Here is a 72089-nt window from a genome sequence, read left to right as displayed (position 1 = left end):
AAGAAGCAGAATATGAAGCTCTAATAGCAGGCTTAAAGGTATGTCTAGACCTCGGTGTTCAAAACCTAAAGGTAAAAACTGATTCACTCCTAATTGTTAATCAAATAAAGGGAATTCATACGGGTAAGGACGCTAAATTTGCTTTATTTGACATAGATCAAATATCAAGAGACTTGAACACCCAGGCTGATGCTTTGGCCAGCCTAGGTTCAAATTTTACCCCTACAGTTTTCGACAAAATACCAATTGTTCATTTATTAGAGCCGGCCATCAGCAAGCCTGAACAAATCAATCCTGCCAATCAGGTCAATAACTCTTGGACTAAACCCTATTATGATTGGTTTCTCCGAGGAATACTGCCTCAAGGAAGACATGAAGGAAGGGCTTTTAAAATTAGAGCTTCAACTTACGCTATTATCAATAACACTTTATTCAAGAGATCGCAGGCTGGACCCTACCTAAGATGCTTGGAGCCTGACGAAGCCAAACTAGTACTTCAATAAATACACGATGGACACTGTGGTAACCATAAAGGAGGAAAGAGTCTGGCAAGTAAATTCCTCAGGACAGACTACTACTGGCCTACACTGAGGGCTGACTGCCTGGAATATTCATCGAAATGTGAAGCCTGCCAAGTCCATGCGCCAATCATACATCAGCCATCTGAGTTCCTTCACTCAATTTCTGCACCCTGGCCATTCATAAAGTGGGGCATGGATATTGTGGGAAAACTGCCCGTAGCTCCAGGACAAAAAGTATTAATGTTGGCCATGACTGATTACTTCTCCAAATGGATCAAGGCTGATTCCTTCAGGCAAGTAACTGAAAAGGAAGTAATATCCTTCATCATGACAAATATCATTTGCAGATATGGAGTCCCATCAGAAATAGTATGTGATAATGGAACCTAATTTGTGGGGAAAAAGACCCAAGCATTTTGCCAAGAATGTAATATCAACCCGGTAACGCCAACCCCTGGATACCCAAAAGCTAATGGCCAGGCAGAATCAAGCAATAAGGTAGTCATAAGCTGCCTAAAAAAGAAGCTAAAAAGAAGACGAGGTAGATGGGTTGAGGAACTTCCATTAGTACTATGGGCAGACAGGACAACTCCAAAGACATCAACATGCCAAACACCTTACTCTTTGGTGTACGACTGTGAAGCTGTCATTCCTGCAGAAGTACAGGTGCCAACATTAAGGTACAACCTGAACAATGTTGAAGCAAACAGAGACCTGATGCAAGATAACCTGGTTCTAACAGAAGAGCTAAGAGACGCCGCCAAAATTAGGATGGCATCATATAAGTAAGCAGTTGCCAGGACTTACAACAAAAATTTCAAAATAAGTCTTCGGGGAAGGAGACCTCGTCTTACGTAAAGTTTTTCCAAATAAGAAAGAAAAATCAGCAAGGAAGCTGGCCCCCACTTGGGAAGGCCCTTACTTAATTGAGTCAATCGTTGGACAAGGAGCATACAGGCTCCAAACACTACAAGGAGAAATGATTCCAAGATCCTAGAATGTAACTGTAGTACTCCGTATTTATAAGTCTTTGGGTACTCTACCGAGTAGGCCTTACTCTGTCGAGTAAGGGTGAGTTGCGTTTTAAAATAGTTTCTGACCTGTTGGGTACTCGATCGAGTAACGTGGGTACTCGATCGAGTAAGGGGGCACTCGATCGAGTACCTTAGCTACTCGATCGAGTAGCCGGTTTTACGGGGAGTTTTCTCGGGTTTTGTTAATTATGCGATTAAGGTATATAAGCTTTGTCGTCATTGTTCTAAATCACTTTTGCAAAACCTAAATTACTGTTTAAGAGAGAAAGCTAGCAAGTTCTTCATTCTAATCGCATAATTAGCAATCCCCGGAGTTTGGAAGGTCAGTTCGCGTCGTTGGTTATACCGTTGAGTTCCTTGCGTCGAGGGTAAGATCTATGTACCCTTTTTATTGTCTTTCCTTTGATTTGGTTAAACCCTAATTTAGAGATTTGGGGGTTTATCTGTAGTATGTGATTTGGTAGCCTCTATATGTTGTATGATAGGAGGAGGGTTCATAGAGGAAGCTTTTGACTCGGCAGAGAGACCGTCTCGATTGTGTGCTTACGGTAGGATTTCCTACTCGTATTAGTCCCATAATGGGATGATTGTTGATGTGTTGAGATTGATTGTTTGTTATAGTAATTGAATTGTGACGGCTGTGATTGTGATTGTACATTGTTGATAGATTCAGACGGTTGTTGATATTGTGATTGTGACTGGTTGCCTATGGTTCTCGAGATGCGTTCTCGGCTGAGTGGAGTCATTTGCGGGAGTGGCTTCACGCCCTGGTTTCGCCCTTCGTGGAACCCGCCACGGAAGGGGATGTGCACATTAATGAACATAGGTTTATCGCTCGGTATGAAGAGCGGGGATTTGGTGGGTACGGCTGCGGTCCCCCACTGGCGGGGTCGGGTCCAAAGTGGACGAGTCGGTGATTGAGATTGTTGGGATTGGTGTGATTGTATGTGTGACGGTGTGAGGTGTCTATACATTTTATCGGATTGTTGATATGTATATAAATTGTGTGATTAGTACTGACCCCGTTTAAATGTTTTAAAAACTGTGGTGATCCATTCGGGGGTGGTGAGCAGTTGCTTGGCAGGTATATCTCGGATACGCGTGGGATCTAGCTGGGGATGGAGTCATCACATATCAGAGTCTTTAATCTTCCGCTGTGTTTGTTAGGACAGTTCCTTTCCGTTGGTTTATAGTTTGAGAGCAGTTGTATTTTGCTTACAGTTGGTTTTGTTATGTAATCACTTAACTTGTTTAATAAAGTATGTTTCTTCATTGTCTTATGATTATCATGCCTCGGGTAACCGAGATGGTAGCATCTTTATACCTGAGTGGTCCTGGTAAGGCACTTGGAGTATGGGGGTGTTACAAATGGTATCAGAGCAACGATCCTGAAACCTGTAACCAGTAAATCCAAAGAATATAGGGAGTCAATTAAAATGAACCCGGGGTAAAGGTTGTAGGAGCTAATACAAAGACTTGGGAGACGTCCTAAAGTCGCGAACTCACCCTACAATTTTGAACCGGTCACCTTGGGATACGAGTCGGGATCGCTATGTGTTTACCTTGTGTATTGTGTATCTATATAGTAATGTGTGGTATGAACCAGTGGATGTATGATTGTGGAGAATGGGGAATGTGTAGACAAAGATGGTGACGATGTGATTTTGTATATGGTTTGTTGAAAGCATGTTGCATGATAGTTGGTTTACATGTTGGTTGGAATCGTTGGAAAAGTATATGAGAATGATGAATGATATGGTAGAAAAAGGAAGTAGTTCGTATATGATGATGTGAGATGAATAATGATGTTGCAGGACGAATGGTTTATAATGAGGCAATCCTAATAACATGTGGTTAGGGGGTGTGATAAGATTTGTTTTCGTAGTTTTGTTTGCGTAAAGCTATATATTAAGTTCGTATAATTGTCTACTATCGTATCATATGCGCTTGTTAGATGAAGTATATGATTGAACTAGATGAATTGATTGGAAAAGATGAAGTGGCAATTTCGTAAGGATATGAATTTCTTGATTATGGAAGTGTTTATGTGATGAAGTGGATTTGTAATGTTGTTGTGTTATAAAAAGTTATGAAAGTTTAAAACATGCGGGTAATACATGATTGAAAGTTGAATGTTATATGAGCATGATAGATGGTAATGTTTGGCTTTTGGTAAGTAGTAACATGAAGAATAGAGGTTCAATGATATGTGTTTTGTATAACGAATTGGATGAAAAGCATGATGGTTGTTTATAACGTGGCACTTGATAACACGAAGTAGATTATTTTGTTGATTGTATGAGGAGTCGCGCAGATTTGAATGCGTAGTTGTAATCATAATGTTGAAATAATAATGAATGCATAGTACGTTGGGGTATGTGAGATAACATGCGGGTAGTATTCACGAGTCTGCATGACTCGATCGAGTGGGTTTGATTCGATCGAGTGGGTATTTGTCGTTATTTTGACCAGAATCGTGTTTTTGGGCACTCGATCGAGTACCTCGGGCACTCGATCGAGTATGGGGTCACTCGATCGAGTAGCCGGGCTACTCGGTCGAGTAAGTCGAAGATCGAAGGTCTGTTTGGGTTCTGGAGTCGGGGCACTCGATCGAGCATGATTGGGCACTCGATCGAGTAGCCTCAACTCGATCGAGTAGGTTCTGGTACTCGATCGAGTGGGGTCTGTGCAGGTCATATGCGAGTTTCGGGTCATATGTTTATCTTTTGACATTCGTTGCATATTATGTTTAATTCAAAGGTGTTGTATTACTTCTTTATGCATTGTTTTACGTATGTGTTGGTCCTGAAGCGTAAGTTACCCAATCTTATGATGTAAAGAGTGGCACTTATGATGAGTATGAGTTCGGTGGGGAGGACATGAGTTATATGTGATTATGATAGACGGTGGAAAAAGAAAAGGAAGATTGGTATAGTTTATTGAGGCATGGCGCACGTTTTGCGAGACGGGATGAGTGATATGATTGTGTGTTGAGTAATGTAAAAGTAAGTGAATATGGGCAAGGGATGATGTGAGTATAATGAACGTGAGAATAAAAGATTGAAACTAAGGATGTGGATAGTGGCAGCTTGAGATGTGTAAAGAATTATGGAGGGAAATGGTTAGGAGTCGTGTGGGTTATGGATATATGTAGTGAAAGTTCGTTTAAAGGGGTTGAGAAGAGTAATATATAGTGAACTTTGTGGAGACATGTCACGAGGTGTATTTGTAGACAGTGAGTGAGTTTGGGAGGTTTGGTTTATTAAAAGATGAAACTACTGTGTGATTTCCTTGGGTAATTAACGGTATTAAATGAATTATGATTTCTAGAGATGTAAAAAGGGAGATGCAATTGTTTGAACATTAAACGTCGATTCTATGGATAAATTAGTGGCAAGTGTTAGTGATAGCATAATAAGAGAAGATCCATGGTAAGAAAGAGTGAGATGATGTCGGTAGAAAATAATGGAATTTGAGTTTTGGAGCAACGAAGGGGTAACTGGATTTCTAAAGAGTTAGCTAGAAGGAATAAGGAGTTGGACTATTAATTGGTATTATTGAGTGTAAAGAGGAAAGAAGGATAAAAGTAAGCTGAGGAAAATGTTCACCGGAGTTATGTGATATAAAGGTAAGGAATCATCGAAATGTGTGATAGTATCACGAGGATGTTAGCTAAAGGTTATATAGGAGTTTCAGGACAACATGATTGATAATGAGTTTCGAGGAATTAAGGGAGTAAGAAGTTGGTGGAGTATTGGCACGATACGAGATATTTGGTGGAGAGTTGGATGACAATACAAATAAGATGGTATTGGGAATAATGTTGAGATAATTTTGTGGATGGGTTTGATGTTCGTTATTTGGAATGTTAACCAAAAATAGGAGAAAAACCATGTTATGTTGATATGAGTGTAAGAGGTTGATATACGGCGGTGGTGGCATTGTGGTGTTGTCACTAGTGGTTAAGAGTGATGGTATATTAGAAAGGTAGCAATTCTAAAGAGGTTGATTTGGTAGGGACCTGACTGTTGTGTATGATTGGGAGAGGGTATAAGATGTGGTTAGATGAGGCGAATGCTAATAGTTGAATAGTAAAGGTATGGTTATATTTGGCAGGAAGTGATGGTTGTGCGAATGGGGGAATATGTTATGAGGGGCATATGAGTTAAACTCGGGCATGACAGGTAACCTTTATCGAGTGGTAACTTACGTGGTCGGGATTGACTAGTTGGTTGTGATTACGAGTCTATGTTATGTGTAAATGTTAGTGTGAGGTTCTGACCTCACAAGAAGTGGTATGGTGTGATAATTATAAAGTTGTTTTATGAATGTTCGGTAATATATATGTTGGACACGGTAATTTAATTGAATGATATCCAAAAAGGTAATAATTTGATTGATTTGACATGGCTAGTTATAATTTTATGTGTATTGATAACACATGTGTATTCCGTGAAATGGTAGAAATGATGTTCATGAGATGCTTATCTGTTTATCCATATAATATGTTGCGTGGTGATTTAATAACGTCGATTTGAGTAAGTTTTTCTTGTCGAGAAGTTATCTTTGAGTCGTATTTATGGGAATTGTATGCGATTGTGATGTCTATCGGTGTGGTTGTGGTGCCTCGGGTGGTGATCCGGGCACGGTACATAGTCTTTGTGATGCGGGTATTTTCGCACTACGGTGTGGTTGTTGGTGGCGGTGTTGTGATGCCGTCACCGGTTGTGGTGGAGTAGGCGGGATGATTATGATTCGAGTTTGAAAGTACATACCAATTATACATAGATTGTTGTTTTGTTTGATGTTGCTCCCTGCGAGTTCGCCATTTGTGCAGATAGACAAAGTTTCTCGTTGATTGATGTTTTCTTTACCAAGGGTTAAGTTTGGAATGAGGTAGAATATGATATGAAATAGAGTTGTATATGTTTTCGTTGTTGTCATGTTATAGTGATATTCTGTTGATGGGACACGGTTGTGAGAGGTTATTCTGATAATTTTGATCTTGTTTTCGGATGAGACATCGGTAGACATGGTAATGGAAAATGATTCGTGGAACATGTGTTGTAATGATCCGAAAGTGGCGGGTAGTTCATAATCTTTTGTTGAGACAAAGTGAGTGTAGGGTGTTTGGGGAATTAGTGTCATGTTAAGTTGTGTATGAGTTTTACGGTAATGAAAGAAAGAACTTGAGGATCTAGTGTGCGTGTACGTAACGAGTACGGATCGTGAGTTATGCTTCCGGGAGATAAGTGCCTTACATAGAGAGGTATGTTGTTTGGCAAGTAATAATGAAGAGCGGGTATGGTGATTTGCTACGAGTTTATGGTATAGGTTAGGTGCTATGCCGAATGAGTTGAGGAATGAGAAATGTTTATGTATGGGAGCCTTGGATATAAGAATGGGAGTGTTTGGTTTATAGACGGTTATCTTTGACATGTGGTGGTACAGAGGGTAATGAGATATAGATATGGTTTGGGTATTAGTGAGTTACGAGGACGTAACATTTGTCTTAAGAGGAGTAGGATGCGATAAAACAGATTTTGATGGTTGTACATATGATAATATATTCGGAAGTTGAGTCTTGATGTAGAATATAAGATCGATTCGTGTTGTAGGTGATTTTATTAAAGGTCATGACCGTGCTTGTAGTAGCGTGATGGTTAGGAGTGTGAGAATATTTCACTAGTGTTGACAGTTGGATGATGAGGTTACGAGTGTGAGTAAACTTCGAGGACGAAGTTCCTTTTAAGGGTGGTAGAATGTAACATTCCGTTTGATGTCTATGAGTGTCTTGGTATTGGATTTGATAGTTGATGATATTATGGAGCTAACAGCATTAGAGGATGGTAGTTGGTTATGCATGGAGTTGGTGTCGTGAGAGATATATATGTGGTAGATACGATATAGTGAGTCATGTTGTGGAAGTAAACATAGTTGGTGGAGTGGGTGTCAAGAGTTCATGTTCTATGTTCGGTCGAGTTCTTGAGTCTTTAGCTAAGTTGTTGTGTCTTGGTCGAGTCAGTATGGTTGTTTTTATGTATGGGTTGAACTTCGGGGACGAAGTTCTTTTTAAGGAGGGAAGACTGTAATACTCCGTATTTATAAGTCTTTGGGTACTCTATCGAGTAGGCCTTACTCTGTCGAGTAAGGGTGAGTTGCGTTTTAAAATAGTTTCTGACCTATTGGGTACTCGATCGAGTAACGTGGGTACTCGATCGAGTAAGGGGGCACTCGATCGAGTACCTTAGCTACTCGATCGAGTAGCCGGTTTTACGGGGAGTTTTCTCGGGTTTTGTTAATTATGTGATTAAGGTATATAAGCTTTGTCGTCATTGTTCTAAATCACTTTTGCAAAACCTAAATTACTGTTTAAGAGAGAAAGCAAGCAAGTTCTTCATTCTAATCGCATAATTAGCAATCCCCGGAGTTTGGAAGGTCAGTTCGCGCCGTTGGTTATACCGTTGAGTTCCTTGCGTCGAGGGTAAGATCTATGTACCCTTTTTATTGTCTTTCCTTTGATTTGGTTAAACCCTAATTTAGAGATTTGGGGGTTTATGTGTAGTATGTGATTTGGTAGCCTCTATATGTTGTATGATAGGAGGAGGGTTCATAGAGGAAGCTTTTTGACTCAGCAGAGAGACCGTCGATTGTGTGCTTACCAGGTAGGATTTCCTACTCGTATTAGTCCCATAATGGGATGATTGTTGATGTGTTGAGATTGATTGTTTGTTATAGTAATTGCATTGTGACTTGGTGTGATTGTGATTGTACATTGTTGATAGATTCAGACGGTTGTTGATATTGTGATTGTGGTTGGTTGCCTATGGTTCTCGAGATGCATTCTCGGCTGAGTGGAGTCACTTGCGGGAGTGGCTTCACGCCCTGGTTTCGCCCTTCGTGGAACCCGCCACGGAAGGGGATGTGCACATTAATGAACATGGGTTTATCGCTCGGTATGAAGAGCGGGGATTTGGTGGGTATGGCTGCGGTCCCCCATGGCGGGGGCTGGTCCAGTGGACGATCGGTGATTGAGATTGTTGGGATTGGTGTGATTGTATGTGTGACGGTGTGAGTGTCATGCATTTTATCGGATTGTTGATATGTATATAAATTGTGTGATTACTACTGACCCCGTTTAAATGTTTTAAAAACTGTGGTGATCCATTCGGGGGTGGTGAGCAGTTGCTTGGCAGGTATATCTCGGATACGCGTGGGATCTAGCTGGGGATGGAGTCATCACATATCAGAGTCTTTAGTCTTCCGCTGTGTTTGTTAGGACAGTTCCTTTTTGTTGGTTTATAGTTTGAGAGCAGTTGTATTTTGCTTACAGTTGGTTTTGTTATGTAATCACTTAACTTGTTTAATAAAGTATGTTTCTTTATTGTCTTATGATTATCATGCCTCGGGTAACCGAGATGGTAGCATCTTTATACCTGATTCGTCCTGGTAAGGCACTTGGAGTATGGGGGTGTTACAGTAACTCATTTAAAATTATTCCATATGTAAATATCAGATCAGGCTACAATCAGGTACAAACTCATATCATTACTCGACCTGATGTGCTACCTGAAAAACTTTGTGTTTTACATGCTCTGTATGCAACTCATGTCTATATATTTAACTAACCCATTTTCTCTCACTTTTTGAATCCTGAACAATTATACATGATAAATGTTTTATATGAATAAATATTCAGGATTGAGGGCTACTTTGCACTTAACTGTGCCTAACGAGTTGGTAACCATCACCGGATACAGTAAATGTCAGGACCTACCCTGAAATACGAGTTGGGTCTATCTTAATTTCTTTTTTCTTCTTACTTTGGCTTCCTGGTGATGTTTAGGAGAAAAAGGAAGCTTACAACCTACCCTAAAAGCTGAGTCATGAATGCAGAACCAACCAGGACAAGCCAGTCAACCCTGATAGGAGAATTCTCAGGGATCCAGACCTCAGCATCAGCAGGGATGATCCCCTTATCCTTCAACACCTTCTCGAACTCAGGCTTCAAACGATTTGCAAGAGATTGATCGTCCTTCAAAGCCTTTGTAGGCTTGAACTGGAAATCCCCATGGAAAATTGAGATCATCTCCAATGGAGAATCACTCGGCTTATTGATCGTGGAAGGTTGAGCAACAGAAGAAATAGGCAAATTCTCAGAAGAAGTCTCCTCAGGATTCTGGGAAGGAGGGGTTGCAGGAGTCGCTGCCCTGGTAGACTTCTTTTTTGCGGCCATTATTGAAAGATTATGAAGATTAATTGAAGATTAAGGAACTGGAAACCAAGTGAAATTAGAAGAGAAAGTTATTAAGAGAAAAATAAAGGAGAATTATTCTGATGGAGATCAACTTAATGAAGTTAACGGGTATTTATACTAGAGTAAATTAGGGTTTTAACCGCAAGTGGATGATCATTGAAGGAGTTGCAGTAAAAGCTACACGCGTCATAAACTGCAGGGAGTAGCCGTTACAGGAACTGACTAGGCAAAATTAAACCGTTGGATAATTTTCCTAAGATTAAAGTTATCTCCTCATTTTCTGTCCTGACACATTGAAAACGAGGAGATAAGGGGCAATTGTTAGGCCTGGAAATCCGCAGACGTCCCTAATCAGTATCTCACCTCAACCTGACCATCAGGCTGTCAGGGTGTCAGGGTATCAGGTCACATGAAGATAGGCGCCAGGCCATGGAGAGGATAACGGTCAAAATATCAGGACGATATCAGACCAAAAAGACATATTACAAGAGGAATATATGCGCAATATTTAATAGGAAGATCTCGTAGTAAATGCAGTAATTAAGGGCGTAATATTGGCAATTATTACGGGTAATTATACAGAATAATTCGCATTAATGCCACGATCATGCAGCCGTTCAGCAAGAGCCTATATAAAGGATATTTGGAAATCATTTGAGGACACGTTACAAGACAAGACAATACACAACATTCTCATTCCGCTCATAGATAATTACGTCCAATTGTGCTCAATACATAATACAATAGTGAAATTCTCTCCTGGCTTGGTGCCCGTGGTTTTTTCCCATTTAAGAGTTTTCCACGTACAAAATTCTTTGTCTCATTGTTGTTATTTTTTATTACGTTTACCATTTATATTTAGCCCCTGACGACCTGACTATTAGGGTATTCAGAGCTAGTTAACCCTACCCAAACAAACCCTGACCTGATTTCGCCTTGCGCAAAATCCACACAAAACAACGTCCATTTGATGCACAAATAGATCATGTATAGAAGCTAGTGCAATTAAGGCCCTAATAGTAACAACTTTAGTAACAGAAGAGTAAGTGTCAAAGAAATCCAAACCTTTGGTTTGTCGATTACCACATACAACCAATCTAGCTTTATATTTGTCGATAGATCCATCAGGATTGAGTTTCTTCTTGAAGACCTATTTGTTGCTTAGAGGTTTATACCCTCTAGGCAGATCGGTGAGAATCCAAGTGTTATTACCTTTGATGGAATCTATTTCAGTTGATAGCTTCCAGCCAGAAAGTAGAATCGATAGAATTCATGGCCTCCTTGTAAGTTCTCGGATCATTTTCTAGAACATAGGCACGAATGTCCTCCTCATCAAGAAATTCTTTTTCTGCCAAACTTGTCTCGAAGGCTGGGCCAAAATCTTTTGCTATTTTAGCCCTTTTTCTTCTTCTAGGTTCAGTCACTGCATCTGCATTAGTTACTGCACTAGTAGAAGCATTATCAACATTATTGGAAACAAGTGGTAAACGAGGTTCAAGGTTAGTTTTCATCGGAAAAATATTCTCAAAAAATACATCTCTAGATTCTGTAATAGAACCAAAACCTGAACCATCCTTCAGAATAAACTTGTAGGCCACGCTGTTAGAAGCATAACCAATGAATATATCGTCGATTGTTTTTGATCCAATTTTGCTTCTTTGACATGCAGGTATTCCGATTTTTCCCAAACACCCCCACACCTTGAGGTAGTTGAGATTAGGCTCGTGTCCTTTCCAGAGCTCATAAGGAGTTGTCTCTAGTTTTTTGTGTGGGACTCTGTTAAGTACAAAACAAGCAGAAAGAATGGCCTCGTCCCACATGTTAGTAGGCATACCAGAACTAATAAGCATAACATTCATCATGTCTTTTAAAGATCTGATTTTTCTTTCAGCTATTCCGTTTTGTTGAGGTGTGAATGGGGCGATGATCTCATGGATAATACCATTTTCTTCACAATATTTTTTATATGGATAACCCTCATATTCACCGCCCCTATCAGACCAAACACGTATGATTTTTAGGTCTAATTGATTCTCAACTTCAGCTTTATAGATCATGAATTTTTGCTCGGCTTCATCTTTTGTACTTAACAAATACACTTTCGTATATCTAGAGAAATCATCTACAAAAGTGATATAATAACGCTTACCTCCTCGGCTCATTGTGTTTCTGAAATCTCCCAAATCCGAATGGATTAATTCAAGAAGAGTTTAAGCACGATGGACTTATTTATTAAACGGTGTCCTGGAATGTTTAGCCTCTACACATATCTCACATTTGTCAAAAGCCGTATTACTAAAACTATGTATAAGGTCAAGATGTTTCAATTTTTTTAACATAATCAACATTTATATGACCTAAACTGGCATGCCATAAACTAATAGACTCAGCGAGATAAACGGAAGCAGTAGAGTTTTTATTAATAGTCACCACATCGAGCACAAAAAGCCCGCCATTACAAAAACCTTTTTCAACAAAGTTATTGTTTCTAGTGAGTACAAGTTTATCGGATTCAAAAGTGAGTTTTATACCGTCCTTGTTAAGTAGAGACCCTGAAATAAGGTTCCTACGAATTTCTGGAACATGAAGAACATTATTAAATTCGAGAATTTTACCAGAAATTAGCTTCAGTTGTACCTTTCCCTTACCAATCACGCGTGTAGTGCTAGAATTGCCCATGAACACGCATTGTCCATTTGTTTCTGGCACATATTCTTTGAACGCTTCTTTGTCACAGCATATGTGACTCGTAGCTCCGGTATCCAAAACCCATTCTGTGACGTTGCTTACCAGATTTACCTCGGATACAACGATGGCAATTATTTCATCTATTTCGGTGAGATGAGCTTGATGCTTGTTTTTTTACTTTCCTTGGGATCTTTGCGGACAGTATTTTGCGGAATGACCCGTTTCACCACAAGTAAAACATTCTCCTTTGAACGGCCTTTTGGGTTTGAAATCTGTTTGTTTTTTCACTCCGTGGATCTGGTTTGGTCCCTTGTTATTGTGGTTGTTGTTGTTATTACGTCTAGGACCCTTGTTGCGATATTTTGTCTCAACGAGATTGGCATTGGAAGAGGAATGATCAACTTGTTTACCTCTTAACTGGATTCGATTTTGCTCTTCAATCTTGATGTGTGACATTAACTCAAGAAGAGTAAAATCCTTTTGTTTGTATTTCATGGAGTGCACATAATTCTGCCAAGATAAAGGAAGTTTCTCGAGTAGACAATTAGCTTGAAAAGTTTCACATATTTCCATACCCTCCGCGATAATATCAGCACATAAAGTCTTATACTCATGAACTTGATCTAACACAGGTTTTTCATCAGTTATACGAAAATTTAACCATCTATTGCAAGCATATTTTTTAGTGCCAAAATCATCTGTTCCGTATTTAGTTTTAAGAGCGTCCCAGATGTCTTTAGCAGTTTCAAGCTTGCTATAGATCAAAAATAAAGGTTCGGTCATATAGTGCAGTAAAATGCCACGACAAGTTTTATTGTCTGCAGGAAAGTCTCGTTCACTATTTTCTGGTGCTTCAGTTCCGGTTAAAGTATATCTATCTTTAACTGGCTTAAAAGAAAATCAAGTTTTTCGGACAAAATCCTATAGTTTTTACCATCAAGTAAATCCAATTTTGACATATCAGGGATAAAAACTGTAGGCATAAGAGTCGGATTAAAAGAAGTAGCAGAAATTGGCATAGCCATATCGCCTAAAATAAAATTTTAACGAGCAAGAATTTTTTTTTTTTTAAATCAACTTTAGACTGTAGGCGGTATAGCTATTAAGAAAACAATGAACGGTAAAAACTTACAAAACTGGCAAAGATAGAAGTCGTGGCGTGATAAGAATCACTGCCCTAAAGTTGAATTTGCCCCGCTCGATACACACGGCCTCTTGGCAACCAACCCCCAGGGTTACACGACGTCCGAGTCTAAGGTATACGACAAAGATTCAGATTGAGGACTAGTAACAGAACGTTGCCAAAATCAGCTTATAGAAAAATATGTATTGTAGAGAGAATAGAGGAGATGATGATCAGAATATTTTGTGTGTTCTGAAATGAGTAGAGATAGGAAGTATATATAGTGAGAGTAAGAAGGATCCAGAATTTGTCTCGTGAATAGGTTTTAGATGTTTGCAAAATCAGTGTGGTCAGAAGACTGTACTATCAGTATAGGAAAAAGCAGCAATCACGTATAGAGGACTGAGTAATCACTCTCTGAAATACGGCACACACCGCAGGTGCTCTACCCGTGCCCGAGCCCGAGCCCGAGCCCGGCGTGGCGTGGCGTGCGCGCGCGCGTGTGGTGGTACGGTTCCTTTACCACTACATATATAGTAGTCCAATACAAATAATCACTTATAAACTATAATACTCCAACATATTTTATCAATGTGGGATTCTTTTGAAGGAAAACTAAGCAATATTTCCAACATAGTTGGTCGATGTACTTACTATGAACATTGACGAGCTTGCGTAGTTTGATTGTGTTAGTGCTAATTGAGCCCTTATGGATTTTCTTCCAAAAAAAAAACATCACGAGAGTGACACGTAAAATATACAAAGTACTCTATAATACAGTAATATCATTTAAAGCATGTATACTTATCGAAACTTTATAGAAACTAGTTGGAAAGCCGCGTGCTCCGCACGCGGCATCCAACGTTTTTCAATTGCAGCGGTTGTGTTTGCAGACGATTATACAACCATTTTTTAAGTTGTTTAATATTGTAAATGATAAAGACTACTATTAAAATTCGATATAAAAAGCGTAGAAAAACATTACTTTATTTATAAATGCAAATAAACATTTAAAAAAAACAACAGGGGATATATTATACAATTATTGTATCCCTTATTTTTCTATTTACATTACTATTAACATTATTGTTTTGATAAAGCCGAGTTCACTGTTTAACTTGTTCAGTCCTCATCTGAAAGCGATAGAAGTTCAATTTCAGGAAGTATTTCATGTCATGTGGCCGTGTAGTAGGCAGCTTTTAAAGTGTTGTAGTTGTGTTGTACCAGTTGCATCTCGTAGTAGTTGAAATCAAGGACATCGAATCCATATAAGCTCTTCAGAAATTTTATAGCCTTTCTTGCGCAATTTTGATGAGACGGTCTGACAAGCTTGGACGATATCCCGATAATTTTTAACGTTTCGGAAGACGAATGATCAGTGCGAATGCGAACGTAACCTCTATGTTCATCTTCAGTAACTGCATGAATACCGAATTCTGCATTCAGTAACTGAAGTTGTTTAAGTATATCATTTAAAATAATTTTTAAGTTTACTTCAACAGGACATCGTTGTATTCCTGAAGTGTCTACACAAAATTAGATAACAAAGTCAGTTTAGTATGTACAGGAAAATGTATAATCGAAAGAACAACGTTGTGCAAATAAATTTGAAAAGTAAAGATGAAAACTAATACCCATCGCAAAATATTTATAACGATTAGTTGTGTTCAGGTTATTATCCCATGTATCGTATTTATACATATTTTTACGTGCATGCAACATGACCTTTCGTTTTTAATTTTTTGCAGGAGGACTGCATTTAAAATATGTGGCGCACAAATTCAACTACTGGGAAGGATTGAGTTTCTTTTAGCGGCAACCATATTTGTATGAGTTAGCAGAGATTAAATTTAAATTACACATATTCAATATAAAATAACTTCAAAATGATTTTGTGAATTAGTATCGTCCTTTTAAAAAAAAAAAAAAAAAAAAAAAAAAAAACCCCGATAATCAGAAACGCAGACTGGATAGCGTTTCAATTAAATTACATTGAAAGATATTAATTTTTTGTATCATCTTACGAATTTGTATAACTTTGTATAGAAGAAATTAACTTTATATAAAGTACACATTAAATGACGTCAGTACGACAAACGCAGCCACGGTATTAGACTATGAAAGGTGTTTCATCTATTTACTGAAATTATTTGTTAATAAGTAGATGTATATACAATATATCTCCTTTTTTAGTTACTGTTTGTAATTCACTTACCATTAAATTATATTGACAACAACATTTAATTGTAAATTCATTTATATTAAAGCGTTTTTTTTTGTTAACATCATAGATAAAATAACAATGTGGAAACTCAAAACGCTAAAAAAATCGCTATTGTAATTGTAATTTATTGATTTTAATATCCAATTGGTTTTTAAAGGAATCGGTAAAATAAAAATCAATATTACCGAATACTATACAAGCATAACGTAATTTCGACAAGAAAATTTGCCACTAAAAGTGTTATTTATTTACATAGGCAATATTTTCTGTCTATTACTGGACAAATTTTATTTTAGACATAATTAAAAAAAAACTACTGGCATAGTATGAAGTACATTTGTAATTGTTTATTTTAAGAACAAAAAAAAAGCGTTACGTATTAACTAAGCAAATTACTACTGCAAAGTATTCTTGGTTGGATCTAGGCATTTAATTTTGGTAATTTATTTTCGCAGTACGACTTTTACTCATTAAAGTACAATTTTCACACAACTTTCCATTTGATACCCTTGAGCTAAAAACAAAACTACACAAATTTCTCAAAATTCCTCACCAATGAACTACTCAAAACAACCAATTTTGTCAATTAGGGATGAAAAAGTACCTGCAGTGGGTTAATTGTAAATGATTGACCAATTTCTTTCTTTTTTCTATTTATTTTGGAATAAGACACGCTCATTGCAATCTATATATAATTGGGGTGCTGCATATGCAAAATGATTCATCATCCTTTCTATTGACCAATTTCGTTTTGACAATGCATTTAATTTGTTAAGTGTAATCTATTGACCAAATTATGGGCTTTTCCCGATTAATTGGGTAATTTTTTGGTTTAGAATGGTTTTAGGGTTATTGGGGTTTAAGTGTGGTGGTTGGAGGTGGTTCACTGGTGGTTATCCACGGCAGTGGAGGGGTTGCCGTGGTGGGGGCAAAGGGCTGCGATAGTATGTTATTTCTTCACCTTTTTACCAGAGGGGTTGAGAAGTAAGAAGGGCAAAATGGTCAACAATGTACTGTGATGAGTAAAATGTGTACTGCGAAAATAAATACCCTTAATTTTTTAATCTGTTGCGGGCTGAAATGCATCTGTCGAACTGGATCCGTTTTTATGTACGAAAGCAACTCTATAACGAAGGACTGGTCCTTTACTGTAGTAAGAGTTTTATCTACAACCGATCTTCGTTCCTAATATGTGTACATAATAAATTAAAAATCTTATGTTATATTGAATAGTAAAACGTAATATAAAAAAATATAATATTGAAAGAAGAAGTTGACAATACCTCTGTCGTTAAAGCTGCAAGCTCAGTGATGTTTCTTTGTAGAACTTGTTCAGCTAGGGAGTCTAACAGTGAGATGCGTGTATCTCCGGTGTCGTCGGTAAAAATTATTCTTAGATCACATCTAGTTTTAATATTATCATGGACAATGGCACACATGTTATCTAACGAAAGGTAGATTAACTGTAATAAAAATATATGATGTGAATGACTTACGTAGACTGCTATATGCCATAATTATCTGTTTGGCCAGCGACGCATTTGAAGCTTGAGCCGCTTTCAGCTGTCGTAAATTTTCTACACTTATTGCAGGAATTATACACAAAATTATCAGGATTTGTGATAGAATTTATTTTTCCTTCTATTAGTATAATTTTGTCTGCCTGAAAAACGATGTAAAAAAATTGACAGTCAATATATGCGAAGGATATAGGTTGACAATTGTAAAAGTTGTACACATATATTCAAATGACGACCTCTTGGTTTGCCAGAGAGCTAATAGGTACTGGTGTTTTCAAGTTTTCAGTTTATTGACTCAAGCTTTCTCCAAAAACATTCGTACGAAAATTACTACTGAGATTTCGCAGAATTTCTTTCTTGTCCGTCGCCCTACATTTAGACAAGTATATTTTGTTTGAATACAACAACAAGTAAAACGAAAAAAAAAAATATTAACATACCAAATGCGTAGTTCTTCTACGGCTGAGGCGTTACTATCTAATGTCAGAGTCGAAAAACGGGTTGTATTCCAGCAACCTCCTATTAACGAAACTGGTTATTATAACTTTTAAAAAATAAAGTATTCTATAATATGTATACATACCTTTATAATTGGATGCCCTAACATGGGTGATCTGTATAACAGGCAGGGAGTTTATTGCTCTAGCAATTTTTTCAGTAGGCTGTAGAGCAAGCGTTCGCCAAGCTGTGGCAACAACGGTCGTCATTCTGCAAATATAGTTTTATCTAAATAAATATATAATTTTCTATAAAAAAATTAATGTGGTGAAGGATGTATGTAAGCAAACACTTACTGCTGATCGACGATTATTATATCTCTTGCTTCGTGTCCATTTATAGTTGTTCTTAACGATGTAACAGAAATGGCGATGGCAAGTAAATCTGCATTGAGGAAACAACCAATTTTTAATCGAGTTGTTAAAAAATTATAGAAACCAGTAGGGGAATCTATATGTAGTAGTAAAGGTATATACCCATTCGACCTCTGCATTCTAAATTCTCTTGAACAGAATTGACTGGTACCCAATATGTCTTTGTACATTCAATCGGACCAAGGTCAATCATATGCAAACCACGTTGTAAAATCATCTGGTATATTTGAGTTCCGACTCTGTATTGGTCAGGAACGAACCTCACAAGTGGGTTCTGAATTTCATATCTATGGCCTTCATGCAGAAGATTTGTAAAATAAGTAATATCCTCTTGAAAGATTATTGCCGTCATTTCTGTTCCCTATTACACAGGTAAAATTACTAAAGTCAATTTGTAAATAAAAACATACAGCTAATTATAACTCATATATCTTTTTCATACCTCAACATCAATAAAGAGTAAATTCTGGAGCGTTTTATCTCTATTGATGGAGTATTTGGATGCCTTTACGGATTCAAGTGTCAGAACAACAGTGAAGTTCCTGCTACGATCTGTTACCGATGCAAGTCGTATTGTTGGAAGAGCCATTATAATCTGCAAATTGATACCAAAAATGTCAGAGTTGGAGATTAACAAACTTGTTAAAAACAAATAAAATAATTTTTTAAAACTCTTAACACAAGTATTAGGAGGAGAACCTTAAATCTAAGAAACTGCCTGAATATCTTGTACATAAATGAATAAAACCACAAAATAAATTTGCATTAATAATAATTTATTATCTTTACTTTTTCTTAGTAACCTTTTTTTTTTAGAAGAAAGCTAAGTTATCGTATTAAAGTTGCTATGATTTACAGGAAAAAAATATGTTATTATTCGTGGAACTCAATAGCTGCAAGTAAACGATAAGAATTTGTATCTGAAAAGTTGGTGTTTTGTTGATATTTATTAGAAACGTTGTTTAGAAAAAAAAAATGTTAATCTAATAATCCAGAATAGAAAAAGGAAATAGATAATATGTATTTAAAAAAAAAAACAATAAGATGATAATTGAAAAAAAAGATAACATGCATTAAAAAAACAAAAGAATAAGATGATAATTTAAACAAATTATGTATAATAACGTTAATGTACCAAAGAAAAAAGTATTGTTTACATACACACTTAGCTTTATTTAGCATTATTTATTACTTCGTAACATACAATATTTCTAGTTCGTCTCCAACTGTCACTTAAAGTACTATGCGGAAGGATAGCAACCGTTATATCAGAGCTCTGTCTTGCTCTCGACAACGCTACATACAATTGACCATGTGAAAAGACTGGTCGTGTCAAATATATGCCAACTCTGTTTAGCGTTTGTCCTTGTGCCTTGTTAATAGTCATTGCGAAACTTAATCTAATCAGAAATTGTTTTCTTCTAAAATGAAACGGAAATTTGTCGACCGGAGATGGCTGCAGTGGAATTCTAGGTATGAAGACTCTTTTGCCTCTCTGATGTCCTACAGCAATTTCTGCGTCAATAACATTTCTGTCAAAAGCTTTGCAGATAAGCCGTGTACCATTACAAAGACCTGAGGTATGATCTATGTTTCTCCATAAAATAACAGGACTATTTATCTTTAGGACTAATTCATGCGGCGGAAGACCATTAGGCTGAAGTGTATTGAGAAATTCAGTTGGATATTGTTCAGTTGCGATGTCTGTAGCTTCGTCAAAACTTCTGTACGTAAACGCTTGACCTTGTTGTCGAGAAACTAATAGTGCATTTATCTTCTGTTTATCATCATTTTTGGGAGTTAGTATTGCTCTTTTGGTTATCATAGACGGATTGGTGCTAATTTGGTGTATATCTGGATAAACTGCGTCAATGAGCTGCTCAATTAGTACGGATTCTTGTGTTCCAGATATGACAATCGACCTCGTTAATTTGATATCCTTCCCATTTTCATAAGGATGCGAGCCGTCACCAACACTTAGGACAAAATCGCTAAAAGCAGGATCACGCATAGCCCTCATATTAACAGTTAAATGAATCCTTTCAAGTTGTGGCCACAACGGAGACATAACAAAGCTCGAATTGATTGCCTCTCGTACTGAACTTTTTGGTATAATAGGCAATACCTGTCGAAAGTCTCCTCCAAATACAACTATTTTTCCGCCAAACAATTCTCTATTTGAGCAAACGTCACGCAAGGTGTTTTCAAAGTATTCAATCGACTGTCATTTTGCCATGGGAGCTTCATCCCAAATGATTAACCTACATGCTCGAATGAGTTCTGCTAAGGAACTCTGTTTTGAGATTTGAGAACTCTGGTGATTTTCTATATCAAGAGGGATCTTGAATTGAGAATTTGAAGTTCTACCACCCGCAAGATTGGCCCTTGCAATACCTGAACTTGCAACTGCAAGACAAATAAGGCCTCTAGCTCTGAGATTTGCAAACAGTGTTGTGTACAAAAAGGTTTTTCTTGTACCTCCAGGTTCATCTAAGAAAAAAGAACCTGTTCCATTCTCTATAACCCTTCTGTAAATTTTATCATAGGCAAGACGTTGTTCTTCATTTAGCAAGTTGACAACATTTATGGCTTCAGAACTTATCGGAATATTAAGCCCTTCCTCAATTTCTTTTGTTTTTGAATGTCTTAAATAAACACTGTCCAATTGCAGATCGCCAAAGTCAAAAGAACTAAAACTCCTGCCCATTGATTCAAGTATGCAGCAAATATTTGTAAGGGTTAACTGCAGTACTTTATACTGTTGTGAAGGAAAAGCATATGCATAATCTTCTGACAATGAAGTATAGAATTTATCTCATAGCAATCTTGGATTCATTGGCTGACAGTAAATGAGTAAAGTAGCAAATAATCTTCGTAGCGCTGTTGGCATCTGATATTGCACTGCTTCTGCTAAACACTGTTCAATAGAGTTATCTGCTTCAAGCAATCCATGCAAGTAAGCCGATTCTCTAAACGAACTACGTGTTATGCCATATATTGACTTGAGGTCTTCAAAAGACTTGAGACCTCGAATGTTTGAGAGCAGAAGCCGTAAATAATACCTTTCTCCTTCAGAGGGATTTGCATATATTAAACGGCCTAAGGCAAATCCTTTTTCTCTAGGAGTCCAAAATTTGTCCCCTCTTCTATTATGCCATACATAATATTTTGGGGAAGTTGACTGTATAATAAGGTTTGAGAGAAAGTATCAGTTTCGTTTTGCTGGAAAAAAGCCGTTAACATTGTTCTGTTACGAGCTTCATCATCCAAAACATTCTCAAGGTTTTCCCATGGTTGAAAACTAACAGTTTGCATGTTTAGTAAGTGTACCTGTAAAGGAACAACATTAGGATGTATATCGTTCAAATGGAATCTAAAAATTCTCCAAGCTGCCTCTGGTGGGGAAATCCATCTAGCTGATTGGTACGCAGTTATCTCATCAAATGATTCCTGACCGCTGCCGCTAAGATCAGTAACAGCAAACGAAATACGATCATGTCCCTTATATACATACTTGTACATATACTTAACTGCTTTAATTGTCGAACATATCTCAACATTTAGGTGACAGACATATTTCCCTAATAAGAATGGATTGTATGGAATAACCCATTGATTATTAATCCGTGATCCACGTACGGTTACCTCTAAACCCGTATGCCTTCTGCAATATATAGGATACGAATCACGACCGTTTGTTGTTGTATCCGCAAACTCACGAGGGTAATGGTTCTTACACCAACTATCCCTCATGCAGGGGTTAGTAGGGTTGTCGTTACCACATGGACCATGCATCATATGACGAACAACGGCAGAGAAAAGGCGAGGGTTTTCGGCAGAGTCAGGCAATTCTGCACATACATATTCATCATATTGGTCAAGCGTTCTTATTTTGCTATCAGAATCCAGAATAATTAGAAAATGTGCATGCGGGAGCCCTCGCTTCTGGAATTCAACGACGTAAATGTAACCGGCAACATTACCAAATATATTACGAATACATATGTCCTTCTTTAACTCTAAAAGTTTTGCTCGAAAAACGCGAGAAACAAGATCATGTCTATTTTGCGCTTCCTCAAAAGGCAATAACTCGCGCTCAATTTCTGCCCAATGCGGATTACATGTAATAGTCAAAAATATATCTGGCTTTCCATAACGTTGTACAACCGTCATTGAACTAAGATAGCGACGCCGAAAGTCACGATCGCATCCAATAAAGCTAGAAGCAGTATAAATATTCTGCCTATATTAGCCCCTCGTGTATGTCCATCGTTGTAACTATCAATGATTCCTTGATATAAGTCAGCCCGAATTATATTTTGATTATTCCTGATATAATCAAGTCGCGTTGTGTCAATTTTAATATACATATCGACCATATATTGTTGGAGAAGACGACCACTTTTTAGCAATATCTACGAATCATTTGGGCGAATTTGCAGTCGGTAGGAGTAGTACTCTCGACATGATACTTTTTTTCTCAGACTCAGAAGTACCTGCAACTGTACGCAAACAGAAGCCTAAGCTAACGTTTTAGCAGCAACATAAAAAAAATATTAAATCACAAACCTTGTTCCTCGCTTTCAAGCAAATCGTCTGTTGTTTGTATAAGAACATCATTTATCGGAAAAGTTTGAGGATCAGGACGACGTCTAGGATGGCTGCTAACTCAATAGATACGTCTATGCCAGCCTGTTTCGCCAAAAGGAAACAAAAGAGGATACTGTAAAGGATCATAGCAACCGTAATAATGTAATATTCGGTGACTTGTCCCAGAGTTGGCATAAATGACGATATCATGACGAGGAGGTTGTGATGAGTTTTCATCATCAACCCAAATTACGGCAACCTGCGATGTCGTGGGAGCGTTGTGCGTTCTTTGATCCTGGCTTGGATCTGATCTTATTATAATACGACTTTCCTCGTCTATACCCACATCTATTAGAGATTTGAAGAACTGAGTGTACGGGTTCATTTCCATAATGCGCATCAAAATACGAAGAACAGTCCTGTCAATTTCTTCAGCAAAATGAAGTCTATGCCACAATTCTCTATCTGTATCGAAAAAATACAGTTGAATATATCTAGGTCGTTCTTCAGTAGGCAAGATATCATTAATGAAATGATAAACTTGCCCTTGAACTCTAAACGTATAAATTCCACGATTTCTCTGCACGAGTTCATGATCTTTCCTAACTCCAAAGGAAGTAAAAGCGAAAGAACTGTTATATAACAGAACATATTTTCTTAAATTTTGAGAAATAGCGTCATTTGACATGAACAGCATGCGAAGTTCATTTGGCATCACGTTGTTTGCCAAACGTATATCTCCTTGGGCACAACAAAAAAAAAATCGATTCATTTTTGAAAAGTTTTGCTCCGCAATGTCGACACAAGGTAGGTAGAGGAAGAACATCTGGATGATCCGGGGAATTGAAAAACCTTTAAATGTATCAAAAAAATTTGAATAAAGTGAGATTTGGAATGTTAAATTCTGCTAAAAAGTAAGGTAAACAAATTACATATATAGTTGCAGGGGAAAAAGTTTACCCTTTCAAGTAGTAGCTGATGAAATTGAAGGAGTTTTATTTTGTACATGATTTGTACGGGAGCATGAAGCAATGTTCCTTAATAGATTCATATTGTATATATTTCCAGAAGATAAGCACTATTTTACTTATTACACCAACTAAATCACGTAAAAAAAATTATTAGTTGTACAATTAGAAAATGTTTTTTTGCATATTTTTTACGTTAAATTAGTAATCTCGGACAAATAGACAGCAAAATTACCCTTATCTATATTTCTCTTCCAACATCATCAACTACCCGTCCCTAATCATAGCATCCTTTTTCAAACGGTTTTTCTTTTTTCTTTTCAATTACCTTGTATAACTACCAGTAAATGCTCAACAATTAAATTAAATTTTGTAAAGGAACATCCAAAAATCGGGAAATCTAACACTTCAAGTGATAATCTTGAAATACGAGCTATGAAAGTAGGTAAAGTTAGTTTACAAATTTTTGAAATCTAAAATGTCTTTCGGTAGATATTTTAGTAGAAATCTTTCATTAATAAAAAAATTGTCTAATGATGATCTGTTTGTTAATAACGAAATATGAAAAGTTTTATAGATTTTTGACAACCCCAACATGGCCATTTAGTGGCCCCAAAACGACTAAAAGACGGTATGGAGATGCGCCATCTAAAAAGAGGCATGTTCGTCGAATTCAGTTTTAAATGCAAACTAAAAGAGGGGTAATGAAGTAACCCGATAGTCGAATAAGCAAACTAAAGCGTTTGATGATAGATATAAAGATAAATGTAATAAAAAGGTTGTCTTTTGGATAATGGGAATATGAGGAGGGACAAGGAGATGAAGCCTGCATTCTTCCAAAAAAATCAAATCTAGCAATCCTCTGCTATGAAGTAACTACTACTTTATATAGACCGAATTAGATATAAGTTTGAAGCCTACTAATTTTTAGGTTATGAATTTTGTAAAATGAAAATTCGATAAGGCAATAAAGTTACGACCGAATCTAATCTAATTGTTTTTGTTTACCAATATTTTTTTTTGCACATATTTGAAAATAATATGGATTATTTCATAGGAATAATCCATCATATTGCTGTCTTTCATACATTACTTTATCATTTAAAATAATCTAATTTAATCCATTCTATTCCACTTATCTTCCTAAAACAAACTTACCTAAATGTATTACCAGTTACAACAGGTAAACCTTCTTCCTCCTCTTTATGTAAGTTACATTCTCTTATTTGTCTTTATAATAACAGATTATAGCTTTCTTTATTTAACCAACCCTTCCTCAACATAATTCATCCTCCTTTCTCACTGTAGAAACAAAAATCAATCAAAATCCACCATGATAACTCCGCTAAGCGTACACGTCAATTCACTCATCGAACACCGTAACTTCCTGATCGTCGTCCCAATCACAACTATCGTTCACAATTTCGATCCTGGACTCAAGAAACTCTTACAATTTAAGCGTCAATAAGTTAAGTCTGTTATTTGGAAACAGAAATGAAATTTTGGGAAAGAAAAGGAGGTTGTTGTTAATATCAATAATGAAAAGAGTGAATGGACATCAGGTACCATTAGAGAGTTTAGAAATTGTTCTAGTGATTGATTGGAGGAGTTTTAGTGCAAATGAAAAGCTTCTTGTTAAGAATTATTTTGATCTAGAAGCCAATGAATGAAATCCTGTATTGGTGTTAGCATTTATTCTGAAAAATGAAGGTTATTCCCAATTTTCTACGGAATACCGTGATTCCGCGTCGAAACAAAAAATTGAAGAATGTTAATATTGACATTGTCTGGGACAGTGGGAGTACATCGAGTGTGAGTGTATCCTGTGCTCATAATCCGAGTTAGCCGGCATGTATGGAATATGTTGATGCACAACCATCGGAGCCTACCTCTATTTTGGCTGTTGTTGATATGGCCAACTCGAATGTTGATCAGAAGATGAATAAGGAAGGAGATTGATGAAGACTAACGACAAAATTTTAAGTAGATGGATGAAGATTAAGAATGGCTAGATTTATGAAGATCAGTAGGTAAATGGATAAAAAATGGAAGACCATCAGACTTTTAACCCTTAGAATAACAAGGGTGACCTGTTGTTCAGGTTTGCCTGTCTCCTCGGGTTGTTATTGGAAAGTATGGTGTATAGGTTGACTTTAATTGGAAGTATTGATAGGATGGAGTAACTACTGCATACAATTAATAGGGTGGATTATTGATAATTATGTTAATGGATTTCGAATATTGATAGTAGTTGCAAATATGAAGAGAGAAGCTATAGATAAGTCGGAGTAAAATTGACAATTTATTTAATAACATGGCAACATTAGTAAAATTTCAGGCAAAAAAAACAATGGTTTTTTATTAAAAAAAAAACAGAATGCTACTAATAATCTCTAAATAACGAAAAATATTACTGCATCAGTCATTATAAATAAGCATTATAACTAAACTGACACAAAAAAAAATTCCTTTATCACATTTTCCAAAGTTTATTAGATACTAATAAAAAATTATAATTCTACTGCATTTTATTAGGCAGAAAAAAAAGTTTTTCCTTTATCACATACTGTATTAGTTTGTTACATAGATAAAATTGGAGGTAAGAGTAAGTGAAGGACCTATACTATAATTTTTTTTTCCAGTTAAAGGATTAAACAATCCAAGTTTCCGGTTAAGGATTTCAAGAAAACTTCCGTTAAATTTATGTTAACTCATTAAATTCAATCAAACAAAGCTTTTCGTGTATTTTATTTATAAAATTGATTATCATTTTTTTTCTGTAAGATCAAATGTCAATTTCTTACGTACTTTGTCCCCTCTCAATCTTTCATGATTGTATGCATTTCTAATTTGCGACATCTCCTATTGGCTACATCTTACCTCCAAAATATGAAAGCAATCCTTGAAAAATTGCCTTCCCGATCAAAGCGCTCAACATATTGGCGATCGGGTTATGCGTTTTGAAGCTAGTGGAAGTGAATCTATGGTACGATCATGGTTCAAAATCGTGATCGAGATGTATTGTATCATTTTTTTTATTTTACTAATACGAGATTTCGGCCGCAAAATAACTCATAATTATCTCGATTCGGTGGGGACCGATTTCACCGCTTACGAGACTATAACTGATAGCTACATTTTAAACCGTAGTTATGTGGATAATTTCTCATACTGATAAGACATTTTTGTAAAGTTAGGTGGATATATGAATAAACAATATTGTAATGCAAGCTATACATATTGGCGATGGGGTCACGTTTTTTTTGTTTGTTTAATGCTTAACTTTACTGTAGAGATTTTTCTAACTTTATTGTAGAGATTTTTCTTTCAAAGGTTGCATGATATATGATCAGAGGTAAATTGTACCAGAATAATTAGGATGAATGGTATAGTAATCTATTGTATTCTCCTTTCCAGCAACACTTTTATCGAAAAAATATGGTGAAGTTTATTTTTTTTAAAACGGTGGAGGATTCATTTCAATGGAAGGGTGAACATGTGAGGGAGGAAAGGTGAACATGAGGTAAAGATTGGGTCAACATGTAAGGGATGAGGACATAAGACGAAGATTATCAATCACAACAGAGCAAAGAGTTTTAATGTCAGTTTAGAACTTTGGGCAATAGAAATGTAGCTGTTAATAGTGCTCGTAAAATATTTAATGTTATTATATAAGAGTCCCTTAACTGGGAATTCTGAAAGTTGAGTCTTTTAACTGTAAAAAAAAACTCCATAGTTGAGGTCCTTATATTAGCATGTAGTCGATAAAAGTGTATTCCTTTTAAAAAAATATTAACACAATAAAATTATTGCAAAAAGATTTAATACGTATGATATTAAGCAATTAAATAGTACTCATGTAAAAAAGAGTAGGCTTAAATACAACAGAGAAGTAAAACAGGTAATTTTTTTTATAAAAATTTAATTTTCGTTACTGGTTGTTGAAACTATCACTGAAACATATATTTTAAAAAATAAAATAAAAGGTAATAGATTTTCACGGAACATACTTTATGTAAAAAACGGGGGGTCCAAAATTTCTGTTTTTTTTTCCAGCGATCCAATTTTTTTTTCCTTAAATCATAACTAAAGAAAATATGTGTAGTTTTCCTAAAATTTAAATAAATTGTTTACAAAAATTAAAACTAATTTCAGACAAGCGTAAATAAGAATTTGTAGTAGACGGTTATATTAGGTAAACGTTACTCTAAGAAAACAATCTAATAAAATGTCTAAGTTAACTTATAAAAGATACAACATCCTTTTTTAATATAATCGCTAATTAAGTAGTAGACGAACTAAGTAAAACACAAAAACTAACCTAAAGTTTTTTGTTTAAAGTGAGGAAGTAAGCTAGGCTATTGCCCTGATTGCAAGCCTATAATACCAACGCCGAAGAAAGTATTTTTTTTATTATGTTTGTATGCGGGATGTGAAAATGAATGCGAAAATTGAAGCTAACACTTTAACCTTTTTATAGATAGATAGTGCAAGGAAAAAGCATGTATATCTCAATACAATAAGACGTAAGACTCGCACTTATCTAAAAAGAAAAAAAATATATACAAATGCATGCATCAATCAGTTATTGTAATAGGTGTCAAGACGAAAACGTTCATTTATATGCAGTAAGGCTGAAAATGTGAAGAAGATAACATGCATTTCCCTATCCGAACATGTGTTTCAACCCCTGTACAGCTGAGTAGCAGCTACTGCCCAACATTCAGTAAGAGTTGTCAGCTACTGCCCTACATTGAGTAAGAGTTGTCACATGCTGAGAGAAGAAAAAAGTTTTTGTTCAGAGAAAGTTAAAGTCAGTAATTTTTTATAAGTTAGAGTTTGCGAGAAGACCAAAAAGGGGATAAATTTGTAATGCAATTTTTTTTTTATAATATTCTAGAAGATTTGTACATAGGAGATTGGATGGTCTTCTCAGCAAGCACAATTCAGTAAAATTTGATACTTCCATGAGTTAAATTTTGTTCAAGAAATTTCTGCATACCTTGCACCGTGAGTCTCCTAGTAAGAATACTTCCAAGGTTCACTTGTGTAGACACTCCACCTTGAAGACCGATGATGAAAAGACGCTCATCAAAATTGAAGCTGTCAACGTAACGGTGAAAGTAAGCCCCTCCCATGTTGTCCAATATGACATCAACAGCTGTTCAATAACGGAAGCTACATTACTGTTTTCACCATCAAGCAACCAAGATACATCACTCATACATGAGATTACCAGTCTAGATTGAAGTGTACATGATGCATGGGAATCAGTTCATAACAACGAAAATAAACTAAACTGGTATTGCTACCTGAAAATGCAAGTATTTAGTTAAAAAAGTTAAGGAGCTATTTTATGAAGTTTAAACTAATTTCACTTTGGTTGCCTATAGTGCTGTAAAACACACTTTGGTAACTGAGTTTTGACAACTTTCTAACTTTGGTGACAAAGGTTTTAGTAATTTCCCACTTTCGTGACTTAAGATGTAACATAGTCTAAGCATATATACAATAATGAAGTTTTAGGAGAAATCATGTGCGCAAGAGGTCATCAAATTAAGAAACAAACAAGTCTTCGAGCATAAAAAAGGAATTATCTCGACGCAAACCATAGGGCATGAAAGTGACAATTTTCCAATAATTTATATGGGACTGATGACATTATAGCCAAAACTGACCTTATAATTCAAGATGGATAGGACAATACTGGCATTAAAGCTTTCAATCCTGAGTTTTAACACTTGCATTTTGAGGAAAGTGGCCCTAAGACATCGTGTTTAGCTGGATAAACTTGCCAGGAGCTGATCCAAGCGAATAAGATATAAATGTCTGTATTTGAAGCTAGATTCACCCGACAAGTTTTCAGGAATGTCCTGTTTGACTTCGAACCTGAGTCATGTTAATCTAATCCAGCTTGGAAAGTATTACATACCATTAACCATGTCAGGCAAAGTCGGCCTACTGAAATTTTTTTAAGCTCCAAGGATATACTACGAACACCACAAATCATCTCCTTTAAGCACGAACATACGAAAGTAGACGATTGTACGATCAGTAGATGGAAATAACATTTATAAATCATCTAAAAATGCTGGCAAAATAAGCAAGTGCCAACATACCGAAGTTTCAGCCTCCTTGACAGGGATCCCTAGGTTCAGCAAAAAGTTTCACAAATTGAGCCATTCCTATATCGGAAACTAAATCATCAGTTTCACTTTCTAACAGAAAACAGATCCAATCAGCTTGCTGCCATATAAGATAAGCTAAGACCATGCGAAAAGTGGTTATTCACCTGTATAAGGAGGACATTCTCTCTTCTCAGGCGGTGGTTTGAATTCCAAGGGAGGTTGAGGCTCAAAAAAATTCAGCAAGTTGTTCGGCAAACAAGTAGGGTGAGACTGCTCAATCTATACAGAGATCTACAAAAAAAAAAATCGTAACTATTCAATAATCACCTCTAACTATTGATTCAGAACACTACAAAAGTACAAAGTATCGCCTAAAACAGCTGTATGTAACTGAATTGTTAAACGGGCCCAAATCATCACATTTGCAAACAGAATCAGCACGTAATTATCCCACATGACACATACAACTGTCTTAGCTATCACGAACAGTAAAAATGTACCATAAAAATTAACCTGATAAATCACTGAAATTAAAATTAGCTGAGGTATATTATTTCAAGCTTGCAGGCCCTATTTGTAGTGTGCTTGTACCCTTGGATGACGTCACTATTTACAGTACTGCCATTAGGTTGTTCTTTCAATTGCTTTTTTGACTTTTACTTGTTATACTTTGCGGTCATGCCTCTCACTTCTGAAAAAAAAAATTACTTATGTTTCTCAATTTTCCTTCCTCATCGGTATTTGTCTCACCTCAATTACACCTCTCTTTTGTTATCTTGTGGTTGAAAATTCATATTTTTATTTTATAAAAGCATTTTTTGTGCACAAATTCTCATTTGTAACGGGCAATATCTGTCACAACCTTGTGACGGGTGCATTCCTATTCGATTCACCCTCGTTATAACATCTATTCTAATCTAGAAACATTTTGAACATACATAATACATCACAACATTATACAAGAGCTATCTTGGTTACCAACCTGTAGGGAGTACTATAGTACTCCATAGTATATATTGACTTGTGTGAATACTTTGTGTTGCGGGGAGTCATTAGCTCTCAATCAAATTATGATCAAAGATCCACGTTGTTAATTTCGGTCTCAATACAATCTCTCTCCTAAAATTCCAAGATTTAAGCACCCGTTCAAAGGATAAGTAGTACTCGGTAGTTTATACAAAGGCAGCAAGTATTAAGCAAATATCCTGCTAACATAAAGAACAAGGAGTTAATCACAACTGACCAAGAAGCCTCAAAATGGTCTGTTTTGCACTCAAAATTATGTGGATTCGGCTGCATTACCCACAAACGCATCCGTTGATAAGACATCTACGGTCCATATGAGATGATTTTGGTATCAATTCACTACAAAAAAAAGAAAAAAGCAAGACAGTGGCATTTAGTCTATATATAAGCATACGATTCATGATAATGTTCGGCAACTAAAGTTTATAGCATCATAAAATTTAAAGATGATAGTATGCTTTCACCTGCCAACTTTAGTAATAATAAGAAATTGAAAATATTCTAAAACGTGTCAATATGGCAGGACAGGAATTTTAAACCCGATCCGAAACAAGGAGTTTTAGGACAGGATCCACCAAATCGGAGCGACGAATTTTAGGTGCGCCCATATATCATGTAATCATACATCCTGGCTATATAGCATTTTTTTTAATTTTCTTTAGATTATAGGCTTCCTTATTTAAGAGAAATTATATCCTCACTTTAACAATTCTAATTTTTACACCAACTAAGGTGGAACAGAGAACTTTCAAAAGGTGAAAGCAGAGATGGTGGATGTGATTCCTCCACAATTTAGCCACTATATAAATGCAACAATTCACAATCCCGAAGGCATTGAGCTAAGCAAAACAAGAGCTTAATTTCCAAAGCGGTGTTTAGGAGAAAGCGCCATGGCCTTCCGTTTCCAGAGCTCCCACGGCGCGTCAGAGCAGGAAGCTAGCTACTTTGGGGGCTCAATGGGTGTCATGAGCTCTTACTATGGTTTCCAAGGTGGGTTTGGGGGTGGTCTCGGAGGTGGGCAAATGTCAGAATACTCGAACTACTCAAGTATGGGTTCGGCAGGCCTGGGTATGGGTGGCAACCAAATGGTTAGTAGCAAATATGGGATGAGCATGGGAAGTGGAATGCGTATGGGGTATCAAGTCGGCGGTGGGTTTGGGTCAAACATGGGAATCAGCGAGGACAGTAGCTACTACTCTGCCAACAATGGCTCATTTGTCTACAATCCATGCCCAAGGGTAATGTTTTTTCCACCAAGATTTAATACTATCAGTCTATGACCATATATAATTGTCCCGAAATTTATTCATTTTTTCCGTCTGATGATGTGTGGCTTTGATCTGCAGTTCTGAACATAACAATTAACAAGGGTAATCATGATTCATGAAAAAAAAAACAATAAAACCAAAATATTAAGAAAAAAGTAAAGAAATTACCTTTATTTTGAGCAACAAGTTTGATGAAGGATCAAGACACGAACAGCAAATGAACAAAACCAAGTAAATAAATACTACCAACTACAAATGAGGGACAATAATGACAGCATATAGTGTGGCAGAAAGTGTTCTTAGGATTCTTTGGGTTTAAATTGTGATTGTACTGGAGTAGCATATAAAAGACAATCAACCTTTATGTTTTTTTTTTGGAGTGATTTACTTTGAGCATTACAATTTGCTGATTTTTAATGCCAATATTTGTCGTTTATTTGTGAAATTCATGGCTTTGGTGAAAACTTGGTTTTGGTAAAAAGCTGTCCCAAATCCTTCCTTAAACGGCAAAAATCGTTGCTTAAATCCCCAATTCAATCTTATTTCTTAACCATTCTTACTACACACAAAGAAATATAAAAAATCAAAAACCTTAAACAAACAGCAAATCATAATATGTAAGCCTAATTAACAGTGTATTAGATCTAACAATTTAATGAAGATCTTACCATTTTGAGCTGAATAACATTGGCTCGGTTCTGGACAACGTTTTGATAGCGCAGGAAGGCATCGTTGTTGAAGTCTCCCATGTCGTACCCCAGAAAAGAAGGATAAAAACTGGGTTTCTGAAATTAGGGTTTAGTGATTTGGGGAAGAACAGAAGGTTTGGAAATAGAGAGAATTGAATCATTTGGATAGTAGAAGGAGTATAATTGAGGAAATCCAAAAAAAGATGAATGTGATGAGCACGATATAGAAGAGGGCTAACGTGGTGCAAGAATCAAGATGGTGAAGGTGATCGTTAATTCGTGATGTCTATGATGATAGAGTGAAACGGCGGATAGATGAAAAGGGGAAAAGAAGAGACCAAATTTTTAGAATAAAAAATTCAGTAATGGCATGAGTGTAATTAATGACGTCACTGGAGGACAGAAGCACGTGGAAATAGTGGTCAGGGGAGTATCCTCTTTTTATATAAGGTATAGAAATAAAATGTAAAGAGGAGAAGGGGGACTAGGCAACAAAAGTAATACACTAATATCATTTAGGGTTATTTTATGAGAATAATCCAAACTATACCTCTTCTTCCCATATTAATCCAAACTATGTTTTAACTCAAAATAATCTGAACTATGCCCTCATCTTTCTCACAACGCACCAGGTAACCTACTACTTGTTAATCAAGTCACATTTAAAAAAAAAAACTAAAATCTTTAAACTCTCGTTAAGTCATTTCCCTCCTTTCTAAACCACTTTAACTTCTTCATCACCCGAACATTTACACTCATCTTTTGCATCTTATTATTCATTATCAAATCAGTGCCGCATCTACCCATATTCGAGCAAATACTAGAATGAGCGGTGCCTGAAATACAAAAAACTAGACCTTAACAAATAAAAAAAGACCAAGTGACTACTCAAGTTCAAATGCCAGTACGCAGTACATTGAAAATTAACAATTATTCAACTAATCAATGACCCCTTCCTCCTATCAACAATTCATCCCTTACTCTGAACAATCCATCACTATTCACTAACTACTCAATTCATCCAGCTTTCTACGCTATCAACTAACTCATTAACCGGTGCCACATCTACCCTTATATTTCTGATTCTAGAGGTTATCGTCGTCCTCATAGATGCAATTCAACTAATCAACTCTCAGATCTAGATTTTCATTCCCCTAAATTAAACCGCTACTACTTGTAATGTTGTGATGCTGGTGAATGCGGCGGTCGAACCACAACCAATTACCCTACATAAAATGGAAAAAGACGAAAATAGAAGTGACAAGGGCTCGGGTGAATTGTGGTGGAAGAAGCGAACGACGGGGCGTACTGGCAACATTTACCTCCATCGTCTTCCTTCTCTAACCACCACTTACATACCATGGTCAGACCTCGAGACCTCCGTCCTTGAATAAGTGATGTTGTGGCGGTTTGGCGGTGGTGTGAAGGTGGATAGGATGATGTTGTAGTGGATTGGTGGTGGGTTTAGTGGAGAGGTGGTGTCGTGGTGGTAGTGTGAATGAGGGAATTTTTCTGATTGTTTTGAGTTGGTCTGGGTGCGATTGTGAGAATGATTGATTATTTTATTTTGGTTTTAGTTTTGTTTATTATAATTATTATTAGGGATAATTCACGTGGTGCCCCCGAGGTTTGGCTTAATTCACGTGGTACCCCTGCGTTTAAGTTAGTGCACATGGCACCCCTCAACTTTCATTTTAGTGCACGAAGTACCCTTACTTTTCTTGCCGTTATAACGGCGTCATCTCCCCTTAACCAGTTAATGAACCTAACCTATTTTCCTTCCTTTCCCCATCAACCTAACTTCTTTTCCCCCCATTTCACTCATAAACAAATAAAAAAAGGGACAACCTCTCTCACTTCCCCGTAACATTAGACGATTATCCTCCACAAACCTCAACAATCAATCACATCAACCAGAAAAACCCCAAATCAGCTCTTATTTTTCATCAATCTTCTTCATTTTGATCACATCTTTATCATCTTCGTCGTTGCTATTGTATTCCAGGTAACCATCTTCATCTTTATTTTATTTTATTTTCTGGTTAAAATTTGTTTCTTTGAATCTTTTTCTCTTTGTTTTGTGATTAACTCATACCTAAATGAGGATTTTTGTAAACGATTTTGTTTGCATGTAGATAATTGTTGTTTTGTGAATTTTAATTAGGGCTTTTGATGTGGTATTATGAATATTGCAATTCAATAATTAGGGTATTTGTTTGTTTTTTCTGATTTTGTTATCCCTTTTGTTATCCCTTTCCATTTTGGAGTGATTTTGTCAATTTTAATTTTTTTGAAATAATTAGGGTTAGGGTTTTACTCGACTGATTTAAATAATGCTTGATTTAAAATGGTAGGATGGAAGCTGCGTTTTGGTTGCAATGTCACTACAAAGGGCTAAAATTTGATTATGCTATATATGATGTGGATTTTATACAATTACTAGATATAATTGTTGATCTTGGGGTTGTTGCTGAGAAACAACAAGTTTTATTGACCTCTGTTTATGCTATGTATTATAGAGGAAGGAATGATGCTAAGGTAAATATTAAGGATGATGGGGATTTATTGAAAATGTTTTGGGATTATGAAAGCTTTGAGACAATTGATGTGTGGATTGAGGACACAAATAAGCCAATTAAGGAGTTTAAGTTAGTGGCTGGAATAAAAAAAGGCAAGAATGATGGAAGAACAGAGGAAGGAGAGATGCAGAAGAAAAAAGAAAAGGAAAGGATGGAGAAAAACAGAGTGTAGAGTGAAGGTTTGTTAGTTGAACCTTTGGCAATTGAAGTGCCTATTGTGGATGTGGAGACAAATGAGACTGTTTATACTAGAGTCTTTGAGTCTCAAGAGTTGGCTGATCTAGCAAAACAAAACAGCAACCCTGAACCTCAAAGAAACAACAACCCTGAACCTCAAAAGAAGACCAACCCTGAACCTCAAAAAAAGACTAACCCTGAACCTAAAAAAAAGACCAACCCTGAACCTAAAAAAAAGACTAACCCTGAACCTCAAAAGACCAATCCTGAACCTCAAACCAAGACTAACTCTGAACCTCAAACAAACAACAACTCAACTTCTCATGAAACTACTCCTAAAAGTCCAACCACCACCACCATACCTGAAAATGTCCCTGAAACACAAACAAACACTCCAGCAAGTCAATTTACCCAAAATTGCCCAACTTTTAATAGATTTAGCACAGAAAATCAAAATGCCCGTGAAAATACTCCAAACTTGTCTCAATTGTTAAAAAAAAAAGCCTGACCCAAAGCAGAAAATTCCTAGATCAACTGCTAAGAGAAAATGTATTTATACTCCAAAATCTAAGTCAAGTGCTCCTGAAAGTGATGTTGAGGCAACTGAGATAAGGACATGAAGGGGTAAGAGAAGGGGTGAGCCAATAAATTTGGGTTTGGATGAGGATGAAGGTGAAGAGAATGAAGAATTTGATGAAGACTACTCTGCCTCTGATGAAGAGAGTGAAGAAGATGAAGATAGTACTAAGGATGAGCAATCATCTGAGTGTAGCAAGGATCCATTTGATAAAACAGTGGAAGGGGATAAATTGCATCCATTTGATAAGACAGTTAATGAAGCAAAGGAAGGGGATGAGGCAGTTACTTTGGATAAGGCATACAAGAATTGTAAGATGTATGTACCTGAAAGGTGGGGTGAGATTAAGTTGAGGCCCTGGTTACTGTTCCAAACCAAGAGTGACTTTGTGTCAGTGCTCTCTGATTACTGCATTTAAGAAGGGTTCAATGTTATAGTCAGCAAATCTGATAAGGTGAGGTACACAACTGAGTGTAGTGGAGAACATTGTACTTGGAAGATACATGTGTCCATAATCCCTGATAAACTAACTTGGGCAATCAAGACAATTAGTGGTGAACATATCTAATGTCATTTCCTGAAGTGCAATCCTATGGCAACAACTGAATGGGTGGCTTCTAAATTAGAAGATGAATTGACTGCAAATCCTGGTATGCTAGTTCAGGGCATAGCAGACTTGTTAATGGGTAAGTTTGGGATTACTGTGAAAAAGAGGACAATGTACAAAGTCAGAAGTGTAGTTGTTGAGAAGGTGTTTGGGGGACATGAGGAAAGTTATAATTTTCTGCCTGCTTATGCTGAGATGATCAAACAGACCAACCCTGGTTCATGGGCACTTATTACATGGCATTCCCCTTACACTGACAGGTTGACCTATTTTAATGGAATGTTTGTTAGCTTTTCTGCCTGGACAAAAGGATTCCTGAGAGGATGTAGGCCTATAATAGGAGTTGATGGTTGTCATCTGAAGGGGAGGTTTAAGAGAATGTTATTGTCTGCATTATCTCTGGATGACAACAATAACTTGTTTATCATTGCATATGCTATTGTTGGTAAAGAGACAACTGAGTCATGGAGTTATTTTTTCAGAAATTTTAAGATGGCATTTCAGAAGAAAGGTTGCACTAAGTGGGACTGCACTTTCATTAGTGATAGAATGAAAGGTGTTGAGAAGGCTATATCAAATGTGTTCCCAACTGCCACAAGAAGAATTTGTGCTCAGCATTTGTACACAAATTTCAAGGAGAAATGGGCAGGGCCTGGCTATCATGATCTGTTTTGGAAGGCTGCCAATACAACATCACCATTTGTCTTCAACAAAGCAATGACAGGTATAGCTAGACTTTCTAGAGAAACTTTTGCTTACTTGTCCAATATTCCCCAACAATGGTCCAGACATCAATTTGATCCACTAACAACTTATGATCATAATACCTCAAACTTTGTTGAGTCTTTTAATGCTGTGATTAATGACATGAGGGCCAAACCAATTCTTGTCTTGATGGAAGAGATAAGACAGTATCAGATGAACAAGATAACAGAAAGAATTGATATAGCTGAGGCTATGCAACCATATGATCCTACCCCATATGCAAAGGGTATTATTGAGTCTAATTGTTCAGACTCAGGGCATTGCAGAGTGATAAAAGCTAGAGGTGGAGAATTTGAGGTGGTTGAAGGTACCACAACTGCCTTTCCTGTAAATTTGAAGAATGAAACATGTTTGTGTGGGGCATGGAAGGTGACTGGGATACCATGTAAGCATGCATGTAGGGTCATCTATCACAACAAAGAAGAACCAATGCAATATCTGAATGGCTACTTCTCTGGGATGTGCTATAAGTTAACTTATAGCAATATCATGCACCCTACGCCCGATAAGGATCGGTGGCACTGAATTTGGTTTCCTATGATCCACCACCACTACAAGAAAGATCGCGGGAAGGCCACTAGACAAAGAAAGAGGAAGCCTGATGAGAAAAAGAGAAAGAGAGGCGAGGGTCCACCATCATCGATGTTCTATTTGCAAGACAATAGGCCACAATTCAAGATCATGCCAAGGTGGTCCAACAGCAAAGAAGAGAAAGACTGATGGCGCTTCAACTTCAACAAATCAACCTCCAATCTGATTTAGAAGTTAATGTGGTAACATTTTATTCTAGCTGCTGAAAACATTGGATTTAACTTGACTTTTTGTAAGAGTTGTAATTGACATTATAACTGTGTTTGTAATGTCAATTCCAACTTCTAACTACTCATTTTTTGGGTTAGATAAATGGTAACTCTTGGATAAGAATTGGTAACTCTGTTTAGATAAGTTGGCTGTTAGTAAGTTGGCTGTTAGTTGTTGAACTAGATGAATCATGTAAGTTTTTGGGTTAAACTCTTGGATGCTTGGATGCCAATGATGTTATATAATGCATGGAATTTGTTTTAGGTTTCTGAAATCTTTTTTTTTTATATCACAGTGCTAGAACACTTATTTCATTATAATATAGACTAAAAACATATACATTATTATCCCTATTTTCAAACTCAATTGAAACTTTTTAGATAAATCTACAATTTCTGTTTTTAAGTCACAAATGATAGTTGTTTATTCCTTCAGTTTCTTCTTAAACTCTTGTATAACATTAGCATCATGAAATTGTACAACTTCCTCACCAACCAACTCATTCATGTCTTCATTTTTGGGTTTGCACCATTGAAAGCATTTACATTCATCACATTTGTAGTACAATCTTGATGGATTTGCTGCCAAAGGTCCAAATGACCTTATGTTGAATCTCTTCTTACATTTAGGGCAATTTTTGTTATCAATTTGCACCCCTTTTGAATTAGATCTTGAATTAGATGATGATTGCATTATTATAGTAGGAATGTGTTTGTAGTAGTGTTTAAGAGTCATTGCTCCAAATTTTAACATCAACTCTCAACTCTCTTTATATGCAATAGCTACAGTCCAACAACTACTTTTCTAGCCGTTAGAGGTCATTTCTGGCAACAGGGGCATTTGGTGCACAATTCTCAAACCTCAAGGGTATTTGGTGCACAAATCTCAAACTTCAGGGGTATTTGATGAAAGTCATATTAGTTAGTTGTAGTTAGTTACAAATTTTAGTTAGTTGGATATTCAAAAGGTTGTTGGGTTTCAACAAACTTTTCCCCCAAAATAGGTCAACAAGTCAATAAACCTCTTTAGTTTAATATTTGACAGCGTTAATGAAAAAGGGTAGATCGTGCACTAAAATGAAAGTTGAGGGGTACCATGTGCACAAACTTAAACGCAGTGGTACCACGTGAATTAAGCCAAATCTCAGGGGCACCACGTGAATTATCCCTTATTATTATTGTCATCGCCACATCATCATCAGGTCATTTTTTACCTGATATAACAAGTCAAAATTGGTCGAGTTAATTTTGGGAGAAGGGCATTTAAAGATGGGTTTATTCTGAGTTAAAATATAGTTCGGATTAATATAAGAAAATGATGTATAGTTTGGATTATTCCCGTAAAATAATCCTATTATTTAAAGCATGTATACTTATCATCGAAACTTTATAGAAAAATAAAATGTAGAGGAGAAGGGGGACTAGGCAACAAAAGTAATACTCACGCTACTGGACCAAGTCGTAGAAGTGTTACAAAAATTACAAAAAATGGAAAGTGGGCACTCTAGTTGTTAATTTGTTGACTACTGGGATTCCCAGAGAAAAACCCCAATTGATCGAATAATCGATCAATTAAAATCAAAATCAAAATCCCTAGAAACAAAGAGTGGGGGATTAAAAATGAATGTAAGCATGGCGGATCATCTAATGTCACCGGCGGATCCGCGTGGAAGTCCGGCGAAGGAGCAACAAGCAGCAGGAGTTGGAATACTTCTGCAAATAATGATGTTGGTTTTATCATTTGTTCTTGGTCATGTTCTTCGTCGTCACAAATTCTATTATCTTCCTGAAGCTAGTGCCTCTCTTTTAATTGGTATACTTTTTTTTTTTTTGTTGAATTCAAATGATATCAACTTTATTGATTTGTTGCCTCACCTTTACAATTAAGCCTTCTCGTTATACTAGTTTTAACTTGCCTTTCCAACACTTCCTCAAGCTCAAACACTTGGAAACTCGACTCGGATTGTCGGATTGTCTTTCTTCTCCTCTGCGGAGCTCTGAGAAAATCACTGCTGAAACCAAAGAATCATCTATAATACTCTACTCCCTAGTACTCCCTCCGTCCCGGTCAATTGTTGTCCTTTGATTTTGGCACAAAGACCAAGGAAAGAGTAAGTGACCAATTACTAAATGACAACTGGAACAACACAAATTGAGTGTGAATGATCAAATTGCTCATCAAGTTCATTCTTAAAATAGAAAGGACAATAATTGACTAAGACACCCCAATATGGAAAAAGGACAACAAATGACCGGGACGGAGGGAGTATAACTTTCCTTTCAAGCCGAAACAACATTAATTAGTGTTGTAGCTTTATTTATAAGTGTAGTAGTATATTTTACACAATTACCTTAATCGCACTCTCAATCTATACTACAAGAGGGCCAACATGTCAATTGTTGGAGGAATTTTGGATGTGAGTCTTATCAATTATTGACAACCAAATTATTTTGGTCAATAGGTCTAGTTGTTGGAGGACTCGCTAACATCTCGAATACAGAAGCAAGCATCAGGTTCTTCTTGCACAAACTTAGAAATTTTTTCTCAACTTCTTCCATTTCTTGTTTGACCTTTCCCCTCCCTTCTCAAACTTGCAGGGATTGGTTTAACTTTCACGAGGAGTTTTTCTTCCTCTTCTTGTTGCCTCCTATCATATTATATCCTTTTCAATTCTACTCATTTGTTTCGTCACTGATTTATTTTATTTAGTTTCCAGATTTGTTAATTTTATCTGTATAACCGTGTTTTGTATCTTACTTTGCATTCATTAGTTGTTTTCTTGACTTACTTAGCGCCTACTCAATCAGGGTTCATTCTTTCACCGGTTAGGCTTTATCTAGTTTCCTCCTTTTTTTGAGTTCAAGCATTTTGGAAACTCTTAATGTATGTGTAACCATTTTCCGTTGTGATTTCCAGAAACCATTCTTCTCGAATTTCGGTGCCATAGTGACATTTGCTATTCTCGGAACTTTTATTGCGTCAATTTTGACCGGTCTTCTAGTGTAAGCCTTTGTGTCAGTATTTGAATCTTCTTTTACAAAACGACTATATACTGCTCGTGTCTGATTTCTGAGGTTTCTGCTGCTGGCTGTTGCTATAGGTATCTCGGTGGTCTCACATTTCTCATGTACAGACTCCCGTTTGTTGAATGTATGATGTTTGGCGCGCTCATATCATCAACTGATCCTATCACTGTTTTGGCAATATTCCAGGTGAGTTCAACTACATATCTGGTGCTATAATAACATGAGGAACTGAATATAAGTTGTTAGCTTGAACATAATAGTGAGATCAACTACGTATCTGGTGTTATTCTTATTTCAAGAAGTTCAAGGGGCGGATTTATAATTTATTATAATGGATGCGCTTTGTTTTCTAAACGGAGCTGTAAGAGAGTCGTAATAAGGGAACTCAGCTAGTTTCAATGTTAGCAAATGATGTTGGCCCTATTGAGTTTTAGAGGAGGTTTATCTTTCAAAGAAAACCATTTCTGGATGACATGAAGGGCAGAATCATCTTTGATTCCTTGTTTTTTCAGTTTGATAAATTCTGAAGTTGTTACAGTTGTACCTATAGGCAGGATGAAATCATCAACGTTATAATGTCCAAATGCTATCTTTGATTATACTCTTTATCCTACGAAATGCCATAGAATGTGTTCATCTTTGTCGAGCGCTTGGACTTTATGTAGATTTTTTTTATCCATTCTGAAAACCAGGCATAAAATAGTAAACCTTTTTCGGCCCAAACTATAACATGAGCTTCCCATGATACTGATGTTGTAATTCAGAAAGTTCTTAAGTTGTTGGGTAACTTTTGGTTTGAGCAGGACTGAATTGTATTTTATTCCCGTTTCTTTCATTTTTGATAGCGCTTATGTACAGTACTACAGTTCATTAGCCTATGTGTAGACGTGTAATAATACAGTTTCCAGTTCCATATGTGTGCTGTGCAAGTGTCACTCTTGTCTCAGTATTTTCTATGAAAATCTTTTTTGTTGTGCTCTTATGTTTTGACTCATTGAATGCCTGACCTACCTCACAAATTCAAACCATCTCCTTAGAGGATTTCTAACCCCACCAGTTACATTAGTTTAAAGGGGGTACTAGATTGATACTTCCTCCCTCCCAACGAGTTGCATACGGGTTACTTTTTGTAACAGATTTCTAGGAAAGCCCAAATATGTGCGTATCATGTTTTTCCATAAGCTAAACTATCAAAATAACCTTGTCTTTAATTTACCCACGCACCCCTTATTTACACCAAACCCATGTCCTTCACCAAACCCAACCACCACCCACCACCAACCACCAACCATTGATACCACCAAAGTACCCCATCGGCCCCACCTCCATCACTTTTGACGCCCTCTACCATAGCCACCTCCACTTTTGACATACCTATTCAAAACACGTCCACCACTTTTTAGCCCTCCTCCCAAGCCATTCCTTCACCACCTCCGACGTCTTCCACCTCATTAAGTGCTCCTAGACAAGGCACAATTAACGATCACACTATTATTCAATTTCATCAATGTTTTTTATTTCTGTTCATTTATTATTCCCTTCTCTTTGGCTCATTATCCTTAAAGTTTATTCCTTTACATGTTAACCCTCTTTCAAATCCACGAAAAGGAAGACATTGAAAAAAAACTTTATCCAGAATATACAAATATGCTTGTAAAAGATATGCGCCTCATGTCTATAAGGCGCATTCGTCATGCAACTAGAGCTTTGTTCCCTCGGGTCCTCCTTGCCTTAGTGAGCCTCGTGCTTTTTTTAAACTAAGGTATTAAGTTTTGTGAAGAATTCCATATAAAACCCACATGTGAGTGTCCCACATTGATAAAAGGGAAGAGAGTTTACCACTTTATAAGGCAAGTGGCTACTCCTTCTATTGCCAATTGGTTTTAGAGCCTTGGGCTTATGAAGCGGACTCCTTCTTCTCCATTTGGGCTAACATGGTATCATAGCCCATGGCAAAAGTCCTGGGTATGATGAGTTTAACGAGTTTAACTGGGCCATTAATCGCAATCGTTGGAAAATAACACGGTTTGCTTGACAGCTGGAAGAGATGCCTAACTGCCCCAGTCTGATTTAAAATGGGCCTTACATGTGAGGGGGAGTGTGTCCTACATTGGTAAGAGAGGAGAGAGTTTTACCTCTTTATAAGGCAAGGGGCTACTCCCTCCATTGCCAATTGGTTTTAGAGTGGAACCTTCTTGGGCTTATGAAGCGGACTTCTTCTCCTCCATTTGGGCGCAACACAGGCCCGTTTGCATGTTTTAACAAGTTTGCATGTGCTGAATATAGTAGGTAACTAATCGCTTCTAATAAATAGGCAGCTTGTCAGCTACTACATCATTATCCCTTATGATACATATTTGAGTATATATCCTGAGCTTTGCTCCACTTGTGTCCATTTAATAGCTTGTAGAAGATTTTGGTGTTGAATCTTCAATGCCTTGTTAACATTATCTAGAGTACTTAATTCTGTTTCAGGAACTTGGCACGGATGTCAATCTATATGCCTTGGTTTTCGGGGAATCTGTTTTGAACGATGCGGTAAGCCTCTCTCATTAATTAGACTGTATAATGACGACCAATTCCCATGAGTTTGACAGAAACATTTCTCATTTGTTACAAAATTGGCAGGTTGCAATTTCCTTGTACAGGTTTATAGAGCTGGACTTCTCTTTGTGATTTTACTCTACTCAGAGGAGCTCAATTGATGTAGCATGTTTCTTTCCAGGTCGATGTCCTTATTGAAAGGTCAAACGTCATCGAGCCAAAATGTCTTCATGTTTGTTCTTGGATTTCTTGAGACATTTATTGGTTCGTTGTCTTCAGGTATTTTTTCTGTAATTATCCAATTCATTTAGATCTATACAAGTGCTCTTCAAGAGCGGTTATTTGAAATCAGATTCTTTTGCCAGTTGTAGTCCTTTGTTTTAGCTCTTGCATTGATTAGACTCTATTTCTAGAATCTTGTTGTGACCTTTTTGTTATTCTCATTCTTCATTTACAAGGCTCTGGAGTTCGTGGACTGATATCCACCAGATGTAAATTTGCAATTATACGTTATGTATCTTGATTTTGAAGTGCTTTGAGAACCTTAAGGCTGTCATACCGTTGTCATTTCTGACTTAATAAGAGCTAGTTGTCTGTGATTTGAGTTGGCAAGTATATTTGGACTGTAGCTGTCCTTCATCATTAAGGAGGAGATTGTATGTGAAAACTGATATTTGGGGAAGTTGTGCTGCAGCTTGCTGCTTTCTGGTAGATTAAACTATACCCTGTACACAGCCAAAAAAAGTGTGATGACTTTATGTTCTCACGTTATATATTAATGGTCTCTTCAACGTCTATTTAGAATTTTGTCAAATATTTCCACACACCACCTTTAAAAAAAAATGCTGAGTCCTCCGGCCAAAATGTTGTGTTTGACAAAATTTTTTTATTAAAGATTGTGTTTTACAAACTTTTTTTTAAAGGTGGTGTTTGGAAATATTGTTTTTTTAAAGATTGTGTTTGACAAAAAACCCTTTAAGTTAATAGTCTTTGGCCTGCAATGTCTTTAAGTAACTTTTTTAGTATAGTATATATAAATAGATAATAAGAGTAGCTTCTATGAGTTCTTTAATTCTGCTCATGTTTGGATTACTTGTTCTTTTATTTTTGTTGTTATAAACACTAGTTTAGACCCCGTGCATATAATGCACAGTATTTAAAGTTTAATATTTTTATAAAATTACTTATATAATATTAGTACCTTTTAATTGTTTACATATCTCATAATTGTATTTTGCTTTGATAAGTAAAAGCTAGAACTGAAAATTAGTTAAGATAATTGAGTAATGAGTTGAAATATATTTTAATGAAAATATTTTTATAGCATAAAGCTAATGAGTTTCAATTTATATATATATATTTTTTTTTTGTCACGAAAATAATAACCAACGATTTCTAGTTTTGTTTTTTATACAGAATATGGCTCAACTCATCATCTAATAATAGGATCAATAAAAGATTTAGCAATTTATAATTTTATATTAATTTTATTTTGATTTAAGTAAAATATTATAGTTTAGAGTTTAGTGAAATAATATAATTTGATGAAAGATTAATCATAATGAGTATATAATATATAATAGATGAACTAAATTGTAATTGTTAGTTTCCTTATTTAGTGAATGAATATAATTATCATTAGTTTCCTTTTTTGAGGATATGCTTTTCGGCGGGAGAATGATAGAGTTCACCTATTCTTTTAGTAGATAGGGGATGTTTTTCTTTGACAATTTGATTTGCTTATAGTAATTGAGTTTTAGCCGAATCCTGTCTTAGTTTCCATTTTTCCCTGCCTATATTTGTTTTCTTATTTGTATGACGCTAAGCATTTATATTTTCACCTTTCGGGGGTGGGTGCAGGATTAATTGTCTCTTCAACTTCTATTTAGATAATAGTCTTTGCGTCTGCAATGTCTTTAAGTCAACTTTTGTAGTATATTATATTATATATAGATAATAAGAATAGCTTCTACGAGTTGTCTAACTCTGCTCATATTTGGACTGCTTGTGCTTTTATTTTTGCTGTTATAAACGTGTTTTTTTTTTCTGAGAAATTGATTTGCGTATGGTAATTGTATTTTAGCCGAATCCTGTCTTAGTTTCCATTTTTTCCCTCCCTATATTTGTTTTCTAATTTATATAACGCTAAGTATTTATATTCTTTTACTTTTCAGGGGTTGGTGCTGGATTCATTTCTGCTCTGATATCCTTATGCTAGAAATACATATACTAAGAACCTTTGTCTTTATTGATATATCTTCTTCTAGTCTTCTAGCATTATATTTTGTTGCTAAGCCTTGACTTCACGAACCTTTTCAAGTATGCTGGTCTAGATATTGAAAAGTGAGTAAATCTTATATAACTTCTTAAGGTTTTCAAAACTCTCTCTGTCCCACATTGATCGTCTTATCTTAATATACGTACAACAACAATAATATAACTACAGTGCCCCATGAGCTCCCTTAAATTGTGAGGTAGAGGAGGGTTGGATGTATGTTGCCTTACTAGCAACACAAAGAGGCTATTTTCCAATGACCAAGATGAAAAATTTCATCGTTGAGAACTAGCGTTGAATAACTGTTTCTTCACAATAAAAGAAGCACATCCAATTTATTGAGTCATTTTGCTTTACATCATAATCCAAAATCAAAGAATAACGAGTCTTCGATTCCATGGAAAATTTGGAAGAAAAAAACAATATACATGTAATAGAATAACTAGTTTAGATCCCGTGCATAATATGCACGGTATTAATAGAGTTTTACTTTTTAGTATTATTATTTATGGGTTTTAAATTGAAAATTCACTTATTTTTTATGTTTCTCATACTTGTATTTTGATTTGAACAATAAAAATTAAAATCGTAAAAAGTCATAAAATGGGTATTTTAATGAAATTTTTTCTTTTACCGAGAAATTAATTATGTTATTTTAGAATTTTTTTTACTAATAACATTTTTTTGCGCAACTTATAATCAAAAGTCAATGAATTTTCATCGTAAACTTATTTAAAAAAAAAGTTTTTTTTTTTTTTTTTTTTTTTTTTATCATATAAGACCGGAGTGAAATTTATGCAGAATGTGAAATATGGAATGTTTTAAATATTAAATTTAAAAGATTGTGTCATTAATAACCCACCATATCTATGGTATTGCAGAAAATACTAAGCTTACTCTTAGGAAATATGTTTTAGGCGGGAAATAGGGGATGAAAAGTAGATAGAAGGAAGCAAAGTTTACACGGGAAATCAGGAACTGTTATGTTTGACGACTCAAAACGTTAAGTCAAAAGATCATAGTGGGACAAAGAGAGTACAAGTTTAACAGTGCTACACTACATTCTAAGTTTCTAACACTTTAATCTTTTGATCAGCCTTCAGAATTTAGAATGCTGTCTGTTTGTTCTCTTCCCATATTTCTCGTAAGTAGTCTAAGATCTTTTCTTCTGTGTGACGGTGTCTCTTTTGGTTGAGCTTTCTCAAATAATTTTTTTTGGCATTTCAGGTATATGCTTGCCGAAGGTCTTGGGCTCTCTGGTATTGTGTCAATATTGTTCACGGGGATTGTGAGTAAAAATTGTTTTGGTCTTTGTGTGTTTCATATAGCTGAAATTTGAATACGTCGATGACATTGGTCTATTCTTTTTTCAGGTAATGAAGCACTATACTTATTCAAATCTCTCAGAGAAGTCTCAACAATTTGTATCAGAATTTTTCCATCTTATATCATCCCTAGCCGAGACCTTTATGTAAGATTCTTTTTGTTTTGATTCAGTCATTAAGCTAATAGCTGGAATGAGTGTTTTAACATTCTTATCTGCAGATTCATATATATGGGCCTTGATATTGTCATGGAAAAGCACAGCTGGTCACATATTGGCTTCATCTTCTTCTCGATTGTATCCTTCAAATCATTTAAAATTTGATCTGCAAATGGATGACTAAAATTGAGCTTAAACGGTCCTCATAACGGTTTCTTTTGATCCTTAACTAGCTTTTTTTTTCCAGATATTTATTGTGATTGCCAGGTAACTATCCCTCAACTTTTAGTAATTATCTTAATTCAATGGATCTTATAATTGATTCTTCATAGGAGTTTGTAACTAACACATGTTGAAGAATGGAAACTAACCTAGTAGGCTACTATATGTTTTAATTCTCCAATTCAACAAGTTAATGTACAAAAGCTATATCTGGCAAAGTTACGGCTTAAAACTGATTATCTTTGGGGTGCCTTGAGGTGCTAGAGCTCATTTTCTAAATTAGATGTTTTTGTGTTGCACAATAGAGGAATACCTGAAATATTTACCTATGTTCCCTCAGTCCCTCCCATCCATGTTTCCCTTCCCATATTGTTTGGGTGCAACTCTTAAGAAAACATAATTATAGAATATAAAATAGGTTAGTAGGCTAGCAATTAAAGGGAAACATGATTTTCTTAATATAATTAACACACTAAAAAATCCCCCACATGAATAGCCTCCCCAGTACTATTAGCGGGCCACCACCGCTGTCACAGCTCCATTTGACTACCACTCTCCGCAAATGTGCCCGCGCAAATTGGGTTTAGTGTTTGGAGGTTAGTGTTATTGGGTAATCATAAAATTAGAACCGCTTAGCATTAGGAGGTTACGGTTATTGGGTATGGGACTATTGGGTAATCTAAAGAATTGAACCATCAAAGGAAGGGCATGTTTTGTGTAACTCTGCATAGCTTATACTTCCCCCTTTAAAACTAACGTAGAATGTTTTGAAATGGAAAGAACAAAGAGAATATTCTCAAAATGAAGCATGAGAGAAACATAGTAATTAGTGAATGAGAGGAAGTATCTGGTTTATGTAAATTTTGAGACATAACTTCACAGATTTTGATAGAATGTACGTCACTACGTCTCTTATAGGAGTGTTTGTGCCTTCGGCTCTTTCTGTGCACCCATGCTTGAGAATTGCTTTCTCCTTAATGTTGATAGGTTATATTTTTAATGCTTACTTACACTCCTGTAGGGCTGTCATTTGTCTTCTCTTGTGATTAACTTGACAGATTCTTCTTTAATAAAATACACGTCTGTCATCAGGATGTTTGTGCCTTTGCCTCTTTCTGTGTACCCATGCATGAGGATTGCTTTCTCCTTAATTTTGATAAGATATATATGTAATGTTGACTTACACTCCTGTAGGGCTGTCAATGTCTTCTCATGTGGGTACCTAGTGAATTTGTCTCGACCTGCACACCGGAAGATACCTATGACACATCAGAAAGCACTTTGGTACAGTGGTATGTTGTTGGTGGCCTTTTGTTTAGCAAACTGACGTTAGTTTCTTTTGCTAAATCTTTTTTTTCTTTTTTTTTGTTGTCATGGTTACTGCATCTTCTAATGTAAATGAATGTAAGTCGTGCCTCATATTGTGATCAGGACTTAGAGGCGCTATGGCTTTTGCTCTTGCTCTTCAGTCTGTTCATGATCTGCCTGAAGGCCATGGGCAGACAATCTTCACTGCGACCACTGCAATAGTAGTTTTAACGGTGGGTTTCCTGATCTTCATTCGTCAATTTGTTGGTGGAGTGTCTGTTGGACTATTTTGTTTTTAAGGCTGTTGTTACAGTGGTTAATAATAAAAAGTGTATAATAATAATAATAATAATAATAATAATAATAACGATCATCCTCATCTTACAAATGAAGTGCTTGGGTCATACATTATTCTCATATTAGCCGTATACTTCCATTTTATGTTTGCTCACTTTTTGTTCCTTGTCTATATTCTTCTTAGGCTTTTTTATTCGAGCTGTAGTTTCTGTGCTAACTGCTGTCGTTGCTCTTTTTTTTTTTTTTTTGTCATTCAACATATGTCTCGTTGTTGGCATCTTTCCTCCGATTTTTATTTATTTATTTATTTATTTCAGAGGTCTAAGCTGTCATAGCTATCTTTTCTTTAGCGTTAGTGTTCACTTTACTAGCCTGGCTTACATTGAAGCCATTTCATTGTTAATTTGTTACTTGTCCACTTTTGCCTTACAATGCTGATTGCCGTTGAGAGTTTTAATAACCATTAGATGTAGTCATTCTGATTTTATGTGATCACCTTTGACCTTGATGTTAGCTACCAGCTAAGAATTCTTGCTTTTGAAATCTTTGAGAGTTGGGACACCTGATATATGTTGTTCTAAACTGGATGATGAAGATCACAAGGTTCTTTCTCCTAATACCTAGAAATTAGAACAGTCCATCCTTACGTTTGAATTCCATACGTTTTTCAGAAGATGTGAATTTTTTTGAAAAATGCTTAAAATTCAAGTGAATGGAGTGAGTATAATGTATACTGTAGATATGATACGGCCTAGTAATCCACAGCAAAATAGTACAACAACAACATTAACCCAATGCGTTAGTGGGTCCCGCAAATTGCGGGCGGAGGGTCGGATGTATGCAGCCTTACCTTTGTGCTAGCAGACAAAGAGGCTGTTTTCGAATGACCCAGAATGAATATTGCATCAAAAACTGTATTGAATGACTGCCACTTTACGATAAAAAGAATCGCAGCCAGTTGAGTGAGCCATTTTGCTGTATTTCATCATAATCCGCAGCAAAATACTAATTAAAATAAATAGAAACAGGAGAAATAGTAGATATAATACAGGCATGGATATGGTAGTGTAGGTATTTAGGTTGGTGGACGTGTTATTTGCTAATATGCATGTTTCTGGCCATGCATATATGTTGGAGAGAATTAATGACATAAATGTACTATGTAGTGACTTATCTACATTTGTGCATTTATCTCTAGATTATTCTAAATTAAGTTTAATGTAGTGAATTTCATATATCATTCGAGATTTTGAGTTGTGTAGTAGGGGTAGTTGGTAGATGTAGCCACAAATAAGAGTGTGTTGTGCGAGGTCTTTCCCTTACTTTGTTTAAAATTCCTTGGGTGAACTGGTGTGGTAGAGTTCTCTGTGATGCAGCCATCAGATTTCTGTTTAATGCCTGTATGCAACGATGTGGAAGAAATAAAAGATAGATGAATATATGCGTAGAATGTGCCTTTCTATATGGTCAATTCTCCATATTCTTAGTTGTTGCTATATAACCTGTACATATTGTCCCATAGTTACTTACTGGAGTGCATCTTAGTATGCTCCTGTATATGTTCTCAACTCTCGAGAGTTATTTTGCAGGTTTTACTTATTGGAGGATCAACTGGAACCATGCTGGAGGCTTTGCAAGTAGTAGGTGATAACCGTGAAGGGAACTTGGTGGAGGTAAGTTCTTGGTTCTTGATGCCTATTAGTATCTGTCGTTAATTTCTTCAAAACATGCTCTAATAGCTTAGAGCATGGCTAGTTGTCTTAAGTTGGTGCACCTTTGCGTACTTGCATTTGCTGAACAATCTTTTGTGTTTTGTTTCCTTTTCTTTGGATTATGTGCAAATCTCAAACTTTAAGGCTTTCTTGGGGAGCGAAGTAAGGCGGTGTTTGTTTCGTGCAAGGTTAAAAGAAAGGAATCAAGTAGGGGGGATACAAGGTTATGAGAAACAATACCCTCAAAATCTCAAATACAAGTTTACAACCACCACTGACACCCATGACTACCACTCACCACCACTTGCCACCCTGGACTTACCAAGTCGCCAGCTACACCCTTACTGTCACTGGCGACCCAGTCGAACCTGCCACAGTGCCACCTAGTCCTGTCGAACCTTCGCCCTCCCAACCCTAAGAAATCTCTCTCCTACCCCAAACATTCTTTTCTTGTCATGATGGTGGTTCAAAACAAGCTTCCCACGATAGATAATCTTGCCGTGAGAGGTTTCCACTTGGTTAACAGATGTGTGCTTTGTCTGAATGATAGTGAACACTTAATGCATTTGTTTTTCAACTGTCCATTCTCTACTGCGGTTTGGAGGGGAGTCTTAGATTGGCTTAAATCAGGGATATATGCCTATGTATCTGCCACAGGTTCTCTCCTGGCACTACACCTATAATAGGGGCAGAAACTGGATTAAAAGCAGACGACGTTGTGTTTTGATGGCTACTATTTACATTCTTTGGAGGGAAAGAAATTAAAGAATCTTCAGAAACGCTTCTAGTACCCATAAAATGCTCTGTTGAAAAATTCAGTATACTACTAGTATTCGTATCATCGTATGTATCACTGTAACATGGAGTGGTAACATGGGTCACTCAGAGGAATTCTTGTAGGCTTGATGTAGGGTAACACGCTGGTATTTTTGTGGGAAAGGTTGTCTACGGTCTTGTATTGTCTTTATTAATTAATGATTAAGATCCTTGCTTTTCTGCAAAAAAAGAAAAAAAAGGGAATGAGAAATTTCATTCCCTATCCATTTCTTGTATCCCATGAACCAAACGCCTTGTTTGTAGTTACTTAATATGCATATTTTAATTAAGAATTCTCCTGGTTTCTAAGACATTTTAGCTATCATGATGTGTTCTTATATATAGGGCTTTGAGAGGACTGATGGCTATGCATCCCCTCTCCCGGAGGAAGAAGGATCACCTGCAAACAGATTCAGGATGCGACTAAAGGAATTCCATAGAAGGTACCGAGAAAAAGGAACATACATCGGATGTATTACCTTATATTTTACTTGTTTTTGAACATATGTGTATTTTTTCTGAGCTTATTACCTCAAACTTTATTTGTTTTTGAGCATATATGTATTTTCTGAGCTTATTAAAGTTTATAAGTTAAATTTTAATTTTTGTTCTGTCAAAACTCAAAGTTAACTAAGTTTATATGTAATGTTTTTGAGTTTTATTGTAAATTTTTTGAACTTAATGTTTTAGTGAATAAATTCAAAAACTTTATACTAAAACTCATAATTTTTAAAACAAAACTCAAAAACTTTATTATAATGCTCAAAAACTATAAAACTGGTGGTAATAAATCGGATGTATAATTCACTTACTGGTACCTGTACCCAATTAAATCTCTCTTTTTTGATATAATTTGTTTTTTTAAATTTTTTTGCAGCACTCCATCATTCTCAGCGTTGGACAAAAACTATTTGACCCCATTCTTCACTAGTCAGACTACTGATGAAGAAGAAATAGGTACTTGAACCATTTTTTAACGTGTTTTAATTTTGTTATTAACTCACGCAAGGGTAAGGTTGCGTACATGGACCACCCCCCCCCCCCCCTCCTTTACTCCGCAATTTGTGGGAGCCATTAGGCACTGGGGTAATGTTGTTTTTGCTATTAACTCACTTCAGAATGAAAACTTTCTACCTATTGGTGGTCCAGCTTATCCCTTGGTGGTAAGTAGATTTGACTAACAGGTTTTTCGAATTGGGTGTATTTTGGATTTCTGGGTGAACCGTGATTAGTTATTTCATGTACGGTTAGTTCATAGTTGTGCTACATGTTTGGGTATCTGGCTTTTACTGAATGAGTGGTTCCATATAGGTCATTTCCGTTCAGGTCTAATATGCCGATTCGTTATTGTAACTGAGTTTGCTTGAATGTGGTTTATGATGAAACAGAGTCTCTGATGCCTACACCGAGAAGAGAAGTCTACAGTAGCCGAAGTAGCCGAAACTGACTCAATTGTTTGGTTCTTTTATACAAAGGATGTTTGACATGACAGTGACCGAGGACATGCCAAGTTAAAGGTGTTGGTACATATGTTAGTTTGCTGATAATTATGATGCTGAAAATTTTCGAGAGCTAGCTCATCATCTTTGCCGGAAGTCAATCATGCGTTACCGATTTGCATTGTGCAAGGTTCATGGCTTTGTATAGTCACATTTTTTATTTTTTTACATTTTAGATGTACTTCTACAGTTCTACTCTACTCTTTGAATGTCATCTATTGTGCAGCAGAGACTTACACAAGGAATGACGGTTGACTTATGAGACTTTTTTGGGCATTTATGACTTCAATTGCAACAGCAATGGCTGTGAAAGTGCAATGGTTGTGAAAGTTGAGCAGTTTTTTTTTTTTTTTTTTTTTTTTTTTTTTTTTTTTTTTTTTTTTTTTTGTACTCTATTTTACAATCCTCCCCCGTTCCCCCGTGTCATCTTCCTTCTCTTAAAAAATCTCTCCTCTCTCATACTAAAGACTCGGATAAGTCGAAATTCTTTAACTAAGCCCTTTGGCGTAGAAAACTGGTACAGTAAATAATACTAAATCCCGCACAATTTTATTCAATCCCGCACATTTTTCCGTCTTATTCCGAATTTAACCCTCTCATTTCTACCCCACCAAGAGAGAGGAAAAAAAAACTAAACCCCAGTTACAGTTCCCCTTCCCCATGTCATTCTTCCCTTGACTACCACCCCCTCCCTCCGACCACCACTCCCCCGCCCCCTCCCTTGTCGCCAACCACCACTTCCCCTCTCCCTCACTCCAAGTCGACAGACTAACATCCCTTCACCAACTGCCACCGCGCTTGCCTCCCGCCGCTCCTGACTTCTACCGCGTCAACTGCATAAGGCCGGCCACACTATCACCCTATTTCGGCCAAACCGACAATCACCAACAAAAAAAAAATCGAAACCCTAATTGTGAAAACCTTTTAAAAAAACCATTCAATCGATATGTGGTTTCGATGTTGGCGTTGAAGAGTAACGACATGTGGGCCAGCAGAGAGCTAATTGACATAATTTTTGTCGTCGGCTGGTGGCTGGCGACGGAGGAGAGCAGTCGGTTGGGAGAAGAGAGAGAAAGAGAAGGCTGAGGAATTGGAGGTAAGGTTTAATTTTCATTGGATATGTGAAGTGAGGGGTAAAATTGGAATAAGTCGGAATTTGTGTAGAATTTAGTAAAATAGCGTGCGGGATTTAGCAATTACGTAAATAATTTGTGTAACATTCAAGGCTAAACCAAAGAAATCACTACTAAACCAGTAGATTGATCCTCCAGTATACTTCACAGCTAGGTTTGTGGGTGTCTTTTAGATGGTTGCGTCTTCGCCCTTTGGAAGTTCTTCGCCCGTGTTCAGAAATACATGAGACTAAATCCTCAGAAGTGTGCATTCGGGGTCACCTCGAGAAAACGTTTGGGACACGTCATCAGCAAAAGAGGCTCGAAATCGATCCAACCAAAATCAAGGCTCTCTAACAGATGCCTCGACCAAAGAACGAGAAGGAGATTCGGGGATTCCTAGGTCAAGTTTGTTGGGGTTGGTGTCCTTAACAGTTAGTGCAAGGACATATAAACCTCTAAAAGGATCAAAGGGCATACTTTGGTATTATTATCAGTTGATCCACGTTTATCAATAACGGTTGGCTTGCTAGATAAGTTTGACGTTATTGTCATACAGATGGCGGTGATCAACTGGTCCCTAAAAGTCACACCTATAAGATACGTTTGAGAGATGTGACGGTATGAAAATACAGTCATGTAGATGCCAAATTTGACTAACCAGTTAGTCCGAGTTATTTGACTAGTAATTAGTCAAAATGTGATGTTGAGATATTATATTTAATACGGATTAAATATTATGGGCTAAAGCGAATTAACCAGTTAATTCGTAAAATTAAATATAAGCGTTTTACATTTGATTAATGTATATTGAATTTAATTATACAATATCGTCTTTGTCGGACATGTAATAATACTTCAACTAACCCATGTTATTAGTTGATGTTTTAATAGCCGATAACCGATGACGATTTATAATAAAAACCGCGTCATATACATTTAGCGAGATGAGTCGGACCACGAGTTTAATAAGGAGGAAGTGGAAAGCCCACTCCCACCCTAAGCAAACCCACGGTTTGGCCGAGCTCAACAAAAGGAGAGCAATTCTCTCCTTTTGACCTAGTTGTTCATTTACAAAACAAAACTAGGGTTTCGGAGATAAAGTTTTTTCTGAAACCGAGATCTCACATCTCGAGAAAAACTCACAACAAGTTCTCCCAATATTGCAAGGCAATCGGAGAACACGTTCTAGCACAAGGGCATATCTCGGACAAATCTTGGGTGCAACAATTAGGAGGGAATCTCTGTTGATTTCTGTTCTTTACGCCGCACTATAAGGACCCGAGGTTGATTCTAATTCCTTATCGTTTCTATATTGTATTTATGTTTTATGACGATATTCGCATGTTAAATTTACGTTATAGTCCTAAATTTAAAGGGTATTATACGGATATTTACCCACAAGTGGTATCAGAGCGAGGCCACGTAAATTTTTCCATGTGTTTTTCATAAAACGGTTTTGAAACGATGATTTTGTGCATTGAAAACCGTGCGGCTGTTTTACACGGCTGTCTTGGGTTGTTTTTCGATTTGTTCTTTTACATGTTGTTATTTTATACGGAGATTATAGCAACATGTCAAGTTTTGTCAATTGTTAAATTGTTTTGATGCGTTTTTGATCAAATTTGCAATTGATTTGTCTCGACAAACTGTTTTCACGAGGGTTTTGGAGTTTTCAGCGATGTTTGCATTCGATCGAGCGTATTTCTACTCGATCGAGTGCCTTTTCTGTCTTGTTTTTGCTCGATCGAGTCCCCGTTGTACTCGATCGACCCCTTTTCAAAACCCTCGCTCGATCGAGTTGTCCTCGTACTTTCGATCGAGTAGGATTTGTCGATAAAGGTACTCGATCGACCACCAGTTTAGTCGATCGAGCACTTTCTGTTTGGCAACCCTCTCGATCGACTTGCGATTTGTCGATCGAGCCCTTTTGTCCCTCGATCGAGCACTTATGTCCCTGGATCGAAGGATTTTGTTTTGATGACTTTGAAAATTTATTCTTTTTGCTTTAAATTTTCTTTTGGCTACAAAATGTACTTTATAAGGATATTGTACACTCGCTATGATTGTGAAACGGTTCACACACGTACCATTAAGTTATTTTAAAGCATATTTAAAGTAACGGATTGTAATGGATTAAAATTAAATGATAGAAGCGGTTTTATCACATGAATTTTAATCATTAAAAGGTGGTTTGGATAAATTTAACATAATTACGGAATTATGTCACGAATGAATTTGTTTTTAGTTGATGCATTTTTATTTATCGTTTATCTTGAATGCCGTGAATGCCTTTTTATTACGTATTTAATTTTTACAATCAGTTGTAACTTAGTGTGGCCTTAGTAGAACGTGTTACCGTAATGATGGAACACGGTCTTGGTTGTATTTTGAGATCTCGTATCTCCTTTTTATTTCTTTTAATTACAGTTTTAATTAGAATGTAAATAGGTTTATATTTGTAATTTTAAATTGTAATTTTTGAGAAGACCAAAGATGGAGACCGGATGCTCACTCCCGCTACTTGGATCAAGATGGAACATCAAGACAAGCTTTTTGGGTCCAACGGTGGATTCCAAAGTTGTATTATGTTCTTTTACTAGGATAGGCCACACTAGGAAATTTTTATTTACGTATTGCATTCTTTTATTTATTTTTCGCAACGATAATATGCATCATATTCCGCCTAAAAACCAAACCACCTAATTATTACATGAAAACTGACACATATAGAGGTCACGAGTTAGTTTTCATTGACATTCTCATGTCACACGTTTTAAAGCCATCTTCCAAATAAATTCATTCACGACAGACGCTAGTTATTCGTTCACTTAAAATGAATTATAATTTTGTTGATGGGATCTTCCTCGTATAAACTAAAATTGAGAACGGTCTTTATAGGTCAAACTCCAATGAGTCCCTTCTTCGTCGGTAGGCATAATATGACCCCTTCTACGTCGGGTAAGTTGGAACCGATTGACCTATTTTATCTCAACACTATGGTCACTCGTACGATCCTGTGATCATGGTGGACTAAAGATAGGATTTGTAAATCTATCGACCGAGAGTTCTTACGGAAGAATTGGCTAAACAGTTGGCTTATCAATTTACAGAAATTGAGTCTTGGAATCACTTGTGTCATTCTTGAGGGAGATCAATTATGCAAGTGCGAGAGTCTACATGTTAAAATATTTTTTAAATAGACTTAAATCACCTCGATGAGTTGCTTATTTCTTTTTGTTTTTCTTTCTTTTTCAGTGTAGATCACGATTTTTAAACTGCTAAATAACAAATGGTGGTTCTCTCGATAACCCAATGCCAAGTGCCACATTGGACCGTGAGTCCGGCCGGATCTTCATGAATCGGATGAATCGTCTACTCGATCGAAGAATGATGGATCAAACTTCGCGGACCGGGAGGCGACATTACGGAATCTTGCCGCTGCCGACGGAAGCTCAAATATCTCTTGGAGCCAATCCCGGCAAACCCAGGTCCCACGGCTAGAGCTGCTGAAATCACCAAGTTTAATGATTTCTGTATGGAAGCGGGTGCGATTAAAAACGTACTCATTTTTGCAATGGAACCCAATTTGCAGAAACGCTTCATAGCCCATGGTGCAAACAAGATTTTCACCACGCTCACCAAGGAATTCTCGAAAGCACCGAGAATCGTGACCTATGAGCATACCACTCGCTTCTTTGATGCGAGACTCCAGAAGGGCCAACCGGTTAGCCCACACATTCTCAGCATGATTGAGAATGTCGAGAAGCTGGAGACCTTTAATTGTAACATCAGCGAGAACATTGTTATCGACCGCATACTTCACTCACTCCACGATGGTTATTCGCAATTTAGAGCGAATTACTATATGAATGATTTGAAGAAAACTCCCCATGAATTGCACTCCCTTCTCGTATGCACCGAGAAGGATATGAAGTCCAGTGGGAGCATGAAACAAGATGTTCTCGTTGTGTCAAATAAAGGGAAGGGTAAGGGCAAAGCTCAGGCAAACCTAGCGAGAGGTAAGGCGAAGTTCAAGAAGTCGGGTTCGGTAAGAGTGGTCCTGGTGAGTCGAGCAACTCATCAGGCGCGACAAAGAGCAAGAATGAAAACATGGAATGCCATCATTGCCACATGACTGGGCATTGGAGACGCACATGTCCTGTTTATCATGAGGACTTAAAAGCAGGTCGTGTTAAACCTGTTGGTATGTCTTCTTCTTCTACTTTTATTCATATGATTGAGATTAACCACGCAAGTTACGGAACTTGGGTACTTGATCCTGGTTGTGGTTCTCATCTGTGTAATCATGTGCGGGGGCTCCGAAACATCGAACCCCTCGTAAAGGGTGAGGTGGACTGCGTGTTGGGAATGGAGCAAGAGTAGTTTGCCATCTCAAAGGGGACATATGTGATCCACTTCCCGGTGGATTTGAGTTGTCATTATATGACTGCTATTATGTACCTAGTCTTTCTAAGAACATTATTTCAGTTTCTGCGCTTGATAAACTTGGTTTTTCATTTGTAATAGAAAATAATGCTTGCATTTTCTCATTACACGATATGATTTCTGACAAGGCGAGTCTCCATGAACGGAATTTATGTTTTAGATCGACCACGGAAATATTACACGTAATGAATAAAAAGTTAAAGGTTGGTGACAAAGATCAAACGTATCTATGGTACTGCCGTATGGGACACATTAATGAGAAACGCGTAAAAACACGACTCATCAAACATGAAGCTATCTCGGCCTTTGATTTTCAATCATTTGGCACGTGTGAATCATGTCTCATCGGTAAGATGACTCGGATTTCCTTCAAAGGTGTTGGAATGCGCTGCCGACCTATTAGGGCTCATACACACGGATGTATGTGGTCCTATGTCAATCACCGCACGAGAAGGCTATAGGTATTTCATCACTTTCACGGACGATTTGAGTAGATATGGCTATGTCTACTTAATGAAGCACAAAAGTGAATCCTTTGAGAAATTCAAGGAATACAGAATAGGGCTGAGAACCTATTAGGTAGAAAGATTAAAACACTACGTTCGGATCGTGGTGGCGAGTATCTTTCTCACGAGTTTGATCAACACCTAAAGGACTGTGGGATTGCCCTACGAGTTAACTCCACTGGAACACCTCGGTTGAATGGTGTGTCCGAACGGAGAAATCGAACACTACTTGATATGGTTCGATCCATGATGAGTCACACGGTTTTACATGATTCATTATGGGGTTATGCTCTTATGTCGCCGCTCTAATACTTAACCGAAGTCCGTCTAAAGTCTGTTGACAAGACTCCATATGAACTATGGAAGGGAACAGTCCCTAACTTGTCCTTTATACGGGTTTGGGGCTGCGAGGCTTATGTCAAGTGGAGACACGAGGATAAGCTCGGCCCGCGATCGGTCAAGACATACTTTATAGGTTATCCTAAAGGAACGCTTGGTCATTACTTCTATTCGCCAACCGAACAACGCGTTTTTGTTGCGGCTAGTGCGACATTCTTAGAGAAGGAATTTCTCGAGAATGCAAAGAGTGATAGAACCTTCGACTTGTCGGAGATTCCAGAACCAAACACCGAGCAACCATTGGAGGAACCTGTTCCTTCAATCCCGGCTGCGGTGAATATTCCTGAGGAACCTAGGAGGTCGGGAAGAGTCTCTATTCCTCCGGACAGATACATTGGTATGGTCGAGGAACATGACATAGATGACGTTCTACTCTTAACGAGTAGTGAACCCGCAACCTATAAAGGTGCCATGACAAGTTCTGACTCAAAGCTATGGCTTGAGGCCATGCAATCCGAGATGGACTCCATGTATGAGAACAACGTGTGGGATCTTGTTGACTTACTTGCTAAGGTTCGTCCCCTTCAATGCAAATGGCTTTACAAGATAAAGCATTCGTGGAAGGTCATGAGATATCTACAAAGCACGACTAGTTGCTAAAGGTTTCACCCAAGTGCCAGGTTTGCACTACGATGAGATTTTTGCACCCGTAGTTATCTTTGCGTTCCATTCGGATTATCTTAGCGATTGCCGCTTTTCATGACTATGAAATTTGGCAAATGGACGTGAAAACCGCCTTCTTAAACGGCTTTTTGGAGGAAGAGTTGTACATGGTACAACCCGAAGGTTTCATCGATCCCGAACATCCTAAGAAAGTGTGCAAGCTTAAGCGTTCCATTTATGGACTTAAGCAAGCATCTCGGAGTTGGAATCATCGCTTCGACCAAGTGATTAAAGAAAATGGATTTACTCGATCGGTCGAGGAACCATGTTTATATATCAAGTCGAGTGGGAGCAAGATTGTCTTCCTAATATTGTATGTTGACGACATACTCCCGATTGGGAATGACATACCTCTCTTAACTTCGGTGAAAGTATGGTTGAAAAACCATTTCAGATGAAAGATCTGGGAGAGGCACAAAGAATTCTAGGCATCCGTATCTATCGAGATAGATCACGACGGATGTTATCTCTCGATCAGAGTCTTACATAGACAAAGTCCTAGAGAGATTCAAAGCATGACTAACTCCAAGAAGGGGTTCCTTCCTATGGCTCCAGGGGTGCATTTGAGCAAGTCTCGGGCACCAGAGACACCGGAAGAGAAAGAGCGCATGACACGGATTCCTTATGCTTCGGCAATAGGATCAATCATGTATGCCATGATATGCACACGTCCGGACGTGGCATATGCATTGAGTATGACAAGTCGATTCCAACAAACATCCGGGTGAATCACATTGGTGGTTTGTCAAGAACATTCTTAAGTACCTCCAGGAGGACTAAAGATTGGGCATTGACTTATGGAGGCTCTCAAAAGCTATGCGCAACCGATTCTGTGCAGATGCTAGCTTCCAAACGGATCGAGATGACTCGAAATCTCGGTCTGGATTCGTTTTTACTCTTAATGGCGCTGCGATCATTTGGAAGAGTTCGAAACAAACTGTTACAAGCAGATTCTACGACGAGTCCGAGTACTATGCCGCGTCGAAGCAACAAAGGAAGCGATATGGATGCGTCAATTCTTACATGGACTATCTGTAGTGCCTAGTTCGAATGACCCAATCACCATCTATTGCGACAATAGTGGTGCCATCTTCCAAGCTAAGGAGCCAAAGTCTAGCAACAAATCTAGACATGTACAACGGAAAGCTCATCTAATCCGAGATTACGTGGAGCAAAAGGAAGTAGTGATAGAAAAGATTGCTGATGATAACATAGCAGAGATCCTCTCACTAAAGCATTACGACAAGATAAGCATGAAGGGCACGTTAATTCCATGGGAATCAAACGTGTTCCTGAGTTGTAGTACTTTTTATGGATTAGATTCATTCTCGTTTGTACTCTATACGACATCATCGTTTTGATATTTATATATATATATTTTGTTTTTCATGTGGAATTGTAAGACAATTTTGAACACCACAAAGTGAACTGAACAAACATCATATCTTTTTAGTCCTTAATTGCCCACATGAGCTGATAACTCTGGCAATTATTTTGTGACGTTGGTTGATGGTGGGTTCAACGAGCCATAAGTCAACCGGTTGACTGACCAATCACAGAGGCGATTTATACGGATATTTCGTAGGACACTAATGTGACATCGACGTGGAGTCCTAAATGTTTTATAACATTCCGTGCCCGGTCGTGGATAGGACCTCCATGGTGATCCTAAGAGTCGATTCTTTTGACTATCGACTGTCTCTTGAGACTACGGCAGATTTTGGGTGACTTTGGTTTCTTTCTCACGGTCATCCGTAACAGGGGCCAAGTAGATTTTTTTCTGGGTCATTTCATGCCGTGCTTAGATCGGAAGGAGTCGAGTTGAAGGAAATATTCAGCCTTTATCGGGTACTCGATATTTCTCAGGGCCACTCGAGGAGTCAGAATCGAAATGCATGGCCATGCTCGGATACGGATTCGGTTTATCAGTTAAGTTACTCTCTAGTCGGGGAAACCACTCTAGATACAGATCGATTGTAAAATACGACCTTTGTGGATCCAGATCTGCAAATTGTTTTACATTGAGTGGGAGAAATTTTAAATGAATATGAGGATCGGTTATCGCACATACACTTGTACGGACAAGTGGGAGTTTGTTGGAGCTTGTGTCCTCCAGTTAGTGCGGATAACGTCATTGCACATACACTTGTACGGACAAGTGGGAGCTTGTTGGGGTTGGTGTCCTTAACAGTTAGTGCAAGGACATATAAACCTCTAAAAGGATCAAAGGGCATACTTTGGTATTATTATCAGTTGATCCACGTTTATCAATAACGGTTGGCTTGCTAGATAAGTTTGACGTTATTGTCATACAGATGGCGGTGATCAACTGGTCCCTAAAAGTCACACCTATAAGATACGTTTGAGAGATGTGACGGTATGAAAATACAGTCATGTAGATGCCAAATTTGACTAACCAGTTAGTCCGAGTTATTTGACTAGTAATTAGTCAAAATGTGATGTTGAGATATTATATTTAATACGGATTAAATATTATGGGCTAAAGCGAATTAACCAGTTAATTCGTAAAATTAAATATAAGCGTTTTATATTTGATTAATGTATATTGAATTTAATTATACAATATCGTCTTTGTCGGACATGTAATAATACTTCAACTAACCCATGTTATTAGTTGATGTTTTAATAGCCGATAACCGATGACGATTTATAATAAAAACCGCGTCATATACATTTAGCGAGATGAGTCGGACCACGAGTTTAATAAGGAGGAAGTGGAAAGCCCACTCCCACCCTAAGCAAACCCACGGTTTGGCCGAGCTCAACAAAAGGAGAGCAATTCTCTCCTTTTGACCTAGTTGTTCATTTACAAAACAAAACTAGGGTTTCGGAGATAAAGTTTTTTCTGAAACCGAGATCTCACATCTCGAGAAAAACTCACAACAAGTTCTCCCAATATTGCAAGGCAATCGGAGAACACGTTCTAGCACAAGGGCATATCTCGGACAAATCTTGGGTGCAACAATTAGGAGGGAATCTCTGTTGATTTCTGTTCTTTACGCCGCACTATAAGGACCCGAGGTTGATTCTAATTCCTTATCGTTTCTATATTGTATTTATGTTTTATGACGATATTCGCATGTTAAATTTACGTTATAGTCCTAAATTTAAAGGGTATTATACGGATATTTACCCACAAAGTTCAATACATCAGCCGGTTCATAGCCAAGCTCCCCATGATTTGCGAGCCTATTTTCAAAAAGTTTCGCGTTTTCGATCATACCGGCTGGGACGATGACTGTAAAAAAGCCTTTGATAGAATAAGGTAAATCCTATCCACACCACCAGTACTTATGCCGCCACAGCAAGGTATATCGATATCTCTATACTTGACTGTCACTGACACCGTCATGGGAGCTATGCTAACACAAACAGTCAACGACGACGAACGAGCTATCTACTACATCAGTAAAAAGTTCATCAAATACGATCACCTCTATGAACCCACGACACCTTAGTGTTTCCATTTAATTGTCTACATCTTCTTTTGTTGTCTTAATCTCATTAGTTTAATTTAAATCCAAAACCTTATTAATTGTAACACTCGCAAAAATTGAGATAGACAGACTTAGAACCCAAATACTCACCGTCCCATGGATCGACTGCGACTTACCAGTTGCTAGTTGTTTGTCGGATTTATAAATGTGTTTGATTTAGCTGTTAACGACGCGACAAATCAAAATGGCGCCGTTGCCGGAGACAGTGTTATGTGATTAAGTTCTTGTTTGTTTGTCTATTTTAATTGTGCTTTAACCTTGAAGAACTTGATGATGATGCTTAGGATGCTTTGTGGTCATTGGAACGAGTGTTGGCATTGTGTCGAGAGTCTAACTTGAGTTTGATAGCTGTGACACTTAGACTTATTTACGCCTCTGTTATGGTTTTGAGACTTGTAGTTTGAGATTTTGGTGTGTACATATATCTTTAAACCTTAAACTCTTTTTATCTATTGTATAATTGTTGTTTTAATACATGACTTTGGGTAACCAACGGAGTAACGCCCCAATTTACCTTTGCCGGGTAAATGGGGGTGTACTTTTCTATTGGAGAGCCAATCTCACTTACTCCCTCCCCAGTCAACTCCAATCGATAGTTATATTTTCTGTACCTTTCCTCTCAATATATAAAATACTCCCTCCAATTCACAATAAACCCCCCTATTTCCTTTTTCGGTTATTCACAATAACCTCCCTATTTCCTTTTTTGGTAAGTGTTTGTGTGGTCCAAATTTAATTATATGATGGGGTAGTGTGTTTCCTTAATTTTTGTGCTAAAATGAAATGAGAGGTTTATCGTGAATTGGAGGGAGTAAAATATATTGTGAGATTTTGTTTTAAAACTGACGCATATATATACACTGAGCAGTGAGCAATCTGAAAGTTGAGATGTTTGATGACATGTTGTTACGTTACATATTTACAACTAAACTTAAGATCTTGATCCAACTCCAACCTCATTTCTCCCAACATTCTCCCCTCTTACTTTCAATCTAGAAATGCAACCTCCTCACACTTCAAGGAGATTTTCATTATTTGGGTTTGGGGAATCAAGCACCCAACAACAACAACCCAGAAGCTCAATTGATCAAATTAGGGTTTCAAATAGGGATGAATTACCCCCTTTTTTGAAGATTGAAACTGACAAGAATGTTTATAGGCCTGGGGATGAGGTTCTCATCACTATTCAGATTCAATCCCCTTCTTCCAATTCCCAGGAGATTAAATCCAGATCCCTTTTGGTTGAAAGACTTAGTTTTGAGCTCAAAGGGGTTGAGAAGCTTGATACTCAATGGTTTTCCACTCTAAAACCGATACCCGGTTCTAAACAAAGGAGAGGTTTGCCTTTTCCCTACCCCTTTCATGCTTTCTTTTTTAATACTACAAATGATGTTGAATGTCGAATACGGGTACCTCACTTAACTTCTCTACAAAGTGCCAATTGCTTTCATATCCTAAACCTTATAGGAGCACTGCTGTAATGGCTATGTAGATACCAAGATAGGGGGCTACAATATGTATTAGTAATATTTGGGAGTGACTAGTACTCGAAGCTACGGCCAAATTATAGATTGAAAATTTTAGAGGACGACTTAGTAATGCAGACCCTAGAAAAATATCCACTCTTCTTTTTGTTGTCAAGTATCAGTCATTTCAAGTTATTCTCAATGCAATTTTGATCTTGGGTTGTCTGAAAACAACCTGTTTGTGTAGTTAACACATTTGTAAGGTCGTTTACATCTGACCCCCCTTACACCACAATTTATAGGAGCCCTAGAGGCACTAGGGTAATGTCGTTGTTGTGAAATTGTTTGAGTCTCCTTGCTAACGTTGCATCTAGAGTATTTATTCCTCTTATTTTTCTAGTTGTGATCTTCATTTTGTGGTATTTCTCTCGTGTATGTAAATGTTTTTACATGTAAACTAATAGGAAGGTGGAAAGCCGGAAGAGTGGTTAGTTGCAAACTGTGTTATTCCCCCCCCTTTTTTTTTTTAAAAAAAAAGCATTATTTTGTTTTTCAGGGGAGAATGTGTTCTTGGATTGCTCCGCAACATCATTGGTCTCAAATCAGATCATTTCATCCGGGGACTCTAAGAAGTGTGAGTTAATTTCTTTAATTGTGCCACTCCATTCCCATATTCAGATACACAAGATGCTGTGTTAGTGTGTGTTGGTAGGTTTTGATCTTATTTGAACACGTCCTTTTTCCTTTATGTACCGAGTATTCTTTTGCTGAATGCCCTTTTGGTTAAACATAAAATCATAGGCTCATGTTGCGTTAGAACTTTTGTGTTGTTTAGCTATTAGCCTCTTAGAATCTTTGATGAGTTTGATTAAGGGGATAAAGTTGGCTGAGGGACAACCGTTTTGTCCTTCTGGTTGGTGAACAGTGATAGTAGGAGGCTAGGAGCCTCATAAGGTAAATTAAGGATATAAATCTAGTTCTAGGAGCCTTTGTTTGAAGTTCCAGTGATCTGATCACATTTTATATATTGGCATTTCGCATTTATGTATCAAACTATTACATGTATTTCTTTTCACTGGCGCCTTATTTATACATAATTGGAGGGGGTGAAGAGCCCTAATGTGTCTAGTCCTTCAACCTGAAACAACCTCTCTACACTTTACACAAAAGGGATGATGCTCCCACGCCCGGCCTGCCTTACCTTGCCCTGTGCCCCGGGGCCTTTGCGACACTGTGGTAATGATTTGAATAAAAGCCAAGCAGAGCTGGTTTATTTCAATGGTTGTGAGCAAGTTTTTTCTTTTATTATTATTATATATCTGCATTGAAGTGCTCTCTCTGCTCCACCTTTATTGGCCTCTTTTGAATGTTGTGGTCAAACATTGTTGATTTTGACCAATACCTTTTGCATATAGACAACACCTACATCTTTTTTAAATGAAATTTTGTAAATTATTTTTATGGTAAATTGAACTAGACCAAGTTTAAATTGTAATCCTAAATATATTTATATTAGTCTTTTTTGTCCAAACTTAGTATATATGTAGATTACCCAACCTCACCTGCCACTTGCATTTTGCTCATCAGGAAGTTGTTTTTGCAGATGTTGTTCGAACTGTTCTGCCGAGCAGTATACCACCATCTTACAGGGGTACAACGATTCGATACTTTTACTATGTTAGAACTGCTTTATCAGGACAATGGTTGATACTGGAAAGTGGTCATTCCAATAGAGATTTGGTTAAAAATATCACTGGCCTGGTCAGTCTCTCTTCTTCAAGCTGTCTCTCTCTTTTCATCTATCCTTTTCATTTGTTCCTTCCTGTTTTAAATTTTACCTCGTCTTTCTTAATCCTTTATCCTTCATAGCCTTTAAGTGTTCTAAAATAGTCCGAGGTAATTGTAATTTAAATTAAAAGGCAATTGCTTACTGCGAGAATTGTCACAAATTTTAGGTCTTAAAAGCTTAGTTCCGTGATTTATCTTACTTTCAATTGAATAATAATGTACTCAAATTCAAATAAAATCCAATTCTATTTCTATTATACGATAAATATAATAGAAATTGTGAACTCTAAATAGAAAAAAAAATAAAATATTAAATATAGAGGAAAACTTTTGTTGGATTGGCACTACAAAAAAAGTACAGGACTATTGTCATTAATTTGGAGTATCACGATCCACGTAGAGCAATCGAGCGTTTCCTCAAAACAAATGTATATGTTCTCACTTTCTGTCTGCCTTATTTATTTTAGCTTTAACTCGAGAATAATCTTTAGATGGAAACACAGAATACATATACATGTATTGGCTGCAATTTTATTGATTTCCATAAGCAGTCTTTCTTTCCTAATAGCAGATCATAGGTTCATTGTCTTCATAGTTGCTTTGAGGATTATGCAGTTGGAAACATGTTCAATTATTCATTAAGATAGACGTCACCATATACCTTCTAATTGTCAATCTTAAAGCCTTTTAAGATAGAAAAGATTGATACTCTGGTTGCCAGAAGATTATTAGATATGTAGCACATATTGGTTGTGTGGTATTCATTTTGGCAAACTTCATGTGCAGGAAGCTCGTGTTCCTTTGCAAATATGGGTTACACAACAGGGGAATGGGTTGGTAAATGAAGAAAGTCAACCTGATGGTAGGCTTGTACTCAATGCTGCTTTGGAATATGTGCATTGTGGAATAAAGCAACATGACTAACTGAACTCTCAATGCTTCTCGTATTGTGTATTAGCTGAGTGTCGATGCATTTTACTGTGCAGTTTTCATAATGGTCATTTGAAAACGACCTTTATGTGTTAAGCACACAGGGTAAGATTGCGTATATCTAATCACCGTTACGCCATTGAAGTATTGGGGTGGGGATGATGATGATGATGTTGTGAAATTAATGTCTTGTTAGTTGGCTTATTTTTTTAAAAAAAAAAAAATGAAAATCATGCTGATGATAATTCATTTGTGCTCGGATTTTAAAAAAATGGAAATATGTGATTCCTCTTTATAAGAAGATAACCTTTCCATTGCAAAAAAAAACAAATTGGGAGTTCCAAAGTCATGAACCATCATATCTGAATTTCTGCCCTAGATAGAAAAGTTACTGCCCTTATAAGAAAATGTTTGACGAGTTTGCGCATACGCAAAAACTTTCAAATAATTTAATGATTGGTTGTTTTTAGGTATTGTTCCTAGCCAGACCATCCAAACAGATATCTATTGGAAAGAGTTGGATGAGGATTCTGAGTGGGTAAGCTGCTCTTACTTGTCTTTACTGTTACTTCCTCTGTTCCAATAAATTGTACCACGTATATGTATTCCATTTTGGGCCGTTACATTTCATTGAATACGTTTCTAATTTTTAATCAAGTTGTAAGCTTAGAAATGTGGCCAAATTGCCCTTGCTTTTAATTTACCCACCCCCTATTTACTCAAACCCACTTCCTTCACCTCACCCCCAAGTCCCAAACCACCTTCACCCACAACTGACAACTGCCGGACAACCTTTGCCAGCACCAAGCACCACTGACATCCCCTCCCACCCCTGACAACACCTTGGCCTCCCCTTCCCTCACTGGCTTCGAGGCAGCTCGGCTTTCTGCACCAGCTGTATCCCTATCACTGACATCTCCAAAAAACCTGACCAACCTTACTCCACAACTTTCGCCGCCCTCCACCCTAACCCACCTACAGCACGTTTGATGCCCCTCCACTCCATTGTCCTCAGCCTCCAACTAGCTATTGGAACAGAAGAAGTATTATTTTGTTTAATATTTAGTTTTGTGGAATCACTGGTCCCTTTCCTTTGGTTTAGCTTAGATTCCTCATGGCTCAACTATAAGACATTTCTTTTGTGTGTTGATGCAACATTTTTTAAAGGCTAGGGCCAATGATTTATTTGATGGAGCTGAAGAAGGCTACGATAGCTCAAGAGATGAAATTTCATCTCTTTCTTCGTATAATCCTTCAAGAGAAAATCTTCAGAAGGCTTTTGGCAGTTCACTATCTCTGCAAGGATCAGTGTCAAGGTCTTTTAGAGAACCCTTGCATGCAGAAGCTGATGAAGTCCTATATAATTCAAGTGGAGGTGAGTAAAGCTGCCGAGTTAAATAATTCTCAGCGTGAGATTAGTGTGTACTCCTTCCGTTTCTCATTAATCTTCATATAGTTTGAAACTTAAACCTAAAAAAGTCAAACAAGAAGATTAATGTGAAACGCAGCGAGTAGTTTGTTTAATTGAATTGATCTATCTAAGCAATATTCTTTCTTACTGCCAGATATTTTATCTTCCAGCAGTCCTCCAAACGTTGTCATACCAAGTCCACAAAAAAGATACACAAAATCATTTTCTAGAGGCGATGATGAAAACAGAGCGTCTTCATTTGTAGGAACAACTGAATCTACTGCATGTAATTGTCATCTTTTTCTCGTCTCTTATTTTTCGGTCTAGCAAAATATTTTTTATTCAGAGACCAATTTAGCTATGCTACATTCTAATTAGATGTAACATTTTCTGCAGCAGAAGGCTACATTCGAGGTAGATCTTACAATATCAAGCTTGATGATCAAGTTCTTCTCAGATTTTCACCCATGAAGTCGGATTCAAATTATTTTTTCAGTGATACGGTAAATTTCAGAAATTTGCCACTCTGGAGATCTGTTTGATGTCACATTTTTCAACGCGGTTTAACATTTTGGTGACAGATAGGAGGGACACTTACGTTCTTTCGTGAAGAAGGAACAAGGAGGTGCCTTGAGGTATCATCTCTTCCCATATCTAAAAGATCATTAGAGGAGGCTGCAGACAAGTTCAATATTCTTGAGGTGCTTAACAATTGTCTTTTATTCTAGGTCTCAATTACATTAGAGATCTCAGAGACTATAAGTCGAAGTTTTGTGCACCCATCTCGGAGAAACTCCCCTACAATTACGAAGGTAAAGGTGTTTGCATTAAGTTGGCCACTATTGCATGAAGGGACTTGATGTTTATTCTCCCTTTATTATCTGTTTTTTACTTAATTCGTAGCTGTCTTTAAGTATCCGACAAGTTGGTCTGGAGAATCTTGACATATGTAAGTGAAAATTGGATTGGACGAGAAGTTACAGAACATTGTTAGTTTTGTAATGTCAATTCTGCATAACTAGTAAATTGCTCTGATCTGAGCTGTAAGTGATTAATTTTGTTTCGTTTCACTTTTTCTGTGATACTGTGTTGTAAATTTAACTTGTTTGTAATCTGAATGTTAATAGGTTCACAGTGATCATCATGAGGTTGTTGCTGACATAGTCCAGACTAGCTTTCTTTTCTCTGTTCCCATGGATGGGCCTATGTCTTTTGCAACTCCTCACGTATCTGTTCAATGGGCTTTGCGGTTTGAGTTCTTCACCACGCCAAGGAATATCGACTGGACTAGGTAGGGTTTTCTTTGACTTGTTTTTCCAAGGATTGCCTACTGGATCAGCAAACCTGTTGTCGAATGAAGCAATATAAAAAGTAGAAGAGAGAACAAGTTTGTAAATGAAGCAAGAAAGAAGTAAAATACTGGCTGACTTGAATAAGTACTCTGTTAGTTAAGCAAGAGTTTGTATCTGTTTAGGACGAACACACATACTTATAGAAGGTGCTGCATAGATGTAAAATCTCAAATTATTTACCCCAATACCCTGTAAAGGGTATTATATAATGAGATTTGGGAAAATAGCATATGTTTTCAATTTGAAGTGTAAAACCATCTTACAACAAATTTTTTGCCCTTGCACTAACATATCTGGAAGGGTGAAATGAATTTAGAAGGAGACGAGCTGTTTCTTCAGGTTTTTATTTTATGAATGAGCCGGTGCTCTTGTTTGAGTGATTAACCTTCAATTTTATATATATATATTTTTTTTTTTCACGAAAATTGGTTCTTTTGAAAACAAAAATAACCTTGTATGCTATAGCAGAAAAGAAAAACAAAGGCCATACCATATGATCTTGGGATGATGGAGCGATGTTAATATTCTCTCATTTGTTTTTATTTTGGTTGCACGAATACTTACAGGTACGAGCATCCCCTTCTAGTGGACGGAAGGGACAAATGTGAGTGGTGTCTTCCAATCATTGTGCACTCCCCTGCTGCTACCAGTCACTCCAAAACCCGGAAGAACCCGTCATTCGAACCTCTTTGGGCACGTGACTGAAGGTAGCTCTCAAGTATTTTCATGCAAATATCTCTCCATTTTCGTCATTTCCTCCATTATAGTTTTAACTTTTAACAGGTCTAATTGTGCCACTTCTTTTGTTTTGTCGTGATTCATGATGACTGAAACATCTCTCATACACACTGCCATCTTCAACGTTTCTTTAATTATTTTTCCCTGCTCAGATTCTGAGT

The 72089-nt window shown here is 37.0% G+C and overlaps 4 protein-coding genes across 6 annotated transcripts in view; 3 read left to right on the top strand and 1 right to left on the bottom strand.

Moving 5' to 3' along the window:
* Positions 1–21054: 21054 nt before the first annotated feature.
* On the bottom strand, positions 21055–22412 carry LOC141640746 (uncharacterized). Its single transcript, XM_074449429.1, has 2 exons — positions 21570–22412; positions 21055–21420 (listed from the first exon to the last, which is right to left on the bottom strand). The coding sequence occupies exons 1-2, from the start codon at positions 22410–22412 to the stop codon at positions 21055–21057; spliced, it is 1209 nt and encodes a 402-aa protein (XP_074305530.1).
* Positions 22413–36833: 14421 nt separating this feature from the next.
* Positions 36834–38138, top strand: LOC141640745 (uncharacterized). Its single transcript, XM_074449428.1, has one exon. It carries the CDS (start codon positions 36834–36836, stop codon positions 38136–38138), a length of 1305 nt encoding a protein of 434 aa, XP_074305529.1.
* A 1702-nt stretch (positions 38139–39840) lies between these two features.
* LOC141642711 (sodium/hydrogen exchanger 6-like) lies at positions 39841–53925 on the top strand. The gene is made up of 22 exons (XM_074451587.1): positions 39841–40226; positions 40876–40927; positions 41012–41071; positions 41214–41238; positions 41331–41416; positions 41515–41626; positions 43916–43978; positions 44069–44088; positions 44166–44263; positions 46159–46187; positions 46296–46327; positions 47356–47403; positions 47487–47547; positions 47633–47730; positions 47805–47880; positions 47990–48009; positions 49159–49256; positions 49396–49505; positions 51159–51242; positions 52443–52540; positions 52975–53054; positions 53486–53925. The coding sequence occupies exons 1-22, from the start codon at positions 40034–40036 to the stop codon at positions 53542–53544; spliced, it is 1602 nt and encodes a 533-aa protein (XP_074307688.1). The 5' UTR covers positions 39841–40033; the 3' UTR covers positions 53545–53925.
* Positions 53926–65092: 11167 nt separating this feature from the next.
* The window catches only part of LOC141642710 (uncharacterized), a 7207-nt gene continuing 210 nt past the window's right edge, over positions 65093–72089 (top strand). The window contains exons 1-13 of one of the 3 annotated variants that reach the window (XM_074451586.1): positions 65093–65581; positions 66266–66343; positions 67313–67470; positions 68284–68359; positions 68898–68965; positions 69595–69802; positions 69993–70124; positions 70235–70341; positions 70420–70473; positions 70567–70650; positions 70966–71129; positions 71757–71897; positions 72081–72089. The exon at positions 72081–72089 is cut by the window's right edge and continues 210 nt beyond it. In XM_074451586.1, the coding sequence (XP_074307687.1) occupies positions 65242–65581; positions 66266–66343; positions 67313–67470; positions 68284–68359; positions 68898–68965; positions 69595–69802; positions 69993–70124; positions 70235–70341; positions 70420–70473; positions 70567–70650; positions 70966–71129; positions 71757–71895 (1608 nt within the window). In that variant the 5' untranslated portion in view covers positions 65093–65241 and the 3' untranslated portion in view covers positions 71896–71897; positions 72081–72089. Of the gene's footprint in view, positions 65582–66265; positions 66344–67312; positions 67471–68283; positions 68360–68897; positions 68966–69594; positions 69803–69992; positions 70125–70234; positions 70342–70419; positions 70474–70566; positions 70651–70965; positions 71130–71756 lie in introns of all 3 variants that reach the window. The other 2 variants (XM_074451585.1, XM_074451584.1) reach the window with 2 other exon arrangements.

The sequence above is a fragment of the Silene latifolia genome, chromosome 2 (assembly GCF_048544455.1).
Source record: "Silene latifolia isolate original U9 population chromosome 2, ASM4854445v1, whole genome shotgun sequence".
NCBI classification, from domain to species: Eukaryota; Viridiplantae; Streptophyta; class Magnoliopsida; order Caryophyllales; family Caryophyllaceae; genus Silene; species Silene latifolia.
This window is presented reverse-complemented; position numbering and strand designations above follow the sequence as displayed.

Coding starts and splice junctions, on each gene's coding strand:
- LOC141640746 (XM_074449429.1), bottom strand. CDS start 22,412: ATGACGGTTGTACAACGTTATGGAAAGCCAGATATATTTTTGACTATT. Junction 21,421..21,569: donor CTAATGTTGTTCCTTTACAG/GTACACTTACTA, acceptor CTTATTATACAG/TCAACTTCCCCAAAATATTA.
- LOC141640745 (XM_074449428.1), top strand. CDS start 36,834: ATGGCAACAACTGAATGGGTGGCTTCTAAATTAGAAGATGAATTGACT.
- LOC141642711 (XM_074451587.1), top strand. CDS start 40,034: ATGAATGTAAGCATGGCGGATCATCTAATGTCACCGGCGGATCCGCGT. Junction 41,417..41,514: donor ATTTTGACCGGTCTTCTAGT/GTAAGCCTTTGT, acceptor CTGTTGCTATAG/GTATCTCGGTGGTCTCACAT. Junction 49,506..51,158: donor CTGCAATAGTAGTTTTAACG/GTGGGTTTCCTG, acceptor GTTATTTTGCAG/GTTTTACTTATTGGAGGATC.